We start from the raw sequence: 72089 nt of genomic DNA on the forward strand, positions 1-72089 counted from the left end.
CTAACACGAGGATCCTGACGTTTTGAAACTACGAGCTTTTTATGAAATGGTTCTTACCAGATCTTCCTATGATTGCTTGGTGTATACAAGCCATGTATAACTACAACTGACTCTAACGTATTCACTAAGCTGTCATAATTTACTCATTGGGGCTTTAAATCTTATAAGAACGTCGTGATTCAATTTGGACGAAAACGTACCTAAACGTAGTAGGGTTCTTTGATGCTTCCTCATTCCCAGAGGTCAGACTCCCCTTGTTTCCTCATTATTCTTTTCTGTTAGGCAGTCTATTTTGAAGTGTCCCATTTCGCCACATGTACAGCACACTTGAACTATGCTAGCGTCGGTAGTGGAAGTGACGTGTTGAGTCGGGGTCTTTGCGAAGTGAGCTTCCTGGCCATCCTTAGCCCTTGGACAATTTCTTTTGAAATGTCCGGGTTCGCCACAATTGTAGAAAGCCTGACCCATCTTTACACCAGTAATCGAGGTGTTTGGCTGTGTCGGTGCCCTGCAGTAACGAGTGGTGTGTCCTTGCCTGTTGCAGTTCTTACATCGAAATTCGCGGCACTTTCCTACGTGGTGGAAGTTGCTGATATATGCATGTTTACCCCTATATTTAGTATAAAGTTTTATCATTTATTAGCTAATTAATTGCATATTATGGACAAAAGGTACTTAATTATGTTTGAATTATATTTTCAGTCCAAAAGAAGTACTCGGAAGCAAAAGGAAGCAGGAGTAGCTATCGGGAAGCTTTGGAGTGAACAAAAGAAGAAAGGATCAAAAAGCACAAAGGACTCGGCGAGTAGGGACGTCTACTCGATGAGTTCCCACGAAGATTCGCGAAGCAGGGGAGTCCTTGACTTGTCGTACACGGGAATTTAATGAGGGACTCGTCGAGTCGGTTGTGGACTCGACGAGTCGAGACGAATCTATAAAAGAAACCCTCCAGATCGATAGACAGGACTTCTGAGAACCCTAGGAGGAGGAGCTGCGATTCAGAACGAAGAGAGACATCTGGAAGAGTGAAGATTCAACCAAATTCAAGTTTTGAAGGATAACTAAGGCATACTTTGATTTCTCTTAACTAGATCTAGTACTTAAACCATGTTTATGTTATTGAATTTTGTTTTTGAGTTTTCTACTGCCTTAATTATGAGCTAAACTTGCTAGCTTCTGTTTGGGTAAGACAATTTTGAGACTATGATTTGATTAATGGTAGGATTAACTTTTAATTGGTGATTTTGTTGAATTAAGCTTGTTAGAGATCCTTATGCATTAACCATAACTATTTTCTGTTAATAGGAAGACAATTAGGCTGCATGAACATCTCTTAATTGTTTACCTCATGTGATTTATGTGAACACTTAATTATGTGCTTAGGATTAGTGAATATGAAACTAGGATTAATTAGAGAATGGGTAAGTTAATGTGTGGGCTTGTTTGATAAACCAACAACAAGAGGTTAATTGAATTGACAAATTGATTAACCATTACAAGTCTTATTCAACCCGAATAGATAACCTAGGGAATTAATTAATTTAGACAACTGGCCACTACTTGAATTAGTTTATTTTCTAAGGATTAGCATAGCGAATGTGAATCTAATCACTTGAATCGGTAGCCAATAAAAGGTTAATCCATTGCACCATTACCATTAAATCAACCATAGGATCAATTGAGTCGAACCTGAACAGAAGTCCTTTTAGATATTGAATTTAGTTGGTCTTTGCTTGCTTAGTTGTTAGTTATTTTAGTTAAGTTTTAGTTTAAGTTTCTAGTCTTGTAAAACTAGAGAAAACCTTAATTTTATTACTTGTCTTTTAGATAATATTAGTTATTAGTTTTAATTTTCCGTTCCCTGAGTTCGATACCCTACTTATTTAGCCATACCACAATTGATAGGTCCACTGCCTCTTGTGTGTTAATTTATAATTAAAAGCAGGTTTAAAAACTAGTTGAGTTTACACACATCAAGTTTTTGGCGCCGTTGCCGGGGAACGGTTCAAAAATTAATTCTAATTCCTAGTTTTATCGATCCTTTGTGTGAGATTTATCTTACACAAAGTTATTTCTTAGGTAATTTAGTAATTAGGATAGGTTTTAATAATTTTCAGTTTTTAGAAGTTTAGTAAGTATTTTGCTGTTTTTGCTCTGAACTCGTCGAGTGCAATCGAAGCTACTCGGCGAGTCCATCGCTGTTACACAGTTTCGTTTTTCATTTTATTTTTGTTCCTTTTATGCGTTTTACTTGTTTTGTTTGCAGGCATTACATGACCAGAGGATCCAACACACCCTTGGTTCCTCCACTTGAAGATCCAGAATCCGCTTTGAGGAAAAACAAAGGCAAGGGGGTTGAAAGCTCTAATACACCTAAGAACTCACCCTTGAAGAATATCATATCTGTCTTTAGCAAGAAGAAGAGTAGTAAATCAGGAGGATCCAACATTTCCTTGGCAAACGAAGACCCAATTAAGGAGGACATCGAATACGACTCCGAATCTGAAACCGAGGAAGAGAGCGACTTTGAAGGCGAACTAGCTAACCCCATGGCTAATATCGATGAAGTTCCCATGGGGGAATGGAAGAAGAGAATACGTGACGATACCGGGCCGGGACTTGTGCAACCCGCAATTCCCGCAACTGCCAACTTTGAGCTTAAAGGTCACATACTTGCTCAACTAAAGGAGATTCCCTTCTACGGTAAAGATCACGAAGATGCCTATAAACACTTGCATGAGGTCAACGATGTAGCTGATTATTTTAATGTTCCAAATGTGCCTCGCGAGACCCAACTGCTTCGTATGCTTCCCGTCACGTTCAAAGGTGCTGCAAAGGATTGGCTCAAGTCACTCCCTCCCGGATCCATCACTACATGGGCTAAGATGAAGGAAGAATTTATTGACCAGTTTTGCCCACCTTCAAAGATAGCCAAGTTGAAGAAAGTTATTGCCAACTTTGAACAACAAGCTGGAGAGTCCCTTTATGAGGCATGGGAGAGATACAAGGGCCTACTAAGGAATTGCCCACATCACGATCTTAATAGCCAACAAGAAGTCTCCATTTTTTTATGATGGGGTAAATGTGACTACAAGGCAGCTTCTTGACTCGCAAGGACCGCTCACCAAGAAGCCACCCCCGGTGATCAAGGAATTAATTGAGGAATTCTCTAAACATTCTAGAGAATATCATAACCCACGGAATGAAGTAAGTAGGGGGTTGTGAACACTGTAAACGATAGCATGGCGACAATGATAGCTAAACTAGATAGTTTAGATCGGAGGATGACTAAGATGGATCAAACAATCCATGCTATTCGGGTTGGATGTGAAAATTGTAACGGACCTCATCTTACTAAAGATTGTGATTTGGATGAGAATGGAAACAAGAAAGCTCAAGTATTCTATTCAAGTGGCGATAGATTTGATGATAATTGGCGGAAACCGAAGAAGGAATGGCTCCCGTATGACGAGTACAAAAAGGCAAAGGAGGAGAAATACAAGCAAAAAGAACGGGGTTTCTATCAAAAGGAGGAACCGGTTATGAAAAGAGATCTGATTTAGAAGAGATGTTCACAAGATTTGTAGCTGCGTCAGAGAAGAGACACAATGATACCGACGTTGAATTGAAGGAGCAACGAGTAATGCTTAAAGATCATCAAGCTATGATGAAAGATCAACAAAATTTGCTTAGGAATCAGCAAGCCTCCATTCATAACATTGAAAAGCAGATAGGACAGCTTGCACAACAAATCAATCAAAGAACACTTGGTGAACTTCCGAGCAATACCGGACAAAATCCAAAAATGGCGCATCTAAATGTGATAACCACTAATTCTGACAAAATTTTCACTCCTTTGACCTCTATTCAGAAGAAACCCAGTAAGGTGCAAACAGAAGAGGAGATTGAAAGGAATTCGAGCAAACCCGACTCGACTCGCCGAGTCGGTATAATGGACTCGACGAGTCCGAGAGCTGATGAGAAAAATTGTTCTCTTTTGAAATCTTACAGGCCCCCTTTGCCATTTCCAATCCGAGCCATACCAGATGAGCATATTCAACAGTATAGAAGATTTATGGAGCAAGTGAGGACCCTCCAAGTGAACATTCCATTTGTTGAAACAATACTTCATACACCTAAGTATGCAACTTTGCTTAAGAACCTCTTCACCACTAGGCAAAATATGGAAGAAGTTGCTGAAGTATTGCTAAATGAACTGCCAGAAAAGAGGGGTGATCCGGGAAGCATCTCCATACCTTGTCAATTTGGGAACATAATCTCTACTCATGCGTTGACCGATTCGGGTGCAAGCACTAATCTAATGCTATATTATTTCTTCAAGAAGCTAAATTTGCCGGAGCCAAAGCCGATTCGTATGAAGATCCATTTAGCCGATAAGACAATAATAAATCCAAGAGGAGTATGCGAAGATCTTCTCATCAAAGTCGATAAATTTGTGTTTCCCGTGGACTTTGTAGTGCTTGACATGGAAGAAGATGATGGGTTTTGAGCATTCTAACACTTCCTAAGTGTACATGCAACCCTAATAACCTTGGATCTATGTTTGTCTAATTATCATGCAAAGTTGAATTCCAAGGTTATATTCCTATCTAGCATACATGGGGAACAAATTTTAACTTGCATGAAAGATAGAATAACTTACCTTGTTGTTGCTTATGATCCTTGAAACCTTGTGAGCCTAGCACCCCAAGTGTGATGCCTCAAATGCTTCACACAACACCAAATGCTTTTGGAATGACTTTAAAGAGAATACACACTTCTAAAATCGGCATAGCCCTCTTGTTTCTTATGTGTGTCCGATTTTGGTGGAGAATGGGTTTCTTATATAGTGTTGACACATCTAGGGTTACACCATGTAAACCCTAATGTGTCATGACTCTTCATTTCCATGACCCATGGGTTTGTAACTCCCATGGAGCATCCATGGAGCATTCAATGGGTTTAACCCAACTTGATTATCCATGGAGCCTTTTAGCCCACTATACAAGTTATGGATGATTTACATGATCAACCCATATATTTAATTAGTCATCTTTTGATCACTTAATTAATCCTAGATTAATTCTTGATCAATACTAATTAAATAATACTATTAATATATTAGAACTTATAATATATTAATAAACTACAAGTGTTATTTCTCTCATTTAGTCTATCCAAATGCATGATGCCATGCAACCCAAATGGACCATGCCGGGTCGGGTCAAGTACATACCAGAAATAGTTATGGACTTAGACACCTTATCCAACAGTCTCCCACTTGGATAAGTCTAATAACTATAACTGCAAGTATGACTTCAGGAACCGATCAGCAATCGTAGCTCTTTTCAAGGTTTCTCGGAACTGAGAAGATGATGATACGCCATTTCAGATAAGTGATCATATAATCCTCTGTTCTAGATATCAGCCGGACAAATACATGGAACAGTGTCTTACTTTGTGTCCAGCAGTTTGTTTCCCGATTTCCGATTTGTTTGACATAGAACTCAATTGAACACATCAACTTAGTTCTGACCGGGCCCGGTACATAGGTCAAAACAAAATCATCGAGGGGCCCAGATATCAGCTTCTAATCCAAGAAGGAACAGATAAAATTCGGCTCATATGTTTGTTCTACTACTCATTGAATTATACACAAGAGCACGTTTTATAACATCGAGTTACCAATGCGTTTTCGTACAATCAATGCATAACCAACTCATAAGTAACAAATCATATATCTAGGTTTGAAGACTTATATGATATTACCGTCTCACGATCACTCGAGATAAATTCCATGAAGTGATTCCAGTGAGCGTGGGTTGAGTCCAATGCTCAGAACTTATGAGCACTCATGAGTGTTGTAGCCATGTCCAACAACTTAGACCTCTGCAACCAATCATGACAGTCTTGATTCATACCTACTTCCGACATATGACCGACTGTGGAGGTTCGAATAATATGATATACCAAAAATAATTATTCTAGAAGTCAAAACATGCAAAAGAAATATAGTAAACGATCGACAAGAGATAGCAACACTTTACTCATAAATAAAACACCTTTTATTCATCATCTAATGTCAATTACACTTTACAAATTTCAAGGTTATCTAACTACTAAATCTAATATCATCCTTCAGCCCTATGCTCCGAGCATGTTGGAGATGCTTAACCCGAGTCAGTCCCTTCGTGAGGGGATCTGCTGGATTCTCATCCGATGATACCCTCTTTGCCACGAGGAGTCCTTCTTCTATTCGATGTCTGATGAAATGGTATTTTCTGTCGATGTGTCTGGATCTCCCGTGATCCCTTGGTTCCTTGGCTAAGGCAACTGCACTTTCACTATCACATAAAATTTCCATTGGCTCTTTAATAGCTGGTACAACTCCAAGGTCTCCAATGAAGTTCTTCAGCCATATCGCCTCCTTTGCTGCCTCGCTAGCTGCTATATACTCTGATTCGCAAGTTGAATCAGCCACTGTCTCTTGCTTGGAACTCTTCCAAGAAATTGCTCCTCTATTTAAGGTAAAGACCCAGCCTGACTGAGAGCAGAAATTATCCCTATCAGTCTGAAAGCTAGCATCACTATACCCTACAACTCTCAAGTCTTCACTCCCACCGAGGGTAAGGACCCAGTCCTTAGTCATCCGTAGGTACTTGAGGATATTCTTTACCGCAGTCCAGTGTGCCTTGCCAGGGTTCCCCTGATACCTACTAACCATGCTCAAAGCAAAGGCTACATCAGGTCGAGTACACGTCATAGCATACATGATCGATCCTACAGCCGAAGCATAAGGTATTCGACTCATTTCTGCTATCTCAGCCTCAGTACTAGGGCTTTGTGTCTTACTCAATCCGGCGTTACTCTGGATGGGTAACTCTCCTTTCTTGGAGTCCTGCATGCCCAATCTCTTCAGCACCTTATCCAAGTAGGTACTCTGACTAAGTCCAATTAGTCTTTTACTCCGGTCTCTCAAGATCCTTATCCCTAGAATATAGGCAGCTTCTCCTAGGTCCTTCATAGAGAAACACTTCCCAAGCCAGGACTTAACTTCCTGCAGAGTTGGGATGTCATTTCCTATGAGTAGTATGTCATCCACATACAATACCAAAAAGCTAACTATACTCCCACTAGCCTTGACATATACACAAGATTCATCTTCACTCCTAGAAAAGCCAAATTCCTTGACTTTCTCATCAAAGCAAAGATTCCATCTGCGAGGTGCTTGCTTTAACCCATAAATGGATTTCTCAAGCTTACACACTCTATTAGGGTACTCTGTTTTGACAAAACCCTCTGGCTGACTCATGTAAACATCCTCAGCCAACTTTCCATTAAGGAAAGCGGTTTTGACATCCATTTGCCATATTTTATAGTCATGAAATGCGGCTATGGCTAACAGAACCCTAATAGACTTAATCTTGGCCACTGGAGAAAAGGTCTCATCATAATCAACTCCCGGAGTTTGTGAGAAACCCTTTGTAACCAGTCGTGCCTTATAAGTGTGTACATTACCATCCATGTCGGTCTTCTTCTTGAAGATCCATTTGCACCCTACAGTCTTACGACCTGGTACATTCTCAACCAAGTTCCAAACTTGATTGTCATACATGGACTGTATCTCGCTGTCCATTGCCTCTTTCCACTTGGCTGACTCAGGGCCTGCCATGGCTTCCGCGTAACTGTTAGGTTCATCCAGACCTATCAGTGTCTCATCACTGATAAGTGTATCACCTTCCGCAGTAATATGGAATCCATAGTAATGCTCAGGTGCATTCCTAACCCTTGTGGAACGCCTCAGAGGTACAGACTTGTCAATTGGCTCAACAGAAGTTCCCTCCTCAAGTTGAGTGCTAGGGTTTGAAGTTCCTTCACCACTTGACTCTTGAATTTCTTCAAGGTCAACTTGCCTCCCACTGTCACCTTGGCTTATAAACTCTCTCTCTCGAAAGAAAGCCCTCCTAGCTACAAAGACCACATTCTCACTAGGTCTGTAGAAGAGGTAACCAAAGGATTTCTGTGGGTAGCCGATGAAAATACACCTCTCACTTCGAGGTTCGAGCTTATCATGAGTCTCGCATCTCACGAAAGCCTCGCAACCCCAAATTTTAATGTGGTCTAGTTTGGGTACTTTACCAGTCCACATCTCATGAGGAGTTTTGGCAACTTTCTTTGTGGGAACTAGATTAAGGATATGGGCGGCAGTCTCTAAGGCATACCCCCAAAATGAGATTGGTAGTGAAGCTCGACTCATCATGGAACAAACCATATCCAACAAGGTTCGATTACGCCTCTTAGCTACACCATTCAACTGCGGTGTCCTGGGAGGTGTCAATTGTGAGACAATCCCACATTCCCTAAGATAGTCGAGGAACTCTGAACTAAGATACTCACCACCTCGATCAGATCGAAGCATCTTAATGTTCCTGCCCAATTGATTCTCGACTTCCTGTTTAAACTCTTTAAACCTCTCAAAAGTCTCTGACTTATGCTTGATTAAGTAGACATATCCATATCTACTGTAATCATCAGTAAAAGTCAAATAATAACGATTAGCATCCCTTGTGGCATGTTTGAAGGGCCCACACACATCCGTGTGTATAAGATCCAACAAACCTTCACCCCTCTCACAAGAACCTGTGAAGGGTGACTTTGTCATTTTTCCAAGTAAGCATGATTCGCAACTATCATCTGACTTTAGGTCAAATGACTCCAATACTCCATCCTTTTGGAGTTGGCCTATGCGTTTCTTGCTTATATGTCCAAGACGACAATGCCATAATGATGCTTTATCCAAGTTATTATCATTAACAGAATCAATACACAATACATTATTTCCTAAGTTATCAACCACAGATACAGTTTCATACACACCATCACAAGGTAATGCTTTAAAATAAAGAACATTATTAAAGAAAGCATTAATCGAACCAACTTCATTATCAAATGAAAAGGTGAAACCTTGTTTATACAATGCATGAAAGGAAATAATATTTCTTGCCATTTCTGGCGAATAACAACATTTATTCAAATCTAAACTAAACCCACTACTTAGCGATAAAGTATAAACTCCAATCTTGGTGACAGGTAAAGCTTTCCTATTCCCCATGATTAAGTTTATTCTTCCATGCTCCACATTCTCACTTCTTCTTAGTCCCTGCAAATCAGAACAGATATGAATACCACAACCGGTATCAAGGACCCAAGAGTTAGAATGGGGTGAGTTATTAGATAAGATAGTGTAAATACCTGCATGGTTGGGTTTAACTTTCCCATCCTTCACATCTTGCTGGTACTTTGGGCAGTTCCGCTTCCAATGTGACTTTTCATGGCAATAGAAGCATTCAGCCTCTTTAGGGTCAGAAGAAGGAGTGACAAAACCTTTATTGGTTCCACTTGAAGAAGAGCCATCAAGGGTCCTAGCCTTGGTACCCTTCGAAGAGCTCTTCCTCTTCTTCCCTCTACCTTTCCCGATTGCCAAAACCGGGGCGGAGTTTGGAGTAGGAGTGTTAACAACCGACTTACCCTTAAGACCTGTTTCTGTGGTCTTGAGGAGTCCCTGAAGTTTGATGAGTGTGACCTCTTCCTTATTCATGTGATATGTCATGCGGAATTGATCATAGCACGATGGTAAGGAGTGCAAAATGATATCTATTGCAAGCTCCTCAGGGAAGTTCGCATTAAGCTTCAGCAACTGATCCACATACCTTTGCATTTTCTGCATGTGGCTCGTGACGGATTCCCCGTCCTTCATCATGGTTGTTATGATAGAGCATATGATTTCATACCTCTCTTTGTCGTGCACTTTGATGGTATCTTTCCATCAGATCTTGGTGCATTTCAAAAGGGTAGAAGTCCTCATAGGACTTTTGGAGTTCCGCTATCATGGTGGCCAACATGATGCATGCCACTTTTGTAGCATCCCTTTCATGTGCCCGGAAGTCAGCGATCTCCTGGGGAGTTGCAGTGGTCTCATCAATCTCCTTAAGCTCCTTGTCAAGGACATATTCTTTGTCCTCGTAGCGGGTAATCATCCTGATGTTTCTGATCCATTCATTGAAGTTGGATCCATCAAAAGTGACTTTCCCACACAAGTTCATAAGGGTAAAGGAGCCATTAGGATTAGAGCCAGAAGCAGCATTGTTTGAAGACATCTGAAAGAAGAGAACAAGATTAGTTTAGATATTAAGAGAGTCCTTAATAAAACACCCAAATGTAATATTAAGGCTAGGATCCAATCACAATATATTATAACTTAGAAGAGGTATGCCGTAATCCAAGCTATAACATATTTGAAAGGTAAGTGAATGTCGATTCACCAATTTCCACCATGAAAAACGAAATATAAATATTAGGTTTTTAATTGGTTCTTAGAAATTCCTAGATTCTTTTGAGATTCAATGAACTTTTCAAAGGCCTGTTTCAATCTCGAGTGTGCCCTCCAAGTTTTGTGACTGGGATACCGAGGATCACAAAACGAGGTGTGAAGTAACCATGCAAATCACTTGGTACCCTCAAGGTTTATCACTCAATCGATGTGCCGGTAAACCACACACGCTCCACCGATGCTATGGTAAACCTTAAGTCACCCTTTACCTACCTTGTTAAGTCCAAGTTAGTGTGCCGGTTAACCACACACGCTCCACCAACGACTTAAACAAAGTGTAAAGTGTAATTTCATGGATTAGCACCTTATTCACATTTTCCTAAAGTAACTAAGATTGGGAATTTAATAAAAGCATTTAGTTACTTTATAATATTCATCATACTTTTAATGAGAATTTATAAGTCCTTGTCTTACCCGTTCGGCTAACGACCCTCCACCGATCAAGGAAGCGGTAGGTGAGAGTGGACACCCATTAAGTTGTCATTTTATAGGCAACAACCTTATACCCCCCTTATAGACCGGCTTCGTGAATGAGGCGTACTAGCGGTAAGACGACTTGACGTTATACATATATATATATATATATATATTAGTAACTTATAATATTATAAAGTATAAGGGTTGAATTTTAACTTTTAAAATTCTAAGGGTTGGAACTAAAGTTTTAATCAAGACTTTACATGTTCCAAAACTTGAGGGCAAGTTTTGTAAGCTTCCAAAACTTTTCATTTCTTATAACTTATGAATTAATTGAGTAATAAAAATGAAGACTCTTCATTTTTATAACTCTTGTGTTCTTTTAATGGCTTTAATAAAAGTGAGACTTTTGGTTTTCCATAACTTGAGGACAAGTTATGGACTCCATTAAAACACATTATGATCATGAATTAAACTACCATGAAGGTTACAAACAATTCCTATGATCATCTAATCTTCATAAGTTCAAGAACATGAATATGAACACTTTCAAGAATCAAAAATTACACTTAAAAAAACTTGTAATTTTAATAATTGCCATTGTAAATGGATTAGCATAAACATTACACCATCTAAAACAAGCTTTAAAACATCAAAACAGTTTAGGGTAATGTTTCTAGTCCATTTCCAGCAACAAATGTGCAAACTTTCATACGAGCAGAAAACAGAAAAACGATTTTTTTCAAGCTGTTTGCACACAAAAAAAAACAACAAACGAACCATGCTCTGATACCACTGATGGGTTTTGAGCATTCTAACACTTCCTAAGTGTACATGCAACCCTAATAACCTTGGATCTATGTTTGTCTAATTATCATGCAAAGTTGAATTCCAAGGTTATATTCTTATCTAGCATACATGGGGAACAAATTTTAACTTGCATGAAAGATAGAATAACTTACCTTGTTGTTGCTTATGATCCTTGAAACCTTGTGAGCCTAGCACCCCAAGTGTGATGCCTCAAATGCTTCACACAACACCAAATGCTTTTGGAATGACTTTAGAGAGAATACACACTTCTAAAATCGGCCTAGCCCTCTTGTTTCTTATGTGTGTCCGATTTTGGTGGAGAATGGGTTTCTTATATAGTGTTGACACATCTAGGGTTACACCATGTAAACCCTAATGTGTCATGACTCTTCATTTCCATGACCCATGGGTTTGTAACTCCCATGGAGCATCCATGGAGCATTCAATGAGTTTAACCCAACTTGATTATCCATGGAGCCTTTTAGCCCACTATACAAGTTATGGATGATTTACATGATCAACCCATATATTTAATTAGTCATCTTTTGATCACTTAATTAATCCTAGATTAATTCTTGATCAATACTAATTAAATAATACTATTAATATATTAGAACTTATAATATGTTAATAAACCACAAGTGTTATTTCTCTCATTTAGTCTATCCAAATGCATGATGCCATGCAACCCAAATGGACCATGCCGGGTCGGGTCAAGTACATACCAGAAATAGTTATGGACTTAGACACCTTATCCAACAGAAGACCCTAGAGTTCCAATCATTCTTGGAAGACCATTTTTGAATACCGCTTGTGCAATAGTCGATGTGTGCGAATCTACACTAACACTAAGGGTAGGGAATGATTCAGTGGTGTTTAAAGCGGAACAAGAGAAAAAGAATGAAGGGATGAAAAACGGGGAAATTTCCTTAGTGGATTTGGATGATGAAGTGTTAGAAAGAGAGCTTTCACTTTTACAAGAAGAAAATCCAAACAAATTTCTATTACCTTCTGAAGGGAATTTCGATGCTGGAGAAGATTTAAAGGAAATAGAAAGGTTGTTAGAGGAAGCTGAGTCAGAAAAAACAACAAAAATTGTGGAAACCTCACAGACTCGCCGAGTCGCATCGACTGACTCGACGAGTCCAATTGAGAACCTCAAGAATCATGAAGATCTTAACTTGCTTCTTACAAGTTCCTTTTCTGATCTTGACATGTACACTTCTCCTTATCCTTTGGGAAGTCCAATAGAAGAGGCTGAAATTGTGGAAAACTTTAACTTCCAACTAGGGATGCAAACGGGTGCGGATATTGGCGGATACTGCCATACCCGTCCCCGAACTCGACCTCCGATACCCACACCCATCCCCGCCAAATGCCCGACGGATTCGGGTGAAAATATCCCCGCCGGATTCGGGGAACCCGATGGATACCCGTTTAGTAATAAGTATTATTTTTAAAAAACATAAAATATAAAAAACTTCAACAATATTTACAACAATCACTTTATTCTGGTATATGAAAATATGAAATTGTTTAAAATATGAAAATATGAACTTTTTTAGTAAATAAACAATTAAAAAAACGGATTCTTAAGTAAAAGTTTTGACACTCAACTTTCGCCATTTGAATTTGATGTATAGTAATTTCATTATTTGTTGCAGTTTGCTTACTAAATCGAAGAGCCACACTTCCACACGCATGCTAAACTCATTAATACCCTATGCCTTGGTTACTTAAGATGCATTTAATAAAAGCGATTTTTGGTAATTTTATTATTATTATTATTATTATTATTATTATTATTATTATTATTATTATTATTATTATTATATATATATATATATATATCGGGTCTTTAACGGGTCGGATAATAGTATATCCGTCCCCGCCCCGTCCCCGCTTCGGGTAAGAAATCGAATACCCATCCCCGACCCGTTACCCGATAAGATGGGGAATACCCGATCCGTTAGGGTCGGGTCCCCACGGGTAGCGGGGAATACCCGATCCGCTTGCATCCCTACTTCCAACACGCACAATTGGCTTACCTTGACACCATGATAAAAGAAGAAGCGATTCAACTTGACGAGAGGGTAAGTTTGGGAGAAAAGGAGAATGCAAGGGGTTGGAATAATGATGTGAATAACTCATCCATTGAGTCACTCATGGCTAATCGAGAGATCGAGTCGAATACAATCAAGAGAACCAAACCTCGATCCCGAGTGTCTACTAATTATGAAGTATGTGCATTTGAACCACCGGATTATTTAGAAGATAAGGAGGAATCCTTACTATCAAGTGAGGATAGCGTGGCAACTATACGGGAAATCGAGATTGACAAAGAAGGAGTACAAAAGATGGGTCCAAGGAACGGGGTGAAGAAGAAAAAGGTTGGGAAACGGATCAGTTATGCTATACAAGAGGATGCTGCGAGGAAAAGGAGAGACGAATTGAGACGGGCGTATAAAAGAAAGATACATGCTTACAAGACAAAGTTTAAACAACAAAAGATTAAGTGTGAATTCCCGATGGAGGAAAACGAAGAAACGTAGAGCGGGAAGGAGTCCAGCTAACGACTCCTCAAAAAGAAGCGCTTAACGGGAGGCAACCCGTCCCTAGAGTTTGCTTTCTTTTACTTTTTCTTTAGTTTTATTTTCGTTTTTAGGATTTATTTATTTTCATCTTTTAATTGTCCAAAAACATGACTACTTGAGGGTAAGCATGGTCTGAGTGTGGGGTGGGTTGGATATATATTTTAAGCAGGAATAAGAGTAATATCAAATTTATACATATATATATATATATATATCAATTTTTCAAAATTAACGAGTGACTCGGCGAGTTGGGTGACTTACTCGACGAGTTAACTCGAAAGTCGGAATCGCAAAATCGCGACCAGACTCGCCGAGTCGGACCCTGACTCGACGAGTCGGTTTGTTTTTACCGACATTTTTTTTTAATTTTTACATATCTGTAAAATTAGGGCTTTTTACCCTAATTGGTAACCATTCTTCACTCACCCAGCCGACACTCGATGTGCGTCTCCCTCTTTCTCCTCCTCTCTTTCTCTCTATTTCTCTATCAAGCAAAGTGGAGCCGGAGGGAGCGGGGCAATGCATGATGATAATGATGAGGAAGAAGATGAAGATTGATTTATGTTTTGTGTTTTGTGGAACAATTTGTTTTGTCTTTGTTTAATTGTTTGTTGGAACTTCTAGTAATTAGGATTTTTAATTTCTCATGGTTTGTTTAGTGTCTTTTCAGAGTTTGAAAATGGGTTGCTTACAAAGAGTCTCACGAGTAATAGGAGTTTCGAGTCTAGGCGGAAGCGAGAGTGAAGTTCGAGTATCGAGTCCGGTCATGAGGAGCGTTCACATGAGTCTAATTACTGAAGAGAAATATTAGATTTAATATGATTCTGAAGTGGTTAGTTTTTATCAAAAAGACTTGGAGCAGAAAACAGAAAAATTTTCACCCAGCGACTGACTCGTCGAGTGCATCTACTAACTCGACGAGTCCAAGCGTAAAAACATGTATTCTGCATTTTCACGACTCACTCGGCGAGTCGTATTCCCTACTCGACGAGTGTTTACGAATTTCCAACTTAGCTTCAGGCTTGACAATTATATTCCCATAATAAGTGGTTTTTATCAAGAAGGTTCATTTCTAGAGATTTTCGAGAGTTTTTCCTGCACTTTTGGAGCTGTTACCACACGATATTTGACGCCCAAGGCATGGATGAGCTGTTCCCATGTCTAAGGTCAGCTGAAGATGGAGCTTTCAATGAAGAAGATCAACCTCGCAACTATTATCCCAGGGGAGTTTGTTCTAATTCCCTCTTTACTTTATTGTTCTTTATCATGCATAATATGCAGTGGGGACATTGCATAAATTAAGTGTGGGGTAGGGGGTTGGTTACATTAGTTAAAATTTGGGTTGGTTACATTAGTTAAAATTTTAGTTAAATTTTGAAATTTTTGAAATTTTTGCACAAAATTGCTAGGGCTAAATTAGAAACTTTGGTAAAAAAAAAAGCAATTAGGAATCATGCTAGTGTTATGTTTGATGATTGCAAGAAGACCCAAATGTTTAGTCGAGCTTATACACGTTATAATGCATTTGTGGTCTCCCTTATTCTAGTGAAATCATGGGACAAAAACACAACCTTGCTTAGTTTGAGGGATGCAATATGTTTAGCATCGTGTACTTGAAATGTATCCAGGAAAATTATTATCTTTAATCAATAAAGGTTGAAGTTGAGCGCCCCTGCTTAAGCATGTAGGTATTGAGTGAAAAAAAGTGAGTTACATGTAAAAAAAGAGAGAGAGAGAATTACAAGAAAAGTTGTAAGAATTTTGGAGCAATTAAAGTGAAGATCAAAAGATCAAAATTCTAAAGAAGATCAAAGTTGAAGATACAAAAAATTAAAGAAGTTGGTGAATTCAAAGAAACGAAAGACAAATTATCGAAGAAGTGAAGAATTCTAAATAGCTCCATACTGGTATTGGAAAAATTGTAATTTTCTAGATTGTGTGTGCTTGGGTTGCTCAACCAAAAATACCTTGAGGTTAAAAGATTTTTTGCGGATGGATTCGGAGGGATGCATAAAATGAGCATTGTTCGGAAAAAGTGGGCGAGTGTTTATGAGGATTGTGAGTATTTAGGATTAAGGGGGGTCCTTAGGAAAAATTTTAGACACAAATGCATGCGTTGCGGTCTTGACATAACGGCTGGGTTCGATTGGGATTGTCATATGTAATGTTAGTACATTTAAAATTCAGTTTTGCTTGGGGGCAAGCAAAAGCCAAGTGTGGGGTATTTTGATATGTGCATGTTTAGACCTATATTTAATATAAAGTTTTATCATTTATTAGCTAATTAATTGCATATTATGGACAAAAGGTACTTAATTATGTTTGAATTATATTTTCAGTCCAAAAGAAGTACTCGGAAGCAAAAGGAAGCAGGAGTAGCTATCGGGAAGCTTTGGAGTGAACAAAAGAAGAAAGGATCAAAAAGCACAAAGGACTCGGCGAGTAGGGACGTCTACTCGACGAGTTCCCACGAAGATTCGCGAAGCAGGGGAGTCCTTGACTTGCCATACACGGGAATTTAATGAGGGACTCGTCGAGTCGGTTGTGGACTCGACGAGTCGAGACGAATCTATAAAAGAAACCCTCCAGATCGATAGACGGGACTTCTGAGAACCCTAGGAGGAGGAGCTGCGATTCAGAACGAAGAGAGACATCTGGAAGAGTGAAGATTCAACCAAATTCAAGTTTTGAAGGATAACTAAGGCATACTTTGATTTCTCTTAACTAGATCTAGTACTTAAACCATGTTTATGTTATTGAATTTTGTTTTTGAGTTTTCTACTGCCTTAATTATGAGCTAAACTTGCTAGCTTCTGTTTGGGTAAGACAATTTTGAGACTATGATTTGATTAATGGTAGGATTAACTTTTAATTGGTGATTTTGTTGAATTAAGCTTGTTAGAGATCCTTATGCATTAACCATAACTATTTTCTGTTAATAGGAAGACAATTAGGCTGCATGAACATCTCTTAATTGTTTACCTCATGTGATTTATGTGAACACTTAATTATGTGCTTAGGATTAGTGAATATGAAACTAGGATTAATTAGAGAATGGGTAAGTTAATGCGTGGGCTTGTTTGATAAACCAACAACAAGAGGTTAATTGAATTGACAAATTGATTAACCATTACAAGTCTTATTCAACCCGAATAGATAACCTAGGGAATTAATTAATTTAGACAACTAGCCACTACTTGAATTAGTTTATTTTCTAAGGATTAGCATAGCGAATGTGAATCTAATCACTTGAGTCGGTAGCCAATAAAAGGTTAATCCATTGCACCATTACCATTAAATCAACCATAGGATCAATTGAGTCGAACCTGAACAGAAGTCCTTTTAGATATTGAATTTAGTTGGTCCTTGCTTGCTTAGTTGTTAGTTATTTTAGTTAAGTTTTAGTTTAAGTTTCCAGTCTTGTAAAACTAGAGAAAACCTTAATTTTATTACTTGTCTTTTAGATAATATTAGTTATTAGTTTTAATTTTCCGTTCCCTGAGTTCGATACCCTACTTATTTAGCCATACCACAATTGATAGATCCACTGCCTCTTGTGTGTTAATTTATAATTAAAAGTAGGTTTAAAAACTAGTTGAGTTTACACACATCAGTTGCATTCCTCGTAATTTGGAAGTTTTCCAGCATATCGCCGCACTGGCATTGGCACTGGTTTGGCAGATGTTGTGGCTATAGGAGTTATCACGGGTTGTTATCTCTTGGAAAGTTTCTGAGACGACTTGTACTTCATCTCGGTCCAGAATTTTCGTTTGGCGCTCTTAGGTTTGGGAGTTAGAGTGCCCTCCTGGATAAGCCCTTGTTGGTTTCCTGGTGTGCTGCTACAGTTCGAGGTGTGGAAACTGTTCTCATTCCCATTTGGGTTGTTAGTGTTAAGAACAGCTAGGGCGGCTGCTACGGCTGCTGTGACAGTAGCTTGGAACGTAGCTGAGTCCATCTGGAGGATTGGTGTCTTACCGGTGGTTTGGTTACGTTCCTTCGGAGGCATGATCTGCCACATGTCAAGAAAAAAAGTCTGTGAGCAACAATGGTTGCCTCTGGATGTATCCTAATTGTTTATCTATGCACTGGGATTTCCCGTTTTGCTATCTGACTCTCATTGATTCGACCCACATCCCCATGATGTGGTCCTAGCAAGAATAGAAAAGATTCGAACATAATAAAGTTCACCTACAATAAACTTACGAACTCCTTGTTGCTCAGCTCATTGCGCTGGCTGAATACTCTCACATTTTTGTCGGCTCTAGACGATACGGAGATTTAACTATAAGGGTAGTTCTGGGGATCAAGTCGATACGAGATTCAACTTGACACTCGGAAGAAGTTCCCTGGAGTATCTTCGGGGTAGGCATCAGGAAAGTTGCAGGCTTCAGAGATGCTCTCGAGGTCTTTAACTTCTTTCATCTCATCTACAACATGAGCCAGGAATACAGGGCATCCCTTTCGCAAATACTTCTGGGCTTTGGCGCAGGAAATGATACGAAGGTTCGAACAATTTTTATCACTATAACCAGTGAGGACTTTGTCAGAGGGAAAGATTGAGACGAGTCGCCCTTTCGAATGTAAGGGACATCAGCACGATTTGGGGCTCAATCATCTCATGCTGATTATGACATCGTAGCTTTTTATGGAGACTGATATGAAATTGATGGGGAAAAGGAATGATCGTTCCTAAGATAAGAGTACTTCCTATGACACATGCTTTGAGGACGAGACGGTGATAGGACTTTGATAAAGTTGCTTAATTTACATGCTACCGATCTAAGGTATACTTTTGACATTGATAATCTTCAACTGATAAATGCTTGTTGTCACTAATATTGAAACTGAGATTACATATATTTTGGAAACCTCGACCTAAAAGTAGGTCTAAATCATACTAATACAGAGGACATCTTGGCAACAAGAAAGGCAGAGATGTTTACGGAAAAGAACTACTCAGAACATAGATATGAAAGTTATTCCTTAGACCAAAAAGGAAGGATGAGTAGAGTATTCTCCTATCGGCGACGGGTACTCCTCGGGCGGATCCTTAAGTTAGCCAACTGGCGCTCCATGTCAAGCAGGCGGCTCTCGTATATTGACTGGCATGCTCGGAGCTCTATGACCTCAGCTCGAGTGGTAACTAGCTCTTGTTGCAAAGCTTCATTGTCCCTCATAGTTCTCCCATGAGCAACTTCAAGATTTCGAATGCGGTTTGTGCCGGCATCCGAGTCTGCCTCAAGCTCCATAGTTCGCTGAAGGATTGCCACACCTAGCTCCACATTGCGAGCAACTCAGCGTATCAGAATTGGAAGGGCCCTGTCTGCAGGACCTCCTTCATCCAGATTGTAGAAGTTGCGGTTTCCGTTGTATGGGAGGGGTTGGCCTTGCTCATGGCTCCACCTATCCAGGCTTCCGACCCACATAGGCGTTGGGCCTTCGAACTCAAGTCGGGGGCTAGGATTTGGTATCGGGGCTACTTGAGGTAGGTTCTCGACTTCGGGTTCTGAGTCAGTCTCTTCAGAAAATGGTTCGGCGAAGTCATCGTCCGAAGGAATCTCATGGTTCTCTTCCAGCGCTGGCTCGAGCCATCCATCATCTCCTTGGTTGGGAAAGTACAGGTCGCCAGGGAGATGGAATCCGGCCATGCTATCTACGCGAGATAGGGGTAAAGGGATAGTTATTAGGCATCGAATCTAATAATACTTCCAATGTATTATAGTTACATGATTGATTCTTGAGGGATGGATTATTGGGTAAGTTTCTGGTTCGGTCGTTATAGCACCCTAAAATACTCCTATAGTATTTTAACCCTTACGTTTGGTTCTAGAACTCTTCTGGTATCTAGGTAAGTTTTAGGCTTGCTGCAACACCACGGTCACTCCCAAACACATGTTGGTCATGTATCGAATGAATATAGTTGATCAGGATATATTGATCCTAGACATGATTACATAACTGCCCAGGTTTAACCGCAATGTCCAACATCCAAATACTTTTGTTTTGTTCTACTTATGACACTGATTTTGATACTCGGGTATACTTATATACTTTTATAAAAATACTTGTATTTTTGAAAGTATACTTTTAGTTTAGAGCACTTAGGCCCCTTAATGTTTATAGTTGTATACCATGTAAGGTTCGGTATACTTAGTTCACTATAAACAATAGCTCTGATACCAATCTGTCACACCCCCAAACCGGAACGGCGGAAACGTTCGGGGGTGGTTGACGTCATGCGTAGTATCACAACAATTGTATCATAGCAAGCATAGTAAACACAACCAAACATTGAATACATATATGAAAAAGGTTTACATTGGTCGATACATAGTTTTGTTCATATCAAAAGGAAAATGAAAGACATGACTCTAACGCTCCGACTTCTCCGAACTCCTAGAAGTACCTGTCTACTAGTTTCCTGAGAATACAAGCAGTTTTAAAAGAATATCAACATAAAGCTGGTGAGTTCATAAGCATTTAGTTTTGGTGGAAAAGTGTTCTTTGAATCCTTTTGAAAAATGTTCCTCAAGAAAATCCTATATTTTCTTATAAAAAGCGTGTGGAAAGAGTGTCTATTAGTATGAAATAAACCATCGGTTTTAGAAATGCCAGTGTTATCTTGGGAAAATCCCATATTTTCCTTAAAAACAACTTATCCGTCCTAGAGGTAGAGATGCAAGTTTAGAAGTCCCTGATTACTATCAGTATATGTGAAAGTAGTTCTATTACTTAAAATAAAACAAATGAAGAGTAGAATCCGTAAACCAAAGTTAGTTTATACTTATTTGCGAGTCGTATAACCATACTTGATATGACCTAGAGACCTTTATAACGTTCTTCAGGCGTTAAGCTAAATGACATTTGTTCACCCCAGGCGTGCCCGCCTAACTGTAGCTAGCAGTTCAGGTGTGGGATTGTCAGTCCCGAATAGATCTATTCACAAATCTCACGCTCTCCCTCCAGGAGACTCTGGTTATACTGAGATAGGATTTAACCATGTACACCTAAGGGTACAGTATTGAAGTAGAGCCTCACAATTCTGTATAATCTAGTTTACTAGCGAGAAACAGTATAAAACAATAATTATGCTTGAATAACAGTACTCTATACTCCTGAAAAAATATATAACATAAACTAAATCTGCCATAGTTCATATATATTCATTTATGAAATCTGATTAGGTAGATACTGCCTAGAGGGTTATCCCAAACTATACCCATTATAGTTTATTAGAGTTGTTATGGAAAATGCTTTGTAAAAGCTTTCTGAAAGCTATGAAGTTAGATTCCCGAAATAACAGTTTCTCTTATGCTCAACATATTACAAAAGAGATAAAATATCCGAGTATGTTATTAAACGTGGAAATCATTGGACTGTATTAATAAGTTTAAAACTTAATAAAATACTTTGAGTTTGGCTTGTATTCCCCCCTGAAAACATTAAAAACACGGAAAATGTAGGGGTATGAACTCACCTCGGGTGATTTGAATGAAAGATCGATACGGAATGCCGAATGTTCAAGTGAAGCCTTGAACACGATTTGATCCTAATTAACATGTAATGACACATAAAGGAGTCAAATGAAGGTATTTCTCTACTAAATGTGATGGAGAACCACTCTAAGAACTTGGGACTACTTACACTAAGTGTTAGAACCTTAAAGGGTTGCATGAGGGAGGTGTATGGCCACCTTAAAGGTGTGTACGGCCATGGGTGTGTGGCCCAATGGGTGTGCGGCCGTACACTCATGATGGAAGGTGCTTTTTAGGTGTTTTCAAGGTCCATACTTGCATCCATGAAGTGTTCTAGATCCATACTTAGTTGTAGTACAAGCTTAGGGTCTTAGAAATGGGTTTGTGGTCCTAGGGTGTGTGTGTGGTCGCACACACATGAGTGTGCTGCCGCACAAGGGAGTGTGCTACCTCACACATGAGTGTGCTGCCGCACAAGGGTGTGTGCGGCCGTACACAGGCGTGTGCGGTCGTACACCCTACATGTTTGTGTCCAAAACGCCAATTCTAAGGTGCAGCAAGGCTAGGGTCATGTTTAACTCGAAGATGGAAGTCCAACTCTCACTTTGGAGGGTCTTTTAGGAGTGTGAGGCCACCTTATGTGGGTGTGCGGCCGCACTCCTTCAAAGAGATGAAGAACATGACGGGACTCAATGATTCTAGGCTTATATTAAGTGGTTTTTCAAGCACAACAAGCTAAGGGATGGATTACTCACTTTTTTGAAGCCTTGGGAGGGTTTGCGGTTGAAGAGTCTTGAGAGAAAAGGTGTTGTGTGCTGCCAGGATGTTAAAGGAATGAAAGGAAAGGGGTCTACCCTTTATATAGGGGTGGGTGTGTGGCCATGAGGGGTGTGTACGACAGTACACCCATGTGTGCGGCCGCACACTCCTCCAAAAGGGGTGTATGGCCCGGTTTTGCTACTATTCGCCTTGCTGACTCATTCCTAACTTCAACCTTGGCTGTACCCAAGCTTAGAACACTTAAATGGACCCTTAACCAGTGCTAGAAGTTAACAGAAACGAGTTTAACTTAGATTTACTGACTAGATGTACCAGGTAGAAGTTTCGGGTTGTCACACATTTCACATTTGACATTATTGTTTTCAATTCAGAATATTAATACTTAATAATTTAAAAGAAATTGCATATTTGTAAAAGTGTTTATAAATAGTTTAAGGTAGAAGGATTTGTCACTTTGTATATAAAATTGTTTAAGGTAAAAAGATTACTTTCCAAATCCAACAGATCCACTACAAGCATCTACATAGATAGCCCATATCAAAATTCAAAAGTATTAATTACAATATCTTGTTTAATAAAAGTAATAGGAATAATTCAAAAAGTATTAATCAAAATTCAAAAGTATCTATTTATGTAGTTGTTTATAGTGGATTTGTTGGATTTGGAAAGTAATCATTCCACCTTAAACAATTTTATATACAAACTGAGAAATCATTCTACCTTAAACTATTTATAAACAATTTTACAAATATGCAATTTCTTTTAAATTGTTAAGTATTAATATTTTGAATTGAAAACAATAATAACAAATGTGAAATGACCATATACAAAGTAAAAATATACTAGCAGAAATTCATGATTTCAATGTTAAAAGCATCACCATCTCCTCCACCTCCACCCTTAAACAATGTCATTATTTTTTTCATTTAAATGCATTTATATGTTTTATTAACAATATTAATAATACAAGTTCAAAAAATAGTATTCTTAATAATAATAATAATAATAATAATAATAATAAGAGTTCTGTTTGCAGAAAAGTCATAATATTTTTGTTTATAGAAAAATCATAATATTTTTGTTTACAGAAAAATCTAAATATTTTGGATTAGTTTACGAAATAGTCCAAAATTAATTTGATATCGGTTTCAACCGGTTAAAAAGGGTCAAACTGTAAATTTTTGCTGGTTTTCAGGACTTTTTTATTAAAAAAAAATATTGAGACTAAAATGTAACTTTTCTGTAAATAGTGAGACTTTTTTATTATTTTATTATTATTATTATTTTTTTTTTTGTAAAAACCATTTTTGAAACCATGGTTAGTAAAATTTGTTGATTTATTAGGTAAAGAATCGATTAAAGGTGACAGGCTCATGTACCCGATCCGTTGCTTTAACCCGAAACAGAAAATTACTTCTTCGGTTCTTCCTTTTCTTCTGTCCTAAATTTGTGTTGTACGGCAACCCTCTTTCTATCTCCTTCGCTCTCCCTGAATTTCTCTCTCACATCGTCGGAGACGAAACGGGATCTAGGGTTCAACCAGTCTCCGCCCGCCGTGCAATCGGTAGAACCCCTTGTCTTTTTTATCGATTATAATTTAGACTAGAGAATTTGAAGTCCGAACGACGAAGTAATAAAACATTTAGTAACTTTTAGACGTCATCTCAGCTTCGTTTTGTTTCGTATTGCTTCGAACATTCTCATTAGTTGTGATTTTGAGTTTCGAACGAACAAAATTTTGAGCTTTAATCTCAATTAGTCCAATAATAACGTAACTGAACGTTGTTTATTACCAGTTCATCAGGTTATTTGAACCCTGTTATCCTTTTGTTTTTAGATTAGGAATGTTATCGTAGGTATTGAATCATTTTTAATTTGCAGTTGAACGTTTAGAGGGGTACGTTTAGACCCTTTTCACCATAATTAATTTAATGACCCACAAACCCTAGTATGTTACCAGGATGTAGGTATTGGAGTTTGTAAGGTGTTTGCATTTGTTTTCTTGTTTCTAGTCACATTATACTTTATATATACACCTCTGTACACAAACCCTCTTCATAACATTACAGTTTTATATTACTTTTTGGGCCAACAATGCTAAAAATCTTGAACTTTTTCCACACAAAAGGCTGTAATTTTGATGCAAGTGTTTGAGCAACTTGTAAGGAGAAACTTTGTTTATCTTTCTTTTGCTACAGTTTTATTTATTTCGATCCTCATACAGGTCAATCCATCTTATCTAAAAGCCATAAGTGCAAGAATCTAGAGATTGAAGTGCTTTATGACAACAAACTGACGAAAAAATGAGTTATTCATCTGATGACGATAAACCCTTGGTTTTTAGAAGGAATGCAAGACCTGATACAGTGAAGTCTTCTTCTCAACCTTCCAAACCTTCTCCTAAACCAAGCAATGATGAGGTGGATTCTGAAGATGATAAACCACTAAGTTGTAGAATTTCAACTGTATCCAAGGTGGACACCAATCATGCTAAAAAAGGGCCAGGTACAAGTGTGTCCCCACTTCCAAAACCATCAGTAAAAGATGAAGATTCTGATGATGAGAAACCATTGTCTTTAAAATATAATTCCAAGTCCAAAGTGGGATCATCTAATAATCATAAACCAGTGGTTCCCAAAGTTCATCAAAATGGTTCTGCATCAAAGGATAATACTCAATTGAAGAATATTGGGTTGAATAAGAGACCACCAGATGAGGAAAGATCTGCTTCGGTTAAAAAGCCAAAGCTTTCTGATTCTGTAACACCTGTCAACCAAAAACCAGTAGCTTTGAAAGCAGAAATTAAGTCAGATGATGATGATGATGATGTTCCCATATCGCAAAGAATAAAGAAACAAGCTCCATCAAGTAGTAATAAATCTTCATCTGTAAAACAAAAGGTGATGAAAAAGAGTTCTTCATCTTTAAACCAAACCAACAAGAAGTCAAAAAAGATGATGAAACAGAAACAATCAAAATATTCTAAGCCATCAAAGATCCCCCCTGGTTCTGGTGAAGGGCAGAAATGGACAAGTTTGGTTCATAATGGTGTAATTTTTCCACCTGAATACAAGCCTCATGGGGTTAAGATGCTATACAAAGGGAAGCCTGTTGATTTGACTCCTGAACAAGAGGAGGTGAACCTAATACATACTTTCCACTTCATCTTTTTCTTTTACAAAAAATGAACAGGAAATAGTAATGTGCTCTCATTTATTTGTTTATTATAGCATCATATTTTCATTGCTTTCAATTACATTATTGTACCTTGAGTAGATCTTTCAAAGTACAATGTTCTGATAAAAAAAAGTTTTGAAGCAGAATGCTGTAATCGGGTAGATTCTTTGAAGTACATTGTTTTCTTGAAAGTACAAAGCTGTAATAGAATGAATTGAAAGTAAAATGCTATACTAAACAAATAAATAAAAGTACATTGGTTTTTTTGTTTTGTTTTTGGTCCCTTGAAGAAAGAAACTAGTTGGATGTATGCATGATCATCATATTCTTATTTTACACATTTACAGGTTGCAACAATGTTTTCAGTGATGTTAGATACAGATTACATGGCCAAACCTCAGTTCAAAGAGAATTTCTGGGGTGACTGGCGAAAGATATTGGGAAAAAACCACACAATCCAGAATTTGGAAAATTGTGATTTCAAACCAATATATGAGTGGCATCAGGCTGAAAAAGAGAAGAAGAAGCTAATGACAACAGAAGTAAGTTACTTACAAATTCTTCCTTTTTTTGGTATTATCAGCAACTATGATAAATATGGATTTTATTGTTTTTGTTCTTCAAGATTAAACCTATCTTGTCATTATTAATGGACATTTAGCCATCTTTGTAATTTATCTAATGTACGAGGGTATTAATGCAAGAATTGATTTTTGTAGGAAAAAAAGGCCATAAAAGAGGAGAAAATGAAGATAGAAGAGAAATATATGTGGGCAATTGTTGATGGTGTCAAAGAAAAGGTGATCCCTAACCTTGATTTATAATTTTTAATATCTTGAAACTCTCTTTTATAATGAAAATGACAATAATACTTACAAGGCTAATATCAGTGTGGACTTTATATTATAGGAATCAATGGTGGATTATGTTACTTATATAATAATCGGAGCAAAAGAACTTAGGGTCCATTCCTTTATATGGTTTTTCTTCATCTTTTACTAGTGGGTGCCATTTTCATGTCAGAAAATTTCTTCATTTTTTACACCATATAAGTAGGGAGCCATTGGATCAAAATGCTAAATGGCAAACCAAATAGGACTTCAAATCTTTTGCAAATTGTGTCAAATACAAGAAAAAGCAATGTACTTCTGTTGATTTGGTATTATAGAATCTTACTTACATTTCTTTCTATTACATCATTGCACTTAATTTTTGTATGAGACATTGTTATGTACTTTAAAATCATATTATTTGTAGATAGATGTCATCCTAGAAAGCAACATCTGTTTCTTTTTAGGTTATATCATATAATTTTTTTTTTGATCATGAGTTATTTGATTGCAAAGATGACCAATGTGTGTGCTGCATTATAACTAAGGTTTCAAACATAATATATATTCAAAATATGCTCTGCATTTTTGATGGTGTAGGTTGGTAATTTCAGAGTTGAGCCACCTGGGCTATTCCGTGGGCGGGGGGAACATCCAAAGGTTTGAATGACAACTTTACCCCTCCAATAAAGTATTTAAACTTATTTCATTAGAAAAGAAATATATATATATATATATATATAATTACAAATATTGTTGGTTTGCTAGATGGGAAAGCTGAAAAAACGAATCCATCCAAGTGATATTACCATAAACATCGGAAAGGATGCTCCGATTCCAGAATGTCCGATTCCTGGCGAAAGGTTTGTTTGTTTTTTTGTTTTTTTTACCCACTAGATGATATTATTAAATATAAGTATTGTTGATATTATGTGTAAAACTTAAAGTATTTGATATATAAGAAAAACCTAGGTTGCGTTTAGTTACGGAAAAACAGTTTTCATTTTCCGTTTTCGGTTTTCATTGGAAAATTTAGAAAACGCGTTTAGTTAAAACTTATTCATTTTTCATTTTCAGTTTTAGAAAATTAGAAAACGCGTTTAGATGTGTATTTTTCTATCGGGTTTCATTTTTAGAAAACGGTAGCGGTGGTAGGGTGGGCGTGGCGGACGGTGGCGGTGGTGGGGGCAGCGGCGGGGAGCAGTGGTGGTGTCGATGATGGTGACGGTGGTTGTGGTGGTGGCGGTGGCAGCGGGGTGGCGGCGGTGGTGGTGGCGGCAATTGTGGCAGTGGTGGTGATGGCGGCGGAGATGGTGCTGGTGATGGGGTAGTGGTGGTGGTGATGGGTATAATGATGGTGATGGTAGGTCGGTGATTGTGGTAGTGGTGTTGGGTGGGTGGGTGTGTGTGTGTGTGGGGGGGGGTGGGCTTGGGAGTGAGTGTAGGTAGGTAGGGGGTATTAAGGTGAGGGTAGGTAGAGGTGGATGGGGTGGGAGTGAGTGTTTATATTTTAGAAAAAATTTAGAATTAGAAAAATGTGGAAAACAATGATTATCGGTTTTCCAAAAATTTCAAACTTCTTTGTAATTTTAGAAAACGGAAAATTTTCATTTTCCGTGAAAAAAAGACGAACTAAACGCGTTTTCAAAATTCTGATTTTTCTTGGAAAATTGTTCCGGAAGACGGCCCATTTTTCCGGAACTAAACGCACCCCTAATGTCATGCACAGCTGGAAGGAAATCAGGCATGATAATACTGTGACATGGTTAGCATATTGGAATGATCCAATCAATTCAAAGGAATTCAAGTATGTGTTTTTAGCTGCTAGCAGTTCCTTGAAGGGTCAGAGTGACAAGGAAAAATACGAGAAGGCAAGGAAGCTGAAGGTAATTATTATTATTATGAATGTTAGTAATGAATAAATAATGAGTGATGAGTGGTATGTAATAGGGGTACATAGAAGGCATACGGAAGGCTTACACTAAAGATTTTGGAAATTCGGATGTCACAAAGAAGCAAGTGGCAGTGGCTACATATCTCATTGATAAACTAGCTCTCAGGGCAGGGAATGAGAAGGTACCAATTTTTTATTTATGTTTAAAATATATATTTATTTATTTATAAGTAATTGTTTTTCCAGGATGATGATGAAGCTGATACAGTAGGCTGCTGCACATTGAAAGTGGAAAACGTGGAGCCTGAGCCTCCAAATATCCTAAAGGTTTTTTTTTTTTTTTTTTTTTTTTTTTTTTTTTTTTATATTTAAAAAATAGTGAGAGCAAGGTAGGTTGGTATTTCCTGTAATCTTTAGTTTAATTTGTTGTATGTATTGTTTGGACAGTTTGACTTTCTTGGTAAAGATTCTATAAGATACCAGAATGAGGTTGAAGTGGAGCTTCCTGTCTTCAAAGCAATCCAACAGTTTCGAACAGGTCCGTTGACTTTTTGACTTTTTGTGTGCTTTTAATGTAAGCAACAAAAAGAAAAATAAAGTAGATTTTGTAACTCAGGCAAAGCGGGAAATGATGATCTATTTGACAAGCTGGATACAAGTAAATTAAATGCTCATCTCAAGGAATTAATGCCTGGTCTTACTGCTAAAGTTTTCCGTACTTATAATGCATCCATCACTTTGGATGATATGGTACTAACATCCATCCATATATGATATACCCACCCTTGTTAAATATATAATCATTTTTTTTTTTTTCTAACTTTAAAGTTTTTGGGTGATTGTAGTTGACAAGGGAAACCAAGGGTGGAGATGTTACTCAAAATCTAGTCGTTTACCAACATGCAAATAAGGAGGTAATTATTATTTACAACGAGGAGGGCATTTATGTCCCAAATTGAACTAGTTATATATAAATTTCATTTGATATATATTTTGTATTTACTTTTTTTTTTTTGTAGGTTGCAATCATATGTAACCATCAACGTACTGTTTCAAAGTCTCACAGTGCACAAATGACGAGGTTGAATGAGAAAATAGATGAATTAAAGGTAATAAATTTAGATCTCATCTCATATATATTTTTTCTTCTCTCAATATACTTTCCCTACTTTTTTACATTTTGTGGGTACTGTTTACATTTAAATGGGAGGGACCCGCATTGCCAAATGAAAATGCATTTTAGTTTAACATTTTGCCATTTTGGGCATTATTTATTATTTTTGTTTATAGGGTGTCATAAAAGAGTTGGAAAGTGATTTGGCTCGTGCAAAGAAAGGGAAGCCTCCATCAAATAAAAATGGTCCTGATGGAAAACCAAAGAGGAACTTGAACCCCGAAGCGTAATACTATTATTAAATATTAATTTTCTAGGGTCATTATTATTATTATTATTTTTATCATGAGAAGGGCATTTTTGTCTTTTTAACAGTCAAGATCAAGTCCCTGTCCTAATTTTTAGTGGGTGGGACAAAAAGTTACAGCTTTTGTCCCATCAACATCTGTGGATGAGACAAAAAATCAAACATGTGTCATATTTTTTTAGGTGGGACAAAAACTGACACCCATGTCCCACCTTGGAATCAATGCTATGTGTTCTATTCTTGCATAATAAATAGATATAAAGCATGTTGATTAATGAAATTATTGGGGGAAAAATGCAGGTTAGAGAAGAAAATAGCTCACACTAATGCAAAAATTGAGAAAATGGAACGCGATAAAGAGACCAAGGAAGATTTGAAAACGGTAGCACTGGGTACTTCAAAAATAAACTATCTTGACCCCAGAATAACTGTTGCATGGTGTAAGAGACACGAAGTTCCAATTGAGAAGGTAACAACATACAACATATTTTTCTTATTTATGTATTTTGCCCAATTTATAAAGTTAATTGGTTTTTACTTTTACTCAATCTTTTGCAGCTTTTTAACAAGTCTTTACTGGCAAAGTTTGCGTGGTCAATGGACGTGGATCCCAGTTTCAGATTCTGATTTTGACAGTTTATAAAAATTAACAAAAAGAGGTCACAAAAATGATCTACCACCTTTTCTTACATTTTTTTTAGTTTCATTTTTAGCGACTATTGATTGATAGTTTATGTTGTATTACCCCTCCCCGTATTTTAAGTCAATTCAATGATGAGTTGCTTTCTCTAATCCTGTGTGGTAAACTTTCTATTTTTCATTTTATTGTTAAGCATGCATTTTGCAAGATGTAGTTTCATTTTTCTGTTTATTATAGCATTCTACTTTCATTTCATTCTATTACAACATTCTACTTATTTTATTTAAAAAAAATCTATCCAACTATATATAACATTGTGTTTTTAATTTTTAATTTAGTTTTTGAAAAATCTATCAATGAAGGTAGATATTTCAAAGTACAATGATGTAATGAATGAAATGTCTATGAGGTGTTACAGTAAACAAATAGATGGGAGTTCATTGCTCTTTTTTGTATTTATTCTTTATCTTGATTGTTGGTCATTTTGGTGGAATTTTGCTATACCATGTTCAAAGAGACTACTAAAGAATGTTAATTGTAGTTATTCTTATTCATTTTGGTGGTTTTCTTACAACATAATGTCATCTAACATGTGAACTTGACATTAAAATGGACTTACCTAGAAAGAAAATAAGGCGTAACTTGACTCCGTTACAATGGAAAATGCTTAAGCAAACATGTTTTGGTTATTGGCTCGACCTGCATAGTAGGCCTTGGATCGCCTTCTTATTTTCTTATGTCCTCAATGATGAGGTCAACCTAATCCATCCTTGCTCCATCAACAATTTTAATTTGGGGGCTAAAGGTCAAGAACCAACATATAATCCCAGTGATATTTTTTTTTTTGGATAATCGGATAAAAATTTGTCACCTATGTACAAAAGTGTTATAAAATATGATCAAATAACAAGATAAATTATAAAGTAAAGAAAGACATGAGAGTAGAGAGAATTTTTATTCCAATACCTGTGATGAAATCATCAAGTTTCTAGTACATATGGCTCACTATTTATACTATCAAAATAAGATGAAAGATGAGTTATAATATGAATGCAAATTATGATGGTGCATTATTACATTCATAAAACACATTGATATGGTTGTTACTAATGCTAAATAATGATGGGGAGTTATGGGAGAAATGGAGAATCCAATGGTCATTCACAAACTAATATTTCATAACACTCCCCTTTGAATGACGATTGTATCATGCCTCGTTAAAACCTTAATAGGTAAAACCTCATGGGAAAAACCATTTATTAAGGAAAAAGAGTACATGGTTAATGATAGATATTTGGAACAATTGCCTCGTTAAAAACCTTGCTAAGAAAACCCAGTGGGAAAAACATAGCTAAGGAAAAGAGTGCAATATGTTTTCAACTCCCCCTGATCATCACATCACTTGATTTCCTTAAAGCGTCGCATTCCAATATTTCGTACCATGTTTTCAAATTTGGATGTAGGAAACGCTTTAGTGAATAAATCTGCCAAGTTGTTACTTGATTGAATTTTTTGGATGTTCATGCCACGCTCTTTTTGAAGATCATGAGTAAAAAAAAAATTTGGTGATATATGTTTGGTTCTGTCTCCTTTGATAAACCTTTCCTTGAATTGGGCTATACAAGCCGCATTATCTTCATAGAGTATGGTTGGAACGTCCCTGTTAGAAGTTAGACCACAATTCTCACAAATGTGATGAGTTAAATTTCTTAACCAAATACATTCACGGCTTGCCTCATGAATTGCTATAATCTCTGCATGGTTAGAAGAAAAAGAAGCAACTAAAGTTTGTTTAACAGAACACCAAGAAATTGCGGTACCTCCACAAGTGAATAAATAACCTGTTTGGGATCGAGCTTTGTGTGGATCAGACAAATATCCAGCATCTGCATAACCAATTAACTCCGCATTTGATGAATTTGAATAATATAAGCCCATATCCATTGTACCTCGAAGATATCGAAGAATGTGTTTGACTCCATTCCAATGTCTTCTTGTTGGGTAAGAACTATATCTTGCTAATAAGTTTACATCAAAAGATATATCAGGTCTCGTATTATTAACAAGATACATTAGTGCACCAATAACACTAAAATATGGTACTTCGGGACCAAGAAGTTTTTCATGTTTTTCACAAGGCCGAAATTGGTCCTTTTTGGCATCTAAATGCCTTACTACCATCGGGGTACTCAATGGATGTGAGTTATCCATATAAAACCTTTTAAGCACCTTTTCTAGATAACTAGATTGATGTACAAAAACTCCATTTTTGGTGTGCTCAGTTTGAAGACCTAAACAAAATTTCGTTTTACCAAGATCTTTCATTTCAAATTTTTCTTTCAAACAAGAAGTGGCATTTTCCAATTCTCCAAGAGTTCCAATTATGTTCAAATCATCTACGTAAACAACAATTATCACAAATTCTAATCCAGATCTTTTTATGAATACACATGGGCTTAATGGATCATTTTTATAGCCCTCTTTTAAAAGAAATGTACTTAAACAATTGAACCACATACGGCCAGATTGTTTCAGTCCATACAAAGATTTATTTAATTTTACCGAATATATTTCACGAGAATTAGGAGTTTGTGCTTCTGGCACCTTAAACCCTTCTGGGATTTTCATATAAATATCATTCTCAAGTGAACCATATAAATAGGCGGTAACTACATCCATCAGACGCATCTCCAGTTTTTCATGTGTTGCCAGACTTATTAGATAACGGAATGTAATTGCATCAACCACATGAGAGTATGTTTCTTCATAATCAATTCCGGGCCTTTGGGTAAAACCTTGTGCAACAAGTCTTGCTTTATATCTCACAACTTCATTCTTCTCGTTTCTTTTGCGCACAAATACCCATTTGTGTCCCACTGGTCTTACTCCGTTTGGTGTACGGACTACAGGTCCAAAAACTTTTCGTTGAGTAAGAGAATTAAGCTCTTTGTTGATTGCATCTTTCCATTTTGGCCAATCTTTTCTATTTCTACATTCATCTATAGATTTAGGTTCAAGATCCTCATTTTCTTCCATAATCTCGCGCGCAACATGATATGAAAAATTATCGTCGACGTCTATCTTATTTCGGTTCCATCTTATTCCTGTCATGACATAATTTATTGAGATCTCTTCATTTTCATAATTTTCAGGTACCCTGATTTCTTTTGTTATGTCATTGGGCTCTTCTGGAGCTTCATTAATCTTTTCAAAAGATTATGTTTTCTCTTTTGGACCATCAATTATATTTGATCACTTTCGTTTTCGAGGATTTTTATCTTTGGAACCGGTTGGTCTTCCACGCTTCAGGCGTGCCTTTGATTCATTTGTAGTTGTATTTTTTCCTTCTGGGATATCAATTCTAACTGGAGCATTTACAACTGGTACATGAGACTTTGTTACTCTCTTAGGGTCAGTAAATGCATCTGACAATTGATTTTCTATATTTTGTAAATGAATTATCTTTTTCACTTCAAGTTCACATTGACTTGAGCGAGGATCTAAAACTGAAAGTGATAATTCATTCCAAGAGATTTTATTCTCCAGCTTCTTTATTTCTCCCCCTAATGTTGGAAAAATTGATTCATCAAAATGACAATCGTCAAATCTAGCTGTAAATAAATCTCCAGTTGATGGTTCTAAATATTTTACTATAGATGGAGATTCATATCCAACATAAATTCACATTCTTCTTTGAGGACCCATTTTTATGCGGTGAGCTGGAGAAATGGGTACATAAATTGCACATCCAAACGTCCTTAGATGGGAAATATTTGGTTCATGGTCGTAAACCAGTTGAATAGGGGAGAACTTATGATAACTAGTTGGCCTGATGCGTATAAGTGATGTCGCATGTAAAATTGCATGTCCCCATCTCGATGTAGGAAGTTTAGAATACATTAGTAATGGTCTTGCAATTAATTGAAGGCGTTTGATTAACGACTCAGCTAAACCATTTTGTGTATGAACATATGCAACAAGATGTTCAATAGTTATCCCAATCGACATGCAATAGTCATTAAAAGCTTGTGATGTAAAGTCTCCAGCATTGTCAAGTCGAATTTTCTTAATTGGGTAATTGGGAAAATGTGCCCTTAGGTTGTTTATTTGTGCAAGTAACATTGCGAAAGCAAGATTACGACTAGATAACAAGCACACGTATGACCATCTAGTTGGCGCGGCAACTAAAACCATAAAATATCTAAATGGTCCACATGGTGGATGAATTGGTCCATATATATCCCCTTGAATTCTTTCTAAGATACTAGTACTTTCATACCCAACTTTATTCAATGATGGACGGGAAATTAGTTTTCCTTGAGAACATGCAACACAAGACAATTCATTAGTTTGAAAAATCTTCTAGTTTTTCAAGGAATGACCACTTGAAATTTAAATTATTCTACACGTCGTAATTGATCCGGGATGTCCCAACCGGTCATGCCAAACTTTGAAGGTGTTATCATACATTTTATTTTTAATAACATGAGATTCAATCATTCTAATATTTGTATAGTACAATCCAGAGGACAATACGGGTAACTTTTCCAAAAATCTTTTGTTACCCGATAAAGACTTGCTTTATTCAATTGAAAAAAAATCCTCCTGTGCTATTATCACTTAATAGGTCAGATCGATCGAATGGAATGAATGGGCTCATTTTTGTAATATTGAGATACTCTTTATCACCATCATTATTTGTTTCAACATGATATCCGTTGGACCGAATATCCTTAATACTTAATAAATTTCTTGGTGATTTTGATGAAAATAATGCATCGCCAATTGTAATTATTGTCCCTTGTGGTAATATGATATTCACTCTTCCGGAGCCTTCAATCATTTTTGCACTACCATTTATTGTATTAACATTTGCTTCTCCAGTTGATAAGTATGCAAAATAGTTTTCATTTTTAAAAATACTATGTGTTGTTGCACTGTCTGCAAAACATATATCTTCCTTATTTCTTTTACGAATATCCATATTTCTCTTCAATAAATAAATAAAACATAAGAAACATTTGACTAAGAGAAATAAAGTCATATTTTATTAGTTTGGGAAGATTGTGGCGACATCATTTCTCATAAAACGAATATGACATAAAAACATAATAAATGTCATGAAACAAAACTATTATATATTATTTTCCCATCATCATCCATATCACCACTTGTCCCTTCTGGGTAGACAAGATAATTCGCAACATCCAAATGTGTCATTTTTTGTTGATCTTTGTGAAAATCATTTTGAATAAATTTGTTTCGATATTTTATTTTTCTTTAGATTTTAGAAAAGCTTGATAAAATTAACAAAATGCTTTGGAGAGTGGCATGTACAAGACCAATGAGTGGTCATTCCACATCGGTGACAAATATTTTCAACTTTCTTTTTTCCTTGACCACTTTTATCTAGGATGTGAGTTTTTGTTATTTTCCAACTTTTGGTGGTTACTTGTAATCTTGTTATTCTTATGATAATTATGATAACCTCCATGACTTCGGTTATACCCATGACTATTATGATTATATGATGTTGCATTCACTTCAGGGAATGCACTAGAACTGGTCGAGATTGATTAGTGATTTTTCATCAATAAGTCATTGTTTTGTTTAGCCACAAGAAGACATGAGATTAATTCATATTTATTTTAAACCTTTCTTATGATATTGCTACCGCGGGAGCATTTTAGTAGCATGAAAAGTAGAGAAAGTTTTCTCTAGCATAACATGGTCTTCCATAATGAAAACAATAATCAAAATAAAGACTTGTATGTTAAGGAATTGTTAGTTAAGAAATTCCATAAAATAAGTTGTAAGCATTATACATGTAAATTTATAAAAATACATACCTGAAAATGTCAAGAACAATAAGGAGTTAGAGCTCTATGGTAGAGTCGTGCTGATAACGTGTTATAAAATATGATCAAATAACAAGATAAATTATAAAGTAAAGAAAGACATGAGAGTAGAGAGAACTTTTATTCCAATACTTGTGATGAAATCATCAAGTTTTTAATACATATGACTCACTATTTATACTATCCAAATAAGCTGAAAGATGAGTTATAATATGAATGCAAATTATGATGATGCATTATTACATTCATAAAACACATTGATATGGTTGTTACTAATGCTAAATAATGATGGGGAGTTATGGGAGAAATGGAGAATCCAATGATCATTCTCAAACTAATATTTCATAATAAAAAGATAATAATAGGGTAGTTCAGTTTAGGAGAAGTATTGAAGAAGATACACATTAATGATAGTGTGATAATTTGAGACCTTGAGGACTTTACTTTTTTTTGTGGGGTCCATCTATTTGGACCCTTTTTTACATTCTTAAAGGACCCTTAATAAGTATTCTCTATTTTTTCTTAAAATAAACTAATCATTATATAATAATTATCTTTTTAATAATTATTATTACATATTAAACCCATGATTACATTATTACTTTAAATAAAACTAATCATTACATAATAAAAATGTTCAATAAAGATTTGTTTACGGAAAAGTAATACCATTTTTATAAAAAAAATATTAAAATAAAAATATATTTATTTTTTTCAAACCTATAAAATAAAATATCTTAAATAAAAAAAATTAATTATTTTTTCTATTTTTGTATGCAATTTATTAAAATCATTTTTATATAAAAGTATAATAATAAATGACTTCAAATACGATATAATAATAATAAAATACAATTCCAATGTAATACATCTCAAAATAATTCAAATATATTCGTACATAAAAATAAATAATTTTTAAATTTTAATACTAAAAAAAACTTAGTATAATAAATTTTATAAAAAAGCGTCAAAAATAATATTTTTTTATTAAAAAAAACCCATTTTTAAAATAAAAAACCTAACTTTCGTTCTAAAAAGAGCCTATTATTTCTAAGTCTAATCCAATACTCTTAAAACCCAAACCCAACACACCTATAAATAAAAAAATTAAGCCCTAAAAACCCTAATATTTCGTCACCCACTTTCACCGTTTTCTCTATTCCCCTTACAACTCGTAACCCCCTCTATCGTCGGCCGACCAAGAGCAACTGATGGCCGCCCGAGGATCACTACCTCTCTATCTGTATCACGTCTCTCTACCTCTCTCTATCGATCAACATCGACTTTTTCTATCTCTTAATTGAGTTTGTGTGTGTCAATTCGTCGGGATGTTGCGATGATGGAGCCACCGGACAAGATGGCGTCCGATAACAACAGATTCCACAATCGGTGATAAGACCACCACTATCAGTTTCCCACTCTCGCTCTCACTCTCTCTCTCTCTCTCTATCTCTCTCTCTCATTTTCTGTTATTGCGGGATATTGGCAGAAACACCACCTGTGGTCGTACCGGAGGAAGTTACGGCAGTGGTTTATAGAGGTGTTTGGTTTCCGACGGTGGGTAAAGGAGGTATTATGTTTCTTGCAGTGGTGGGTCATAATAATATTTTAGTTGAATGATCTAAATTTTAAAGATCAAAATTGAATTATTGTTGAATTTTGATATTATTATTGTTGTAGTTTTTATAAATACAATATGGTGATTTATGCATTAATTAAATAAAATAGATTTTGATATTAGCAAATGGCAGTCTTGAACGACGAAATTTACAAAAAAAAATTGTAATTAAAAAGTAAGAATCACTAATTTCAAAGTTAAAAAAAATAAAAAAAAATATATTTATACCTGAAAAATCATAACGAAAAGAGTTCCCTAAGAAAATTTGGTATAGGACCCTTTGTGTCCATCTATTTGGACCCTTTTTACATTCTTAAAGGACATCTTAATAACTAATCTCTATTTTTTGTTAAAATAAACTAATCATTATATAATAATTATCTTTTTATTAACTATTATTACATAGAATTTGACTCTTTATAATTACTTTATTACTTTAAATAAAACTAATCATTACATAATAAAAATTTCAATAAAGATTTATTTATGGAAAAAATAATACCATTTTTATAAAAAAAACATTAAAATAAAAATATATTTATTTTTTTCAAACCTATAAATTAAAATATCTTAAATAAAAAAAATTAATTATTTTTCCTATTTTTATATACACTTTTTAAAATCATTTTTATATAAAAATATAATAATAAATAACTTCAAATACGATATAATAATAATAAATTACAATTCCAATGTAATACATCTCAAAATAATTCAAATATATTCGTACATAAAAATAAATATTTTTTAGATTTCAATACTAAAAAAACGTGGTGTAATAAATTTTATAAAAAAATCGTCAAAAATAATGGTTTTTTATTAAAAAAAACCATTTTTAAAATAAAAAACCTAATTTTCATTCTTAAAAGAGCCTATTATTTCTAAGTCCAATTCAATACTCTTAAAATCGTAACCCAACACACCTATAAATAAAAAACTTAAGCTCTAAAAACCCTAATTTTTCGTTACCCACTCTCACCGTTTTCTCTCTTCCCCTCACAACCCGTAGCCCCCTCTATCGTCGGCCGACCAAGAGCAACTGATGGCCACCCGAGGATCACCACCTCTCTATATGTATCGCATCTCTCTACTTCTCTCTATCGATCAACATCGACTTTTTCAATCTCTCAATCGAGTTTGTGTGTGGCAATTCGACGGGATGTTGCAATGACGGGGCCACCGGAGAAGATGACGTCCAATAACAACAGATTCCACAACCAATGATCGGACCACCACCATCGATTTCCCTCTCTCACTCTCACTCTCTCTGTCTCTCTCTCAATTTCAGTTATTGCGGGATATTGGCGGAAACACCACCTGTGGTCGTACCGGAGGAAGTTATGGCGGTGGTTTATGGAGGTGTTTGGTTTCCGACGGTGGGTAAAGGAGGTGTTATGTTTCCGGCAGTGGTGGGTAATAATAATATTGTAGCTGAATGATCTAAATTTTAAAGATCAAAACTGAATTAGTTTTGAATTTTGATATTATTAATGTTATAGTTTTTATAATTAAAATATGGTGATTTATGCATAAATTAAATAAAATAGATTTTGATATTAGCAAATGACAGTCTTGAACGATGAAATTTACAAAAAAAAAAGTTGTAATTAAAAAGTAAGAATCACTGATTTCAAAGTTAAAAAAATCAGAAAAAGTATATTTATATTTGAAAAATCATAATGAAAAGGGTTCCCTAAAAAGATCTAGGGTCCAAATAGTAGGACCCTTATGTCCATCTATTTGGATCTTTTTTACATTCTTAAAGGACCCTTTAATAATTACTCTTTATTTTTTCTTAAAATAAACTAATCATTATATAATATCTATCTTTTTATTAATTATTATTACATAGGATTAGACCCCTAATGAAAACTTTATTACTTTAAATAAAACTAATCATTACATAATAAAAAGGTTCAATAAATATTTGTTTATAAGGTAAAAATAATATCGTTTTTATATAAAAAATATTAAAATAAAAATATATTTATTTTTTTCAAACCTATAAAATAAAATATCTTAAATAAAAAAATAAATAATTTTTTCTATTTTTATTTGCAATATATTAAAATCATTTTTATATAAAAGTATAATAATAAACTAGATATGTTGCCCATGATCTGCATGGGCCGTGTGTGTCTGATTTGTGTGTCGTTTTTGTTAAAATATATGCAGGTGAGATAATTCGACCATTAATTTTCACAGACGTAGACGGATAGATAGAAGTCAGGAAAAAACAAAAAAATTAAATATGAGGACCAATATAGAAAAAATTACCAAAAGAAGAAAATGACAGACGACAGAAAATCCCGAGACGTTTTCTGTGTTTTTTTTATGAAAAAATGTAAAAGTTTTGACTGCAAGGACCAAAAGTGTCAAAATGGCTAAAGTATTAAAATGGTTGGAATTAGCAAGTTTTTAGAAAAGGGACCAAAGTTGTCAATTCCTTAAAGTTTTGTGGCCAAACTTTGAATAATATTAAAAGGTTCCAAAAAAATGTAAAACTTTTAACTGAATCGATGAAAAATGTCAAAATGGCTAGAGAATTAGGGGCAAAGTTGACAAAAAAACATACAACTTTACTATTCCTAACTTTTAACTTCTTTAATATATATATATATATATATATATATATATATATATATATATATATATATATATATATATATATACTAGTAGTGTACCCGCGCGATGCAACGGTCGATTAATATAAGGGACGGTGAATAATTTCTGGATGGACGTCGAATGCGCGCCGAAGAATAATTTTGGACGGCGATTAATGTTTAATAATTAATTTTAATTCGGTGGACAACTTATACTTTTTCTCACCAAAAATTAATTTCTTTATATTTTAATTATTTTTTTTTATTTTCAATGTAAATTTTTTAATTGAGTATATTTTAACCACAAATTGTTGTAAGACTTTATAAATATATAAGAGAATGTAAGTTATATGAAAAAAGTGTAATTCGTTTATTTTCCATTTCTTTAAGAAATGGAATGCATTTTCAAATATCTTTTAGAGCGTGATAAAGCATATATATATATATTAACTAACAACATACAATATAAAACCAAATATCTCATGGTAATTGTTGGCTGTTGTTTATCACAATGACTAAAATGAATCCCCCCACCCAAATTAAACAATTTTTCTCAATTCAAATGATACTCAGAAGTCAGAAACCAACATACTTGCACATACTACCATTCAGTTTTATTTACTTGATTTAAGACCCTATGCAACCTTTTCAACACTTATTCCTTAAAACAACCTAATAATAATGTTAAAGTTAAGCTAAACTATAGTTAACCTGCTCTAGAGTATGTGTCATGCAAACTTTCTCATCATAACTACCTGAAAAAAGAATTGATAATAAAAATAAAGAAAGATAAATTATTTAAATAATACTCTTGCTTTTTGGCAGTTTACTCTTAAAAACTAAAGGACACTTTGTAAGCGAGTTTATACATCTGGTCTAGAACGATTAAATGTTTACCTATTTTCACTCTGAAAAATAAAACTCATGTGACTAATAAACTTTTGGTTCAGAAGACAAAGGATTTAACAGAAGCTTAATACAAATAATTATAAAAACAAAACATACATGTAGATTACCAGAATGACAGGCTCTAAAAAATCTTAATGCTCAATTTGATGTCCGCCACAATAATTTCACAACCAGTAAATTATGCACATTTTCAAACTCTTTGTAGTCCTTGATACTACCTAAATATAAGTAGCAATAAAACTTAAATATGAGTAGCATTACAATTTTTATCACACCAACTCTTCACCTTCAACCGAATCTTCTTAGATCCAAAAAAACTTCATCTTACAAATAGTTTCATCTACAAATGTGATGTCTATCTGCAAAATCATAATAAACTAAGACTTACTTTACAAACTAAAAAATGAATATAATGCATGACAAGAACTAAGGTCAAAGGTTTTATCAATTAATACAATTCACCCTCATGATTGGCAGTCATTACATAATAACATTAGCCACAAATAGAAAAATGCTTCAAGAGAAAAAATCATTAGATTCCCCAAATGTTTGATTGATTTTTAATTTGATATCAAACAATAACCAAAACAAAATAATAAAACACAGGGACATAAGCAGTGTCTCATTCAATAAGTTAAAAGCTACGTCTCTTTTACATGTGACAGTTAGTAAAATAGATAAAGCACATATTCAACAACATTTGACACAACAATGTTTTCTGCAAAACAACAAGTGATATCATGCTTCCATACATGCACAGATTTAACAATATGTAGGCTTCGATACGTGCACTTCCATGTACACAACTCAATGGTCAGGTTTATAACAAAAATAAAAGAGTCCCTACATAGGATTCTATACAAATATTCAATATTATTCATGTTTCATCCCTTGTTAAAGGATTCATATTTGCAGCCATTTAACACAAATATGGTGTTATGATTGAGATGCAGTTTAGGGTTTCAACAGAGATATAGAAGGAAGAAAGACAACAATGTAGTAGATTAAGAGAAATAGAGGTTCGATGATGTAGATTTCCTAGAGGCAATATCTGGTTTCAAGAGAAAGAGACACGGTTTCAGAAAGAAATATGGAAGAGAACTGAAAGCGGATCGGGGTTTTAAAGGGCCGGAGGGAAACGAAAAGTCAGGAACGACGATCAAAGCAATCAAAGCAGCTATAGGAAAGGTCTGGAGAGGGACGCTAATTTTGTGTTTCTTTTGTGTGTGAGTCGAATTCAACTAAGAAAATCAAGAGTATACCTGTGTGATTTCATTCATCTTGCCATATATGCGCAGACCAACTACTGATTTTAAAAATAAAAAACCTAATGAGTTTTTAACTTTTATAAAAAATCGTAAAAAATACATGTCAATGGGTTTTTAGAGTATACCGGTGAACACGTCGTTCACAACACCTACAGGTTGCGAGCCTGCTAGTGTTCCACTAGACTGTCTAGAATAGTCCGTGGTTGTCATCCATACTCTGCTAGATGACGGGGCCAACGTTTGGGTAAAGGCTTTTCTCACTTTTCACCTCTCACCCTCATCTCATGATCTATATCGCCTTTCATCTCATCTTCCAACTCATTTTTCATCACACACCAACTATTTTATCTACCCATGTTTTACCCCAACATATTTTGTAGACATAAAATACATATACAGTTTAAATCATTTAAAACATATATAAAATTGATCATCCAGCATAGACAACAAGTATTCAGATAATATGCACACATAGCACGTAATTTTATATAAAATACTTCATATATATATATATATATATATATATATATATATATATATATATATGTGTGTGTGTGTAAGATGAAAGTAATATGCACTCACTTTAGTGTTCCACTGGACTGTCTAGAATAGTCCGTGGTTGTCATCCATACTCTGCTAGATGACGGGGCCAACATTTGGGTAAAGGCTTTCATCTTACACATATATATATGAAGTATTTTATATAAAATTACGTGCTATGTGTGCATAATATCTGAATACTTGTTGTCTATGCTGGATGATCAATTTTATATACGTTTTAAATGATTTAAACTGTATATGTATTTTATATCTACAAATATGTTGGGGGTAAAACATGGGTAGATAAAATAGTTGGTGTGTGATGAAAAATGAGTTGGAAGATGAGATGAAAGGCGATATAGATCATGAGATGAGGGTGAGAGGTGAAAAGTGAGAAAAGCCTTTACCCAAACGTTGGCCCCGTCATCTAGCAGAGTATGGATGACAACCACGGACTATTCTAGACAGTCCAGTGGAACACTAGCATGCTCGCAACTTGTAGGTGTTGTGAACGACGTGTTCACCGGTGCACTCTAAAAAGCCATTGACATGTATTTCGGGTGGATTGCCGAAAATAATACTGTCGATAAATGAGCTATGGACTTAGCACCCATTGGATGAACCCTGGCAACTATGGATTTAGTGCCTGTTGTATAAACCCTGGCGACGATGTACTTCGTGCCTATTCCTTAGGAAAATTCCTTAGGAATGAGTGGTAGATAATTCTTAGGGTAGATCCTTAAGAAATAAAGAAGATAATGGGGATGGGTAATTGGGTTAATTGTTTGATGATAAAACATAATAACTTTATTATTGTGGGTTGAAAACCCTATGTACTCACCAGGTTTCCCAACCTGACCCACTCAGTTTATTTGTATCACAGGTGTCGATACGAAGACACATTACACTGAGAGATTAAAGGAGATGTAAATCACTAGTGTAAATGAATGTAAGTTCTGTTTATGCTTATGTTTCTGTATTGACGATGACATCCCAAAGTTTTAAAATGAATAAAATACATTTCTTCGGAAATACCTTGATAACATATTTATCATGTTTTTCTGGGGACAAATTCCGCAATACTTTTCTTTAAAAAGTTACTCTGATTTGAAAATAAAGCATAAACAAATCGGTCTTTTCTGGCCGTCAAAATGGGGATGTCACACAATTCGTCGGGATGTTGCGATGATGGAGCCACCGGAGAAGATGGCGTCCGATAACAACAGATTCTACAACTAGTGATCGGACCACCACCATCGATTTCCCTCTCTCGCTCTCACTATCTGTCTATCTCTCTCTCATTTTCTGTTATTGCGGGATATTGGCGGAAACACCACCTGTGGTCGTACCGGAGGAAGTTACGGCGGTGGTTTATGGAGGTGTTTGGTTTCCGGCGGTGGGTAAAGGAGGAGTTATATTTTCGGTAGTGGTGGGTAATAATAATATTGTAGTTGAATGATCTAAATTTTAAAGATCAAAAGTGAATTATTTTTGAAATTTGATATTATTAATGTTATTGTTTTTATAAATAATTTATGCATAAATTATATAAAATAGATTATGATATTAGCAAATGACAGTCGACGAAATTTACAAAAAAAAAAAGTTGTAATTGGTGGTTGTCGAGACCACCAAATAAAAAAAAACCTAAATACGACGACATACAAAAATAAATTGTAGTAGCAGTAATAGGAATCGAATCCACAGGGATTGGTTCGAATCAAATCTATGCATTCAGTTTCAACGAAATAAAAAAATATAAAATGATATGGGGGTTTTCAAAATGTTAAATGCGATAAAAAACTATTTTACAAAAATAACAAAAATGGAAAAAATACAAAATCTATGAAATAAAACGTTCCAATATCGGGATAAATCGCAAGTTCAACTATTTGACTAATCATCATAATTTTGTGGTGCAATGAGTTTAATGGATTCTAATTTGGCTATAGCAATCTAAGAAGCTTGAGATCACCTAATGGTTAGAGAAACTCATAACACATTTTCTTAGTTAAAGTCACAATTTCCATGAAGCATGTAATTAATGAAAATTAACTAGCATTAAGATTTAAAAGCCACCAAATCCAAGAGGAGTCAAAATGCTTTCAGTACCATGTTGGAGAAAATATTTTCATGATTGTGTGAAAGAAAAACAATCACAAGAACCATTTGTTGCTTGTTAATTTGAAGATCTATTACGTAATCAAGAAATTAACCAACTAATTAATTATTCACATATCTAAACTCATGATTAAAAACATATGAACATAAATAGATGTTTTACTAGAAAATATTTCATAGCATGTCATTAAAACCACACAAAACTATTCCTAATCAATTAATTGTTCCATAGATTCACCCAATATTGAAAATAAAAACTAACCAGACAAAATAATAATAACAATAAAAATGATAGAAATTATACCAATACCGATTACGAAACGAAGATGACAAAACTTTTTGAAATCGTCACTTCTTGTTGCTCCAAAAACTCCATCCATAATCCAAGTATTAATAGAAAAATTAACCTAACCTAATCTAATTAAAAAGATAAATAACTCATTAACAAATTATGATTGTGAAATCATAAATGCAAATGTTCCAAAAATATAGAAATTACAAAAGAAAGGAGACATCCAGAGGCGCCGTCCCCCTTTTCTTCTGCGATTCATCCTATCTCAAATGCCCTCAATTACCAGCACAAGACAAATGGGCTAATAAATTGGGCTGCTGAAGTATTAAGTAATGGGCTGCTATATGGGCTGATAAATTATGCACTATTGGGCTTTTTGATGCTTGGCAGCTTTGTGTCCTGATGTCCACAAGGCCAAAAACTATATCAAAACTAGTCCGAATCCATTTCTTTTTGGTGAGGTCGAAGATTGATGAATTATGAAGACTCCTGTAAATTTTCAGCTCAATCGGACATCGTTTGCTCCGCCGTCTGATCGCTTGAAGAAAGCCGCGCAAAGATGTCAAAATCCGAAAAATTAATTTATATCGCTTTGTTTTTCTTTTCGCTTCCGTATTTTGCTACAAGACTTCAATCGTGGTTGCAAGGAATTCAATGTGGCTTTAACAATTCTCCAAAATATCATCTTGCTCGAACAAATCTACACGAAAAAAACTTAAACGAGTAAAAATATTTAAAACAATAAATATAACGATTTAATGCAAAAATAATATTAAAAATGTTAAAACTAAAAGAAAACGATTGCTAAAATATATACAAAAAATCGAGTTATCAGTAATTAAAAAGAAATAATCACTTATTTCAAAGTAAAAAATATCAGAAAAAGTATATTTATATTTCAAAAATCATAATGAAAAGTGGTCTCCTAAGATAATATGGGGTCCAAATAATAGGACCCTTATCTCCATCTATTTGGACCCTTTTTACATTCTTAAAGGACCCTTAATAATTACATTTTTTTTTCTTAAAATAAACTAATCATTATATAATTACAAATGATTAGACCCCACATGATTACTTTATTAATATAAATAAAACTAATCATTACATAGTAAAAAGGTTCAATAAAAGATTTGTTTGTAGAAAAAAATAATACCATTTTTATAAAAAAATGTTTAAAATAAAAATATATTTATTTTTTTTCAAACCTATAAAATAAAATCTTAAATAAAAAAAATTAATTATTTTTTCTATTTTTATATGCAATTTATTAAAATCATTTTTATTTAAAAGTATAATAATAAATGACTTCAAATACGATATAATAATAATAAAATACAATTCCAATGTAATACTTCTCAAAATAATTCAAATATATTCGTACATAAAAATAAATAATTTTTAAATTTTAATACTAAAAAAACTTAGTATAATAAATTTTATAAAAAATCGTCAAAAATAATATTTTTTATTAAAAAAAACTCATTTTTAAAATAAAAAACCTAATTTTCGTTCTAAAAAGAACCTATTATTTCGAAGTCAAATCCAATACTCTTAAAACCCTAACCCAACACACCTATAAATAAAAAAATTAAGCCCTAAAAACCCTAATTTTTCGTCACCCACTCTCCCTGTTTTCTCTCTTCCCCTCACAACCTATAGCCCCCTCTATCGTCAGCTAACGAAGAGAAACTGATGGCCGCCCGAGGATCAACACCTCTCTATCTGTATCACGTCTCTCTACCTCTGTCTATCGATCAACATCAACTTTTTATATCTCTCAATTGAGTTTGTGTGTGGCAATTCGTCGGGATGTTGCGATAATGAAGCCACCGGAGAAGATGGCGTCCGATAACAACAGATTCCACAACCGGTGATCGGACCACCACCATCGATTTCCCTCTCTCGCTCTCACACTCTCTCTTTCTCTCTCATTTTCTTTTATTGCGAGATATTGGCGGAAACACCACCTCGTCGTACCGGAGGAAGTTACGGCGGTGATTTATGGAGGTGTTTGGTTTCCAGCGGTGGGTAAAGGAGGTGTTATGTTTCCGGCAGTGATGGGTAATAATTGTAGTTGAATGATGTAAATTTTAGAGATCAAAACTGAATTATTTTTGAATTTTGATATTATTAATGTTATAGTTTTTATAAATAAAATATGGTGATTTATGCATAAATTAAATAAAATAGATTTTGATATTAGGTAATGACAGTCTTGAACGATGAAATTTACAAAAAAAAAAAAAAAGCTTTAATTAAAAAGTAAGAATCATTGATTTCAAAGTTAAAAAAATAACAAAAAATATATTTATACCTGAAAAATCATAATGAAGAGTGTCATCATCTATTTGGACCCTTTTTTACATTTTTAAACGACCTCTTAATAATTACTCTCTATTTGTTTCTTAAAATAAACTAATCATTATATAATAATTATCTTTTTATTAATTATTATTACATAGGATTAGACCCTCATGATTACTTAATTACTTTAAATAAAACTAATAATTACATAATAAAAAGGTTCAATAGAGATTTATTTATGGAAAAAATACCATTTTTATAAAAAAAAATATTGAAATAAAAATATACTTATTTTTTTCAAACCAATAAAACAAAATATCTTAAATAAAAAAAATTAATTGTTTTTTCTATTTCTATATGTAATTTATTAAAATCATTTTATTGAAAAGTATAATAATAAATGATTTCAAATACGATATAATAACAATAAAAGGCAATTCCAATGTAATACATCTCAAAATAATTCAAATATATTCGTACATAAAAATAAATACTTTTTAAATTTTAATACTAAAAAAACTTGGTATAATAAATTTTATAAAAAATCGACAAAATTAATATTTTTTTATTAAAACAACCATTTTTTAAAATAAAAAACCTAATTTTCGTTCTAAAAAGAGCGTAATATTTCTAAGTCCAATCCAGTACTCTTAAAACCCTAACCTAACATACCTATAAATAAAAAAATTAAGCCCTAACAACCCTAATTTTTCGTCACCCACTCTCACCTTTTTCTCTCTTCCCCGTACAACCTGTAGCCCTCTCTATCGTCGGTCGACCAAGAGCAACTGATGGCCGCCCGAGGATCACTACCTCTCTATCTGTATCGCGTCTATCTACCTCTCTCTATCGATCAGCATCGACTTTTCTATCTCTCAGTTGAGTTTGCGTGTGGCAATTCGCCAGGCTGTTGCGATGATGGAGCCACCGGAGAAGATGGCGTCCGATAACAACAGATTCCACAACCGGTGATCGGACCACCACCATCGACTTCCCTCTTTCGCTCTCACTCTCTCTATCTCTCTCTCATTTTCTGTTATTGCAGGATATTTGCGGAAACACCACCTGTGGTCGTACCGGAGGAAGTTACGGCGGCGGTTAATGGAGGTGTTTGGTTTCCAGCGGTGGGTAAAGGAGGTGTTATGTTTCCGGCAGTGGTGGGTAATAATAATATTGTACTTGAATGATGTAAATTTTAAACATCAAAACTGAATTATTTTTAAGTTTTGATATTATTAATGTTATAGTTTTTATAAATAAAATATGGTGATTTATGCATAAATTAAATAAAACAGATTTTGATATTATCAAATGACAGTCTTGAACGACGAAATTTAGAAAAAAAAAGTTGTAATTAAAAAGTAAGAATCATTGATTTCAAAGTTAAAAAAATCAGAAAAAGTATATTTATATTTGAAAAATCATAATGAAAACGGGTCGCCTGAGAAAATATGGGGTCCAAATATTAAGACCCTTATGTCCATCTATTTGGACCCTTTTACATCTTAAAGGACCTTTTAATAATTACTCTCTAAACTTTTTTAAAATAAATTAATAATTATATAATAATTATCTTTTTATTAATTATTATTACATAGGATTAGACCCTCATGATTACTTTATTATTTTAAATAAAACTAATCATTAGATAATAAAAAGGTTCAATAAAGATTTGTTTATGGAAAAAAATAATACCATTTTTATAAAAAAAATATTAAAATAAAAATATATTAATTTTTTCAAACCTATAAAATAAAATATCTTAAATATAAAAATTAATTATTTTTTCCTTTTTTATATGCTATTTATTAAAATCATTTTTATATAAAAGTATAATAATAAATGACTTCAAATACGATATAATAATAAAAAAGTACAATTCCAATGTAATACATCTTAAAATAATTCAAATATATTCGTACATAAAAATAAATATTTCATATATTTTAATACTAAAAAAACTTGGTATAAAAGAGCTTATTATTTCGAAGTCCAATCCAATACTCTTAAAACCCTAACCCAACACACCTATAAATAAAAAATTTAAGCCCTAAAAACCTTAATTTGTTGTCACCCACTCTTAGGGCTGTTCAATATTTGGATAAAACTGAATTGTCAAATTGACAATTTGGATAGAACTATCTAGTTCGGATATTTGGATATTTGGATTGGTTTTCAACAAAACCAAATTATTATTTTGGATTGGTTTTGGTTTATAAAATACGATCCGAATAGTCCAAATAAACCGAATAACAATTTATTATTCATTTATTCTTAATATATCTATAGTTATTTATTAATTTTGTAATATATTTTTTTCAGATAGGTACAAAAGGTTTCACCTAACACAAAACATATATATGTATTTTCTCTCAAAAGTTTTTTTTTTTCTATAATATACCTTCTTAGTGATTGTTTATAAATTTTAAATCACAACTAAATAATTTGTTTTTGCTTCTTCTGTAAAATTTGGTAATATTATAATTAAACGGCGTTTTAAAATTTTCCGGTTTCTGAAAACCGAGTTATAAAAACCGATCCAACCGAATTGTAATTGGATTGGATCGAATCGGATTTGAATTTTGTTTGGACTATTTGGATCAATGTTTTGAAAACCGAAATAAAATTTATTGGAACAGGCCCTCGTGTTTTGTGGAATCAACAGTTGATTATCCAAACCCAACAAAAGTATGTGAATGACAAAGAAAGAAAATATACCAAGATGATCATAATCTGCTCCGATATGTACATCTCCCGTCTTGTTGCCTGTTACAGTTTCTTTTTAGGACTGAGTTAATGTGAACTAATATTAATAAATTCTACTCAAATGTACCGGTTGTTGACGTTACTACATCAACCAACTTGCACCTAGCCTCTTTGTTGAAAAAGTCTCTTGGGAAAATGAGGATAACGAAAAATACCTGAAAAAATATTACTAATTAAAATAATTCAATATTTTATATGGATTTAAGGTAATAAAAACACATGTTTTACCACGTAGTAGCCCATGGGAAGGTACTTTACTGAAGTCTGGAGTGCGTTTAGTTTGCCAATGAGTATGTAACCCATACAACTGAAGCACACAAATGAAAGCAAAACAACTCCAGTCCTTTGAGCCTGCCAGGAAAAGTCCTGAATTCCAAATACCGATCTATAGAGAATTCCCTTAACCTGCCAACTTTAAGAAAGGCTCAGCACAATATTGCTGCTGCTCCAAATAATCGCAGAATGCTGATACATGCAAAGCAAGATATATGCAATCTAAATTTTTTTGAAATAATAGTAATCATATAACTGAACAACGTAAATATAAATGGGTACCTTAATTCTTGAAAACCGGAAATCAAAAAATCTGAGCGATCACAAAAATCTTTGTCGAATAGGGTTAGAACTCTAGCTTCAGCTGCAAAAACTCATGTTCATATATATAACTATAATCAACGAGTGAATCTTGTTAAACCTAGGGACGAAGGAATTCATGCTTTTCCTTTTCTTTAATTATTATCTTTTGGAAATCTCTTTTAATAATAGTTTAAAAAATGCCGTAAATATTTAGGGTTTCTGTATGGGGTTTTTTGGAATTGAAATTGAGTTGTTCAAAAAAAAATTTAGGGTTTATGTAACCTAAAAAAATCAAATTTAAAAGAAACGTAGTTATTCCATCGGAAATTACCTACGGATTACCGACAGAATCAACAACACTCATAATATATAACTATCTGGAAGAAGAAGGCTGCAATGGAACCCTACAAATAGAATAAACAAATAAAACTGTGAATTATGTGTTTATTTTTCCACAAGTAATAATTCTTTTACTTTATATAATTTTTACAACGTGTGTGTATATATTAGACCTAACAATCCGTGTCTGCGTGTCGTGTAATCGTGTCAGACACAAATTTACACGACACAAATTTGTTAAACACGAACACGACACATATGGCTGTTCAATATTTGGATAAAACCGAATTGTCCAAGTGGACAATTTGGATTGAACTATTTGGTTTGGATATTTGGATATTTGGATTGGTTTTCAACAAAACCGAATTATTATTTTGGATTGGTTTTGGTTTATAAAATACGAACCGAATAGTCCAAATAAACCGAATAACAATTTATTATTCATTTATTTTTAATTTATCTATAGTTATTTATTAATTTCTAATTTTTTTTTTCAGATAGGTTCAAAAGGTTTCACCTAATACAAAACGTATATATGTATTTTCTCTCAAAATATTTTTTTTTATCTTTAGTATACCTTCTTAGTGATGGTTTATAAATTTTAAATCACAACTAAATAATTTGTTTTTGCTTCTTCTGTAAAATTTGGTAATATTATAATTATATGGCGTTTTAAAATGTTTCGGTTTCTGAAAACCGAGTTATAAAAACCGGTCCAACCGAATTGTAATTGGATTGGATCAGATCAAATTTGAATTTTTTTTGGACTATTTGGATCAATGTTTTGAAAACGGAAATAAATTTGGATTCACTTGAATGGATCGTGTCTAACCGATCCATCCAAACGAACACCCCTAACGACACGAATTATAAAACATGTTTTTTTAAACGGATTTTATGTTAGGTTTTTTATAAAATTTGTTGGAAAAGGCCCCCGTGTTTTGTGGAATCAACAGTTGATTATCCAAACCCAACAAAAGTATATGAATTACAAAGAAAGAAAATATACCAAGATGATCATAATCTGCTCCGACATGTACATCTCCCATCTTGTTGTCTGTTAAAGTTTCTTTTTAGTATTGAGTTAATGTGAACTAATATTAATAAATTCCACTTAAATGTACCTGTCTGTTGTTGACGTTACTACATCTACCAAGTTGCGCCTAGCCTCTTTGTTGAAAAATTCTCCTGGGAAAATGAGGATAACGAAAAATACCTGAAAAAAATATTACTAGTTAAAATACTTCAATATTTTATATGGATTTAAGGTAATAAAAACACTATTTTTACAACGCACTAGCCCATGGGAAGGTACTTTACTGAAGTCTGGACTGCGTTTAGTTTGCCAATGAGTATGTAACCTATACAACTGCAGCACACAAATGAAAACAAAACAACTCCAGTCCTTTGAGCCTGCCAGGAAAAGTCCTGAATTCCAAATAGGGATCTATAGAGAATTCCCTTAACCTGTCAGACTTCAAGACAGGCTCCGCACAATATTGATGTTGCTCCAAATAATTGCAGAATGCTGATATATGCAAAGCAAAATATATGCAATCTGAATTATTTTGAAATAATAGTAATTGTATAACTGAACAACGTAAATATAAATGGGTACCTTAATGCTTGAAAACCGGAAATCAAAAAATCTGAGCGATCGCGAACTTCTTTGTCACAGAATATGCAATACGAAATAAGCCAGAAGCTTATTAACAAAGCCATAAACGACACTACGTTCTGAAGAATTGAACTCATGATGTTCAACTTGTAATAAGTCGATCGGATAGGGTTAGAACCCTAGCATCAGCTGCAAAAACTCATGTTCATATATATATATATATATATATATATATATATATATATATATATATATATATAATCACCGAGTGAATCTTGTAAAACCTAGGGACGAAGGAACTCATGCTTTTCCTTTTCTTTAATTATTACATTTAGGAAATCTCTTTTAATAATCTTTTAAAAAATGCCTTAAGTATTTAGGGTTTCTGTGTGGGGTTTTTTGGAATTGAAATTGAGTTGTTCAAAAAAAAATTAGGGTTTCTGTAACCTAAAAAAATCAAACTGAAAAGAAACGTAGTTATTTTGTCGGAAATTACCTACGGATTACCGACGTAATCACCAACACTCATAATATATAACTATCTGGAAGAAGAAGGCTGCAATGGAACCCTATAAATAGAATAAACAAATAATACTGTGAATTATGTGTTTATTTTTCCACATGTAATAATTCTTTTACTTTATATAATTTTTTACAACGTGTGTGTATATATTAGACCATAATCCGTGTCTGCGTGTCGTGTAATCGTGCCAGACATGAATTTACACAACACAGATTTGTTAAACACGAACACGATACATAGGGCTGTTCAATATTTGGATAAAACCGAATTGTCTAATTGGACAATTTGGATTGAACTATTTGGTTCAGATTTTTGGATATTTTTTCAACAAAACCGAATTATTATTTTGGATTGGTTTTGGTTTATAAAATACGAAACGAATAGTCCAAATAAACCGAATAACAATTTATTATTCATTTATTTTTAATATATTTATAGTTATTTATAAATTTTGTATTATATTTTTTTCACATAGGTTCAAAAGGTTTCACCTATTACAAAACATATATATGTATTTTCTCTCAAAAGATTTTTTTATCTATAATATACCTTCTCAGTGATTGTTTATAAATTTTAAATCACAACTAAATAATTTGTTTTTGTGTCTTCTGTAAAATTTGGTAATATTATAATTATATTGCGTTTTAAAATGTTTCGGTTTCTGAAAACCGAATTATAAAAATTGATCCAAACGAATTGTAATTGGATTGGATCGGATCAGATTTGAATTTTGTTTGGACTATTTGGATCAATGGTTTGAAAACCGAAATAAATTTGGATTCACTTGAATGGATCGGATCAAACCGATCCATCCAAACGAACACCTAACGACACAAATTATAAAACGTGTTTTGTTAAACGGATTTTATGTTAGGTTTTTTATGAAATTTGTTGGAACAGGCCATCGTGTTTCGTGGAATCAACAGTTGATTATCCAAACACAACAAAAGTATGTGAATGACAGAAAGAAAATATACCAAGATGATCATAATCTGCTCCGAGATGTACATCTTCCGTCTTGTTGCCTGTTATAGTTTCTTTTTAGGATTGAGTTAATGTGAACTAATGTTAATAAATTCTATTTAAATGTACCTGTCTGGTGGTTGACGTTTCTACATCAACCAAGTTGCGCCTAGCCTCTTTGTTGAAAAAGTCTCCTGGGAAAATGAGGATAACGAAAAGTACCTGAAAAAATATTACCAATTAAAATAAGTCAATATTTTATATGGATTTAAGGTAATAAAAACACAAGTTTTACACGCAGTAGCCCATGGGAAGGTACTTTACTGAAGTCTGGAGTGCGTTTAGTTTGCCAATGAGTATGTGACCCATACAACTGCAACACACAAATGAAAGCAAAACAACTCCAGTCCTTTGAGCCTGCCAGGAAAAGTCCTGAATTCCAAATAGGGATCTATAGAGAATTCCCTTAACCTGACAGACTTGAAGACAAGCTCCGCATAATATTGCTGCTGCTCCAAATAATTGCAGAATGTTGATATATGCAAAGCAAGATATATGCAATCTGAATTATTTTGAAATAATAGAAATCATATAACTGAACAACATAAATATAAATGGGTACCTTAATGCTTGAAAACCAGAAATCAAAAAATCTGAGCGATCGCGAACTTCTTTGTCACAAAATATGCAGTACGAAATAAGCCTGAAGCTTATTAACAAAGCCATAAATGACACTACGTTCTGAAGAATTGAACTCATGATGTTCAGCTTGTAATAAGTCGATCGAATAGGGTTAGAACTCTAGCATCAGCTGCGAAAACTCATGTTCATATATATAACTATAATCAACGAGTGAATCTTCTAAAACCTAGGGACGATGGAACTCATGCTTTTCCTTTTCTTTAATTATAAAGAACAAAGGTATTGAATAGAACTGTGTGTACTGAATCGTATGTGTGATACATGAGTTAAACACATAGGAAAATACAACTAAAGTGGAGATATTATCTCCTACATATCTTCTATGACTATTTGACTAAAAGACTAAATCAAAAACGATGTACACGTTTTATTTTAATGCTATTACCCCCCAGCAAGCTCAAGAGCGGGAAGAACTTGAAGCTTGGAACGAAGAAATAAGACACGATCTTTTCCCAAGGGTTTCGTGAAGATATCTACCAATTGATCAACAGAGGACACATGACAGATGTTTAGTTCACCAGCCTCTACTTGCTCTCAAATGAAATGAAAGTCTAAAGCAATATGCTTTGATCTAGTACTAATAACATGATTTTTGGACATAAAAATGGCTCCTACATTATCACAAAGTAACAGTTGTGGAGTGTGAATTGGAGCTTGAAGATCAATGATCAATTGTTTTAGCCACATGAGTTCAGCAGTTGTATAAGCTAGAGATTGATACTCGGCTTTTGTACTAGGTCTTGCAACGACTTTCTATTTTCAAGAATTCCAGCTAATAAGGTTTGAACCATGAAAAATAGCAAAGCCATATTGTGATCGACTGTCATCAGTGTCGGAAATCCACCCAGAATCAGAGAAACTATGTAATCCTTTGGCTTTAGTAGGTGTGAAGTGAAAATAATGAGTAATAGTTCCCTTGAGATATCTAAGAATACGTTTCACAGCTTGCCAATGTCGATTTGTTGGTGAATGCATAAACTGGCACACACGATTGACTGAGTAAGCAATGTCAGGTCTAGTGATTGTTGCATATTGAAGAGACCCCACTACTTGTTTATATAACTTCGGATCACAGAACGGGTCACCAGCCTTTTGTAGTCGACTGTACGGATCAGCATGTGTAGACATAGGTGAGGCTAACAACATATTACTCCTGTTGAGAATATCTATGACATATGCTTGTTGTGACAAGGTTAGTCCATACTTAGTCCTGTGAATTTGTAACCCAAGAAAAAAGTGCAGGTCTCCAAGGTCCTTGAGTGAGAATATCCGATTCAATTCATTAATAAAGGCTTGAAGTTGAAGGTTATTAGTACCTGTGATAATCAAATCGTGGCTGTAGGAGTAATATGAACAAAGAGTGATGTGTCGTCTTGATAAGCTCGAAAACCATGTGAGACTAGGTAATTTTTGAGCTTTGTAAACCAAGATCTTGGTGCCTGTTTGAGGCCATAAAGAGCTTTATTCAACCGACATACATGATGAGGGTGGTTTTGATCTTCAAAGCCAATGTGTTGTTTCATATACACCACTTCAGATAGATCGCCATTAAGAAATGCGTTATTGATATCCATTTGTCGAATGTACCAGCCTTGGGATAGAGCAATCGAAAGCACCAGTCTGATTGTTGTGGGTTTAATAACTGGACTGAAAGTATCAAAATAGTCTGCTCCTTCTTCTTGACTGAAACCTTGAGCAACTAGTCACGCTTTGTGTCGGACAATTGTACCATCCGTTCGTTTCTTGACCCTATATATCCAATTAGAACCAACAATATTGACATTAGTAGGACAAGTAACAAGTGACCAGGTGTTATTTTTCAAGAGAGCCTTATATTCTGCTCGCATCGCATCTTGCCAACACTTGTGCTTAATTGCCTGTGAAAAAAGGCGAGGTTCGATAGTGGGGCTAAGAGAAAGATCGACATTGAATAACTTAGGTTTGAGAGAGTTTGTGCGTGCACAGGTTACCATCGGGTGTTGACTATTTTCAGCTGGTCGAAAAATAGATGTATTTGGCGGAGGTTGGGAGGGAATAGGAGAAGATATCTGTGGTGATAATGGAGTGGCAGGGGACGAAGGGTTTGTAGGAGGAAGTACAGATGGGCTAGATGGAGTAATATGTGGGCCAGGCGTGATATTTGGGCCTGGTGGACTCGTGGGACTAATAAAAGGAGCTGAGTTTGGTGGATTAGGAATTTGGGTTTGATTGTTAATGAAAACTGTAGGTGAAGGGTCAGGAGATATGGATGTGTTGATATCTTGGTTTGTGTTTAAATGTTGATAAGGAAATAAATCCTCATTAAATATGACATGACGTGAAATATATATACGAGAGGTTTGTAGATGAAAGAATATATAACCTTTATCGGAGGCACTATATCCAAGAAAAATACAAGGTTTGGAATGAAAGTCAATTTTATGAGGATTATATGGTCTCAAATATGAATAACAAAGACAACCAAAGGTTTTAAAAAAATCATAATCGGTTGTCTTGTGATATAAACGTTGATATGGTGACTCATAATTTAGATTGGGAGTGATGGTTCTATTATGTAGATAGGTAGCAGTTTTAAAAGCATGCTCCCAAAAAATTTGAGGAAGTGAGGATTGAGCTAGAAGGGTGAGACCTTTTTCAACAATGACTCGATTTCGACGTTCGACAGCTCCATTTTGTTCTTGAGTATGAGGACAAGAGATACGATGTAAAATATCGTGCTGATGAAGAAACTTAGAAACATTTCGATATTCTCCCCCCCCCCCCACAGTCAGTTTGTAAGCTTTTGATATCACATCGAAATTGGGTTTTTTTATCATTGTTCGAAACTGTAAGAAAGTTTCAAAAACTTGAGATTTTTGTGATAAGAAATAAATTTAGTGCAATCATCAATAAATAAGACAAAATAGCGACTTCCGTTAAAAGAGAAAACGGGGGAGGGTCCCCAAACATCAGAATAAACTATTTCAAATGGTTTTGAAGATGTTACATGAGAACTAGGAAGATGAATTCTATGAATTTTTCCTAGCTGACACGACTCACAAACAGTAGGAAATTTATTTGTATACATGGGAAGATTGAATGTAGAAACTAAACGTCGAAGAAGCGGTTCATGTGGATGTGCAAGTCGTTTGTGCCATCCATGAAGTGAAGTGTGACTACCGGTAAAAGCTTTGTGAGTATGAGATGAAGGTAGTCGATAAAGGCCTTCATGTTTATCCCCTTGAAGGATTGTTTGTCCCCGAAATGTCTTAATAGAACACGATTTAAGCCAAAATTCCATGTAAACATCATTATCTTCTGTCAATTTGGAAACACTAAGAAGATTTTTAGTAAGTTTAGGAACAATTAGCACATTTGGCAATTTGAGATGAGATAAAGAAGATGAGCCAACATGAGAAATAGACAAGTGATTACCATTTCCTACTTGTAGCTTTTTGTCCCCTGTGTATGAATCAACTATGTTGAGCTTTGTAATTGTAACGCCCGTAGATCCGGGCTAGTCAATTTAGAGATAATAGGGGTCGAAAACGACTTTTTGACAAAAGATTATTTAGAATAAATAATCTTAACCAAGTTGTATAATATGCCTCAAGGGTTCCGTACATATAAACAACGCAGAAATCCGAGTTATAACGAAGAAGTTATGACTCGTCGAAGTTTCGCGACGGAACCGACTCGGCACCGGGAAGACGTAAATAGTGAATTTACGATAGAGGACTTTTTAGCCTTAGTGATCTAAACAAAAGTTGTAGTATACGTTAAACCGAGAACATACAAAAAAAGAACGACCAAATCTGACTTCGTATGAGGAAGTTATGATTTTTCTAAGTTTCGGCTTAGCAATATGCAGCCCGGAGTTTGAATATTAGATCGAGCGATTATTAGCCGACACAACCTAAACGAGAATCGAAGATCTCATTAATAGTAGCGTAACGATAAAAAGACAGACGAAAACGGACGTCGGATGAAGAAGTTATGAATTTTTAACGGACTTTTCCTGTCCCGGCCTGTTAGAAATATAACTTTAAAAATAAAGTCAAAATTAGCCGACGGAGTCTAAACAAAAGTTGTAGAGTACGGTCTCGCCTACGCGTGGATATAAAGAACGTCGAAAACGGAGCTCGTATACGAAAGTTACGGATTTTAGAAGATAATTAGTTTTTTTGGGGTAATCTGCGAGTGACACGTGGCACAATCTAGGCCACAACTTCTTCCCCACGGCTTTGCATGAGATCGTGACACGTGGCACATTACGCCCAGCATAATTTTGAGTACGCTTAGCGTAACCCTTAAAAACCCATTACGCTCAGCGTACTCGGCGCTGGCAGCCTATAAATAGAGGCGCAAATCTCCCATTTTCTTCACACCTTTCATCCTCTTTCTCTCCCATTACCCCCAAGTCATTTCTTCCTTTCCCTAGCACTTCCTAAGTGCTAGAGGTGAGTCCCGGAGCGTTGGAAGGCTCCGAGAAGAATAGCTTTCAGCTCAGAAGTTCTACCCGCGCAGAGCCCGGTTCTTCGCTAAACTCCAATATAAGTGAGTTATGTCTACCCTATCTTTAGTATAGCTTATGTTTCAATATAGTAATGTTATTAGGAACTTATAATGAGTATTTGGGCTATTATTATGAGTTATATAAGTGTCGTTATAATATCTTTTTAACCACTCGCGGTACGGGGAATCTGGTTTAAAGGGCCGCATAGGGTTGTTGGATTTCAGAAGTGCTATATGCCAAAATGGTCCTGCCCTCCGGTGTTTTATGTCTGGCCCCTGTCTGTACATAGTGGGTGAAGAGTATTGTTTAAACGCTTATATAATAGTAATAATAGCTAGACTATTAATTAATCGCGGTTAACGTTAGACTAAACCCTAGTGGTATTAATACTAGGTTTTGTCAAGGGAAAAATTGTTTTGAGATAACGAAGTGCTGTCCGAGTACCGAGTCACCACCTTACCAGGTGAGTGCATAGTTACTTTCATCTTACACGTAGATATGAAGTATTTTATATAAATTACGTGGTACGTGTTCATATTATCTGTATACTTGCTATCTATGCTGGATGAACGATTTTATACATGTTTTAAATGATTTAAACTGTATATGTATTTTATATCTACAAAATGTGTTGGGTAAAACATGGGTAGATGTAATAGTTGATGTGTGACAAAAAAAATAATGAGAGGCCTCGTTATAGATGTTATTGATGATCCTGTCATCTAGCGGAGTATAGATGACGACCACAGACTATTCTAGACAGTCCAGTGGAACGCTAGCAGGCTCGCAACCTGTAGGTGTTTATTTGAATTGTGTGCTCACCAGCAGTACTCCATCCCCACATGGTTGCCTTATTTGACATGAATTGCTGAGGAACCCCCGAAGCATGTGTTGTCACCCCGATGAAAGTCCTTAGACTAGGTCCCTTGTGTTAGATGTTTTAGGGACGTAAAGTGAGGACAACGGGAAGGGGTAATCAGGTTTGATTGGTTTGATAAAGTTAATAAACTTATTTATTGTGGGTTGAAAACCCTATGTGCTCACCAGGCTCCCAAACCTGACCCACTCAGTTTCTTGTATTACAGGTAGTGGCGCATGAGCATAGATGTTTGGGATGAGAGATTACGGATATAGGCCTGTAGATATGAATAAATGTAGTAAGGCTTATATTGTACTGTTTATGCTTTTGATCTGTATCGAACATGATATCCCGAGGTTTTAATGAAATACATTTCTTTGGAAATGCTTTGATAAATCTTTATCATATTTCGTTTTGGGAACAAATTCCGCAACACTTTTATTTAAAATGTTACTCTGATTTTCAAACAAAGCATAAACAAAATCGGTCTTTTCTGGCCGTGAAAATGGGGATGTCACAGTAATGTCGGGAGAAACATGGTCAGTAGCACCGGTATCGAAATACCAAGTTGGATCAATAGATGACGGGCTGTTCTGATGGGCTAAAAGAGCCTTGCACTGGTTTGCTTTAGGATTGGGCCTTCTAGATGGAAAATCTGTTTGATTTCCCCGTTGCCAGTACTCAATAGCTTCGTGACCAGGTTTAGTGCACAATTGACAAATTGGGCGTCGTCTCCTCTGGTCAGAGCTGCGATTTGTATTGGAGAAATTTGACCTTTGATCAGCATTTGATGAAGTATTTGATCCGTGACCAACGTATGAGTGAGAAGAGCGATGATTTGAACGATTCACTATTAGGGAAGCAGTAGGGGCTTGTGACACGGACGCAAGACGGAGATGTTCCTGTTCAAGCCTAGCTTCTTCCTGTAACAAAAGACCTATGAGATCATCAACTGTTAGAGTTTCAGACTTCATCATAAAAGCATTAATGAAACTGCCATATGACGAATCGAGGCCAGCAAGAATGTAGCTAATTAGGTCTTCTTCATGAACTAGACGTAAGTTTTCTGCTAAAGAATCAGCAAGCGACCTTTTTCTTTCAATGTATTCCATCATAGTCATAGAATCTTTTGTAAGAGTCTGAAGTTGATTTTTGAGTTGCATACGACAAGCCCTAGTTTGAGCTTGAAACAAAGTCTCGATAGTTTGCCACGCTGTGTAAGAAGAGTTTGAGCGGGCAACCAGAGCATGAGCTTGATCCGTCATTGTGGATTTGAGCCATAATAAGACAAACCGATCATGTTTCTTCCAGACGACATAATCGGGGTTTAGTGCTGTTATGGCAGGAGTAGAAGCAACAACCAAAGTAGTATCGGTGGCTGGAACGGCTGCAACAGCAGGAACAGTGATTGTTTCAGTCGATGGTTGAGGATTCAGAACATAATCCTCCAGATCGAAGGCTTCAAGAGCTGCGATAATGGTTGTGCGCCAAAGAGGATAATTGGTGCGATCGAGTTTCCCAGTCATTTGTGGTATTTGAAAATTCAAGGTAGGAGCTATGGTAGTAGCCACATTGAGATGCAGATGCCATAAAGAAGAATCAAGAGAAAGGAAAGAAAATTAAAGTGTTATCTGCTCTGATACCATAAAAAACAAAGGTATTGAATAGAATTGTGTGTACTGAATCGTATGTGTGATACAAGAGATACACGAGTTTAAATACATAGGAAAATACAACTAAAGTGGAGATATTATCTCCTACATATCTGCTATGACTATTTGACTAAAAGACTAAATCAAAAACAATGTACACGTTTTATTTTAATGCTATTAAATTATTACCTTTAGGAAATCTCTTTTAATAATCGTTTAAAAAATGACGTTAGTATTTAGGGTTTATGTATCGGGTTTTTTGGAATTGAAATTGAGCTGTTCAAAAAAAAAAAAATAGGGTTTCTGTAACCTAAAAAAATCAATTTACATCGGAAATTACCTACGGATTACCGACAGAATTACCAACACTCATAATATATAACTATCTGGAAGAAGAAGGATGCAATGGAACCCTACAAATAGAATAAACAAATAAAACTGTGAATTATGTGTTTATTTTTCCACATGTAATAATTCTTTTACTTTATATAATTTTTTACAACGTGTGTTATTAGACCTGGCAATCTGTGTCTGTGTGTCGTGTAATCGTGTCACACACGAATTTACACGACACAGATTTGTTAAACACGAACACGACACATAGGGCTGTTCAATATTTGGATAAAACTGAATTGTCCAATTGAACAATTTGGATCGAACTATTTGGTTCAGATTTTTGGATATTTTTTCAACAAAACCGAATTACTATTTTGGATTGGTTTTGGTTAATAAAATACGAACCGAATAGTCCAAATAAACCGAAAAACAATTTATTATTCATTTATTTTTAATATATCTCTAGTTTTTTAATAGTTTTGTAATATATTTTTTTTCAGATAGGTTCAAAAGGTTTCACCTAAATACAAAACATATAGATGTATTTTCTCTCAAAAGATTTTTTTTATCTATAATATACCTTAATGATTGTTTATAAATTTTAAATCACAACTAAATAATTTTTTTTTGCTTCTTCTGTAAAATTTGGTAATATTATAATTATATGGCGTTTTAAAATGTTCCAGTTTCTGAAAACCAAATTATAAAAATCGATCCAACCGAATTGTAATTGGATTGGATCAGATCAGATTTGAATTTTGTTTGGACTATTTGGATCAGTGTTTTGAAAACCGAAATAAATTTGGATTCACTTGAATGGATCGGATCAAACCGATCCATCCAAACGAACACCCCTAACGACACGAATTATAAAACGTGTTTTGTTAAACGGATTTTATGTTAGGTTTTTTTATGAAATTTGTTGGAACAGGCCCTCGTGTTTTGTGGAATCAAGAGTTGATTATCCAAAACCAACAAAATAATTCATTGCAGAATGTTGATATATCCAAACCAGACTTGAAGACAGGCTCCGCACAATATTGCTGCTGCTCCAAATAATTCATTGCAGAATGTTGATATATGCAAAAGCAAGATATATGCAATATGAATTCTTTGGAAATAATAGAAATCATATAACTGAACAACGTAAATATAAATAGGCACCTTAATGCTTGAAAACCGGAAATAAAAAAATCTGGGCGATCGCGAACTTCTTTGTCACAAAATTTGCAGTACGAAATAAGCCCGAAGCTTATTAACAAAGCCATAAACGACACTACGTTCTGAAGAATTGAACTCATGATGTTCAGCTTGTAAAAAGTCGATCGAATAGGATTATAACTCTAGCATCAGCTGCGAAAACTCATGTTCATATATATATACATCTCACGTCTTGTTGCCTGTTACAGTTTCTTTTTAGGATTGAGTTAATGTGAACTAATATTAGTAAATTCTACTTAAATGTACATGTCTGGTTGTTCACGTTACTACATCAACCAAGTTGCGCCTAGCCTCTTTGTTGAAAAAGTCTCCCGGGAAAGTGAGGATAACGAAAAATACCTGAAAAAATAATACTAATTAAAATAATTCAATATTTTATATGGATTTAAGGTAATAAAAACACAAGTTTTACCACGCAGTAGCCCATGGGAAGGTACTAGCCCATGGGAAGGTACTTTACTGAAGTCTGGAGTGCGTTTAGTTTGCCAATGAGTATGTAACCCATACAACTGCAGCACACAAATGAAAGCAAAACAACTCCGGTCCTTTGAGCCTGCCAGGAAAAGTCCTGAATTCCAAATAGGGATCTATAGAGAATTCCCTTAACCTGACAGACTTGAAGACAGGCTCCGTGGTGGTTGTCGAGGCCAACAAAATTAATAACCCTAATTATTACACACTAAAATAGTGTATAGTGGTAAAGGGATCGAATCCACGGGGATTGGTTCAATTTAATAACTCTATGAAAAATCTCTTTGTAAAAATACTTGGAAAATGACAATAAATTAAAACTGGGGGTTTTGGTGTTTTGAAATACTTGAAACAAACTAGAATTAACTAAGATTTAAATAGACAATTTCAACAAGAATAAGAGTTTGATGTAAAATCAATAAGAGAAGGATGGTTGACTTAAGGTTCCTCACTTTGACTTTTGATGAACATATCATTAGAATCCAATGGTGCAATACTTGTTTTAAACCCTTAATTTGGCTATAGTAATCCAAGGAGCTTGAGATTATCTAGACTTTTCTTAATTGTTGAAATGGTTAGAGAAGCTCATAACAATTTCCTTAGTTAAAGTCACTAATTCCATTAAGCATGTAATTAGTGAAAGTCAACTAGCATTAAGAACCAAAAAAATACCAAATCCAAGAGGGGTCAAATGATTTCACCACCATGTTGGAGAAAATGTTTTTATGATTGTGTGAAGTAAAACTAACACAAGAATCACTTGTTGCTTGCTAATTTGAAGATCCTTTACTTAATCAAGAAATTAGCCAACTAATCACCACAAACACATTTAAACTCATGAATAAAAACATGCAAGTAATGATAAGATGTTAAAACACAAAACATTTTCATAAAGATTCAAACACAAATTCATGGATTCTTCAATATTCAACAAAAGTTCAAAGGATTCAACAAAAGTCAACCAAGATTAGTTTAGCCAAGCATGACTAAACTCAAGGAAACAAAGTTAGTTAAGATTGTACCAAACATTTAGCAAGAATTAAGAGATGAAATGGTGAAGTTCTTGAGGGTTCTTGGCCTTCAAAAAATGCTCCAAACTCCAGAGAGAAAGTATCAAAATCGGACCTCCAAGATTTTGCTAAAGAGGCACACCAACCTTCCCAATATAGAGCTCTAAGTAAAATCCCGAAATTGCCCTTGTCAGGAATCCACGCGGGCCGCGGGGAATCTTACGCGGGGCGCGTGACTTCGACGGAAATTTTTGGGCTTCTTCAAGTCTTGGGCCCCCACAGCTAATCCATTGGCCCAGTTCGAATCCAATCTGCTTCTAGCCCATTTCTCTTCAATATTTCTTCAATTTGAGCCCAATTTGTCTCTCCACATCACTCAAAACTTCCGCAAATTCCTAAACATCGATCTTGCACACTCAAGAATTCTCCCGTGGCTTTCAAATTTAAAGTTTAATTCTTCCAACCCTTCAAATAATTGACAATCCCACTCCATGCATCACCTCTATAGCCATCAAGCCTAAAATCCTCGTTGTCCTCCAAGTCCAATTGCTTTCCAAAAGATCCCGCTCCGCTAGTCTCCTTAAAATCTGTAATTAAGCTCACAAAACTCGAAAGAACCCGAAAGTGGTCATAAAATAACAAAAAGGAAAATATGCATGGAAATTATCTAAATTGTGAATGAAATATGCTAAAATAAACTATAAAAAGAAGTAAATAAAATGAAGCTATCACTCCGCACAATATTCCTTTTCTTTAATTATTACCTTTAGGAAATCTCTTTGAATAATCGTTTAAAAAAATGCCGTAAGTATTTATGGTTTCTGTATGGGGTATTTTGGAATTGAAATTGAGCTGTTCAAAAACAAAATTTAGTGTTTCTGTAACCTAAAAAAATCAAATTTAAAAGAAACGTAGTTATTCCGTCGGAAATTACCTACGGATTACCGACGGAATCACCAACACTCATAATATATAACTATCTGGAAGAAGAAGGCTGCAATGAAACCCTATAAATAGAATAAGCAAATAAAACTGTGAATTATGTGTTTATTTTTCCACAAGTAATAATTCTTTTACTTTATATAATTTTTAACAACGTGTGTGTATATATTAGACCTGACAATCCGTGTCTGCGTGTCGTGTAATCGTGTCAGACACGAATTTACACGACACAAATTTGTTAAACACGAACACGACACATAGGGCTGTTCAGTATTTGGATAAAACCGAATTGTCCAAATGGACAATTTGGATTGAACTATTTGGTTCAGAGTTTTGGATATTTTTTCAACAAAACCGAATTATTATTTTGGATTGGTTTTGGTATATAAAATACGAAACGAATAGTCCAAATAAACCGAATAACAATTTATTATTCATTTATTTTTAATATATCTATAGTAATTTATTAATTTTGTAACATATTTTTTTCAGATAGCTTCAAAAGGTTTCACCTAATACAAAACATATATATGTATTTCTCTCAAAAGATTTTTTTATCTATAATATACCTTATCAGTGATTGTTTATAAATATTAAATTACAACTAAATAATTTGTTTTTACTTCTTCGGTAAAATTTGGTAATATTATAATTATATGGCGTTTTAAAATGTTCTGTTTCTGAAAACCGAATTATAAAAACCGATCCAACCGAATTGTAATTGGATTGGATCGGATCGGATTTGAATTTTGTTTGGACTATTTGGATCAATGTTTTGAAAACCGAAATAAATTTGGATTCACTTGAATGGATCGGATCAAACCGATCCATCCAAACGAACACCCCTAACGACACGAATTATAAAACGTGTTTTGTTAAACAGATTTTATGTTAGTTTTTTTTATAAAATTTGTTGGAACAGTCGCTCGTGTTGTGTGGAATCAACAGTTGATTATCCAAACCCAACAAAAGTAGAAGAATGACAAAGAAAGAAAATATACCAATATGATAATAATCTGCTCCGACATGTACATCTCACGTCTTGTTGCCTGTTACAGTTTCTTTTTAGGATTGAGTTAATGTGAACTAATATTAGTAAATTCTACTTAAATGTACATGTCTAGTTGTTCACGTTACTACATCAACCAAGTTGCGTCTGGCCTCTTTGTTGAAAAAGTCTCCCGGGAAAGTGAGGACAACGAAAAATACCTGAAAAAATAATACTAATTAAAATAATTCAATATTTTATATGGATTTAAGGTAATAAAAACACAAGTTTTACCACGCAGTAGCCCATGGGAAGGTACTTTACTGAAGTCTGGAGTGCGTTTAGTTTGCCAATGAGTATGTAACCCATACAACTGCAGCACACAAATGAAAGCAAAACAACTCCAGTCCTTTGAGCCTGCCAGGAAAAGTCCTCAATTCCAAATAGGGATCTATAGAAAATTCCCTTAGGCTCCGCACAATATTGTTGCTCCTCCAAATAATTCATTGCAGAATGTTGATATATGTAAAGCAAGATATATGCAATATGAATTCTTTTGAAATAATAGAAATCATATAACTGAACAGCGTAAATATAAATAGGTACCTTAATGCTTGAAAACCTGAAATCAATAAATCTGAGCGATCGCGAACTTCTTTGTCACAAAATATGCAGTACGAAATAAGCCCAAAGCTTATTAACAAAGCCATAAACGACACTACGTTCTGAAGAATTGAACTCATGATGTTCAGCTTGTAATACAACGATCGAATAGGGTTATAACTCTAGCATCAGTTGCAAAAACTCAATTTAATATATATATATATATATATATATATATATATATATATATATATATATATATATAATCAACGAGTGAATCTTCTAAAACCTACGGACGAAGGAACTCATGCTTTTCCTTTTCTTTAATTATTACCTATAGGAAATCTCTTTTAATAATCGTTTAAAAAATGCCGTAAGTATTTAGGGTTTCTGTATGGGTTTTTTTGGAATTGAAATTGAGCTGTTCAAAAACAAAATTTAGTGTTTCTATAACCTAAAAAAATCAAATTTAAAAGAAACGTAGTTATTCCGACAGAAATTACCTACGGATTACCGACGGAATCACCAACATTCATAATATATAACTATCTGGAAGAAGAAGGCTGCAATGGAACCTTACAAATAGAATAAACAAATAAAACTGTGAATTATGTGTTTATTTTTCCACAAGTAATAATTCTTTTACTTTATATAATTTTTAACGTGTGTGTATATATTAGACCTGACAATCCGTGTGTGCGTGTCGTGTAATCGTGTCGGACACGAATTTACACGACACAAATTTGTTAAACACGAACACGACACATAGGGCTGTTCAATATTTGGATAACCCGAATTGTCCAATCGGATAATTTGGATTGAACTATTTGGTTCAGATTTTTGGATATTTTATCAACAAAACCGAATTATTATTTTGGATTGGTTTTGGTTTATAAAATACGAAACGAATAGTCCAAATAAACCGAATAACAATTTATTATTCATTTATTATTAACATATCTATAGTTATTTATTAATTTTGTAATATATTTTTTTCAGATAGGTTCAAAAGGTTTGACCTAATACAAAACATATATATGTATTTTCACTCAAAATATTTTTTATCTATAATATACCTTATTAGTGATTGTTTATAAATTTTAAATTACAACTAAATAATTTATTTTTGCTTCTTCTTGTAAAATTTGGTAATATTATAATTATATGGCATTTTACAATGTTCCGGTTTCTGAAAACCGAATTATAAAAACCGATCCAACCGAATTGTAATTGGATTGGATCGGATCGGATTTGAATTTTGTTTGGACTATTTGGATCAATGTTTTGAAAACCGAAATAAATTTGAATTCACTTGAATGGATCAGATCAAACCGATCCATCCAAACGAACACCCCTAACGACACGAATTATAAAACATGTGAACTAATATTAATAAATTCTACTTAAATGTACGTGTCTGGTTGTTGACGTTACTTCATCAACCAAGTTGCGCCTAGCCTCTTTGTTGAAAAAGTCTCCCGGGAAAATGAGAATAACGAAAAATACCTGAAAAAATAATACTAATTAAAATAATTCAATATTTTATATGTATTTAAGGTAATAAAAACACAAATTTTACCACGCAGTAGCCCATGGGAAGGTACTTTACTGAAGTCTGGAGTGCGTTTAGCTTGCCAATGAATATGTAACCCATACAACTACATCACACAAATGAAAGCAAAACAACTCCAGTCCTTTGAGCCTGCCAGGAAAAGTCCTGAATTCCAAATAGGGATCTATAGAGAATTCCCTTAACCTGACAGACTTGAAGACAGGCTCCGCACAATATTGCTGCTGCTCCAAATAATTCATTGCAGAATGCTGATATATGCAAAGCAAGATATATGCAATCTGAATTATTTTTTAATAATAGATATCATATTACTGAACAGCGTAAATATAAATAGGTACCTTAATGTTTGAAAACCGGAAATCAAAAAATCTGCGCGATCGCAAACTTCTTTGTCACAAAATATGCAGTACGAAATAAGCCCGAAGCTTATTAACAAAGCCATAAACGACACTACGTTCTAAAGAATTGAACTCATGATGTTCAGCTTGTAATAAGTCGATCGAATAGGGTTACAACTCTAGCATCAACTGCGAAAACTCATGTTCATATATATATATATATATATATATATATATATATATATATATATATATATAATCAAGGAGTGAATATTCTAAAACCTAGGGACGAAGGAACTCATGCTTTTCCTTTTCATTAATTATTACCTTTCGGAAATCCCTTTTAATAATCGTTTAAATAATGCCGTAAGTATTTAGGGTTTCTGTATGGGGTTTTTTGGAATTGAAATCGAGCAGCTCAAAAAAAAATTATGGTTTCTGTAACCTAAAAAAATCAAATTCAAAAGAAATGAAGTTATTCCGTCGGAAATTACCTACGTAACCGACGGAATCACCAACACTCATAATATATAACTATTTGGAAGAAGAAGGCTCCAATGGATCCCTACAAATAGAATAAACAAATAAAACTGTGAATTATGTGTTTATTTTTCCACAAGTAATAATTCTTTTACTTTATATAATTTTTAACAACGTGTGTGTATATATTAGCCCTGACAGAATCCGTGTCTGCGAGTCGTGTAATCGTGTCAGACACGAATTTACACGACACAAATTTGTTAAACACGAACACGACATATAGGACTATTCAATATTTGAATAAAACCGAATTGTCCAATTAGACAATTTGGATTGAACTATTTGATTTAGATTTTTGGATATTTTTTCAAAAAAACCGAATTATTATTTTGGATTGGTTTTGGTTTATAAAATACGAAACGAATAGTCCAAATAAACCGAATAACAATTTATTATTCATTTATTTTTAATATATGTAGAGTTATTTATTAGTTTTGTAATATATTTTTTCAAATAGGTTCAAAAGGTTTCACCTAATACAAAACATATATATGTATTTTCTCTCAAAAGATTTTTTTTATCTATAATATACCTTATTAGTGATTGTTTATAAATATTAAATCACAACTAAATAATTTGTTTTTGCTTTTTCTGTAAAATTTGGTAATATTATAATTATATGGCGTTTTAAAATGTTCCGGTTTCTGAAAACCGAATTATAAAAATCGATCCAACCGAGTTGTAATTGGATTGGATCGGATCGGATTTGAATTTTGTTTGTACTATTTGGATCAATGTTTTGAAAACCGAAATAAATTTGCATTCACTTGCATGGATCAGATCAAACCGATCCATCCAAACAAACACCCCTCATGACACGAATTATAAAACGTGTTTTGTTAAACGGATTTTATGTTAGTTTTTTTATAAAATTTGTTGGAACAACCCTCGTGTTTTGTGGAATCAACAGTTGATTATCCAAACCCAACAAAAGTACGTGAATGACAAAGAAAGAAAATATACCAATATGATCATAATCTGCTCCGACATGTACATGTCACGTCTTGTTGCCTGTTACAGTTTCTTTTTAGGATTGAGTTAATGTGAACGAATATTAATAAATTCTACTTAAATGTACCTGTCTGGTTGTTGACGTTACTACATCAACCAAGTTGCGCCTAGCCTCTTTGTTGAAAAAGTGTACCGGGAAAATGAGGATAACGAAAAATACCTGAAAATTTAATACTAATTAAAATAATTCAATATTTTATATGGATTTAAGGTAAAAAAACACAGGTTTTACCACGCAGTAGCCCATGGGAAGGTACTTTACTGAAGTCTGGAGTGCGTTTAGTTTGCCGATGAGTATGTTACCCATACAACTGCAACACACAAATGAAAGCAAAACAACTCCAGTCCTTTGAGCCTGCCAGGAAAAGTCCTGAATTCCAAATAGGGATCTATAGAGAATTCCCTTAAAGACTTTAAGACAGGCTCCGCACAATATTGCTGCTGCTCCAAATAATTCATTGCAGAATGCTGATATATGCAAAGCAAGATATGTGCAATCTGAATTATTTTGAAATAATAGAAATCATATAACTGAACAACGTAAATATAAATAGGTACCTTAATGCTTGAAAACCGGAAATCAAAAAATCTGAGCGATCGCGAACTTCTTTGTCACAAA

General features: G+C 34.5%; 1 protein-coding gene and 1 non-coding gene across 3 annotated transcripts; one reads left to right on the top strand and one right to left on the bottom strand.

Annotated features, from left to right (window-relative positions):
• Window positions 1-2933: 2933 nt before the first annotated feature.
• LOC145151654 (small nucleolar RNA R71) lies at window positions 2934-3040 on the bottom strand. The gene has a single exon (XR_013732217.1). It is a non-coding gene; the product is annotated as a small nucleolar RNA R71 (small nucleolar RNA).
• Window positions 3041-23873: 20833 nt separating this feature from the next.
• On the top strand, window positions 23874-30580 carry LOC145167897 (DNA topoisomerase 1-like). Of its 2 annotated transcripts, XM_079087165.1 has the most exons (16): window positions 23874-24030; window positions 24691-25603; window positions 25991-26185; window positions 26363-26443; window positions 27074-27133; window positions 27242-27336; window positions 28203-28359; window positions 28424-28549; window positions 28614-28694; window positions 28815-28905; window positions 28984-29117; window positions 29213-29281; window positions 29387-29476; window positions 29658-29767; window positions 30089-30257; window positions 30347-30580. In XM_079087165.1, exons 2-16 carry the CDS (start codon window positions 24770-24772, stop codon window positions 30413-30415), a joined length of 2361 nt encoding a protein of 786 aa, XP_078943291.1. In that variant the 5' UTR covers window positions 23874-24030; window positions 24691-24769; the 3' UTR covers window positions 30416-30580. The 2 variants fall into 2 exon arrangements, with proteins under 2 accessions (XP_078943291.1, XP_078943297.1); XM_079087171.1 differs by lacking the exons at window positions 23874-24030; window positions 24691-25603; window positions 25991-26185; window positions 26363-26443 and having other exon boundaries at window positions 27068-27133; window positions 28156-28359.
• Window positions 30581-72089: the final 41509 nt, after the last annotated feature.

Source organism: Lactuca virosa, chromosome 1, assembly GCF_052849685.1.
Source record: "Lactuca virosa cultivar CGN04683 chromosome 1, Lactuca_virosa_CGN04683_v6, whole genome shotgun sequence".
Taxonomy (NCBI): domain Eukaryota; kingdom Viridiplantae; phylum Streptophyta; class Magnoliopsida; order Asterales; family Asteraceae; genus Lactuca; species Lactuca virosa.

Coding starts and splice junctions, on each gene's coding strand:
- LOC145167897 (XM_079087165.1), top strand. CDS start 24,770: ATGAGTTATTCATCTGATGACGATAAACCCTTGGTTTTTAGAAGGAAT. Junction 27,337..28,202: donor TGTCCGATTCCTGGCGAAAG/GTTTGTTTGTTT, acceptor TGTCATGCACAG/CTGGAAGGAAATCAGGCATG. Junction 29,477..29,657: donor AGAAAATAGATGAATTAAAG/GTAATAAATTTA, acceptor TTTTGTTTATAG/GGTGTCATAAAAGAGTTGGA.